The sequence below is a fragment of the Bombyx mori genome, chromosome 12, assembly GCF_030269925.1.
Source record: "Bombyx mori chromosome 12, ASM3026992v2".
Classification (NCBI taxonomy): Eukaryota; Metazoa; Arthropoda; class Insecta; order Lepidoptera; family Bombycidae; genus Bombyx; species Bombyx mori.
The window spans coordinates 840,142-901,089 of NC_085118.1; the positions used below are offsets into that span (position 1 = coordinate 840,142).

Genomic DNA, 60,948 nt, shown 5'->3' on the forward strand with positions numbered 1-60,948 from the left:
CAGTTTGAGCCCCAAGAGCTCACCTACACGCTAGGGTAACACTAATATAACCCCACAAGGCTCTCTCAGCAAAGAAAAAAAAACCCTGCCGGTTTCAGTGGAAAACCATTTTATATAGACAATATAGTCTTATCTCAAAGTGAGTACCTCAGTGTTCATTGTAAATTATGTAGACTTCGATAAGAGACCGTCTGCTAATCTACAGCTAAACAATCAACACCGTTGTCTGGTTCCGCAGTCCTCCGTGAGACACGACTTCCAGCGGGCTAAGGAATCTTCATTAACACTAATCATACCAATACTTTACTGGTACCTATTTCTACCATAGCGGGTAGATAACGGTATACGACAAAAAAAAAGGTAAAATAACTGTAGATTAATTGTTAAGAAAAAGTCATTAAGTCAAATGTGCAAAAGCAATAAGATGATACGTGCATTTTCCATGGAAAAGTTCAAAATGGGTCATTTGACCTGTTATGGTATGTGTAATGTTAAAACTAAAACTCATTGTTGTATCGCTGCAAAAACCTTTTCGGAACATAATAAAAATTTAAGTGTATTATAATAATTGTCAGTTATTAGGCATCAGAGAGCTTAGACGAGCTTAAATCAGTGATTGTGAGAAACACACTCAAATCATGCTAGAGGAGAATAATCTTAATTGGTTTCGAATGAAAATTTGAATTATACAAATGCATCTAATGTACGTGTTTCTACCTAAAATGGACACTAAAAGACATAAAGCATTGCCTGATCATTTTTCATTTCGATTAAATGACTTTTACGAATATATCTCGCGTATATTTAACAATTTCCGAAGTTTCAAACACATTCAGGAGGTAATAGTGTTTTTAATCATAAAATATAACTCTAAAGTTTTACAACAAACGTTGAGATGACTATCATATATCAGTAATACTATTTTAGTTGTAACTTTGAAGTGAGACCTCCCCGTGTTGGCACGATCCATCAAACTCCACGCTCCGATGCTGAGGTAATCACTTTAGGTGTTAATGAGGGGATGATGTTCGGTGCCGCTTCCGTTACTTGATGATGCTGATGAATGGTAGACAAGAATGTCATAAGTTTATTATTTCATAAGTTTTTGGGTGTTAAAAATTATTTTAGAGGAAGGCAACCAATATTCCGCCTTCGGTGGCAAAGGAAAAACTTTGTTGTACGCCGCCCCATAGAACGTTGTCTTTGAATGTTGTTTCACCAAAAAAAAACAAAATTTTTATTTGTGCTCGTCAGCTCATATAATGGCTGAACTAAACTAGATTTGGATCTTTTGAGTTCTTGAAGTTTGAAGTTTCACAACGGTCCGCGGTCGCATTATCTATATATTAATACGTGAAGGAAAAACTTTGTATTCCTTATTACGAAAATAGCACGGACGGAGGCGTATGAAATTTCCCACACTTATAGAAAATATAGCGAAGGAGTGCACAATGCTAATATTTTTTTACAATTAAGCATAAAAAATACATTAATTCAATAAATAAAACATTACACACACTACCGTGTATTTGACATACACACACATATATACTCTTTTGTTTATTGTTTAAAGTCTGTCGTCAAATTGAGAATAGATACCATTAAATTGTATTTTAATAATGAACACGAGTTTGTTGTGAACAAAACTATTATGTTGATACTAATAAATGAATAATATTGTAATTATGTAGCTATTTAGCAACACATGCCCGTTAAGAGGTGTCGCAAAATACCTTCAAGTGTCCAATTATAGAGGCGAGCCGCTATCAGGAATAGAATGAGTTACTGCGGGGCACGCTATGATACCACCCATGAGAACGATATTTCGCTAAGTGTGGCAGGCTTTTGGCCGGGCTCGAGTGGATCGGGGTTCCATTGAAGGAAATGTAAAATTTTATTATGTTTTACTACAGTAGATAAAGCTCGCAGCGTACTTTTGATTTTCACAAATAAAATTTATTAAACCCGAATGTAAGTATTTTGATATAGAGGGTCCCGCCCCTACGCGTCCAAGCTTATGTTTTTTCTTTTTCTTCATCGTTTCCTCACTGCTGAGGATCGCGACCACGTGCTACTTTCCTCCGTAGTGTTGGGTCAAGGGTGGCATGAACCGCGTGGCATAGACAACCGCTTTCTTAACCAGGTCTGACCATCTGGCTGGTGTTCTAATCACGGCGCGCTCGCCTTCTAATTTTGGGTCGCATGCCAAAATTATGATCCTCTCTAATTCATGTCTGGGATACTGCGTGATGTGTCCGAAGAATTTCATAACGCATAACATGTTTTAAGTGCTATGGAAACCTAAACTTAGGAGACAAGATCAAATACACCCAGATACCGAGCCTTATTACCAAGGGTCTGGCCACGAATTGAAAATGTGGTATCTCTAACCTTTACACCGACTAGGCAAACAACTCTGCAACTAATCAAAACAGTAATTGGGAGGTGGTAGAGTAAGCTGTAATCGAAATAAAAGTGAGATTACTACTGCAACGATGTGATCATGGAGGGGTAGCGGGAACTAGACGTATCCTTTATCCGTATGATATTCAATAATTCCTCGCATAAATAGATATAATTAGCGCGAGGATAGCATACGTCGGGGCGGGTGCCACGCATTTTTAATTCCTTAAAAAAGGTAGTTTCGAATTCACAGGCAACCTTCTCAAATTATCTAATAACAATTGCAGCGATCCATACAACATACGGAATCCAATATGATTCTGTCCTATATTTTTTTGATCTCGCTCTGTCGTGGGTGGTTTGTGAGTTTTTTGACTATTTTACCAAACACACGGCGCCTATCATCAGTCGCACTCATATTTATTTGTTATCTCAAACATAATTGGTGTTTTACTTTCATTTACGGGCTGGGTTTTTTACGGCAACGTCTAAAAGGTTTCAAAGTTTTGCGTAAGTTGGTAGCCGGCTCGAGATGCTTCGACGTATTTTTACCGATTCGGGCCGGCTGGCTTTTTTACTTTGTGTTATTTATAGGTTTGTTGGTGAAACTTGGAAAAGGTCAAGTGGAGCTTTGGTACTTTGATGATGAAATTCATCTATGTTTACTGGTACTAAGCCACACAGGTCAGTATCACCGCTTTTAGCTTCAGTCTGGAAGTTAACGACAAAGGGAAGATCTTTCAACCAAGCGAATGAAATTGTCCAGTAGACCGATGGTCTGATTTATTTATGATTTAAGGATTACTGTTGTTCCTGAGGCCTTTCTAGTTTCACCAGGACAGGTGGGCGAGCACGGGCTCAGCCAGAAGGGGTGGGATTTGCTAACAGCTACCCGAGCGCCTCCAAAGGATACCTAATAACTGAAGAGTAGCTGCTTCGCGAATGAATCTACTACCGGATCGGAATCGTGACCTGCTGAGAAGATCCGGCAAGAAACTCTGCGAGCTGATGCCTAGGTTAGGTTTCATGTTAGAGCTGAAGGCGTCTAATGCAAGGGTTATTGGATCTGATGGATCCGTAAGGACATGTGGTCCAAATGTTGTTATTCGGAACTTGTATATATGCAAACTTATCATGAAAATGTCGTAAGCGAGATTGAAGCATCTGTTAAATATCTAATGTTCTAAGGTGGTTGCCGCCACACAGCAAATAGTTGCTTAGGGTAAACAGAATCCGTAGTAAGACGTTATTCTACAATAATTTTAGAACTTTATGTAGTAACACCAATACTACTGAGATATCAAGGTTATGCTTCAAGGTTAGTAAAGTCATTCATGTTGCTGTGTCTAACTTTTTATGTGGAATTAACTTAGTAGAGTGGTAAATTCAACATTTCTGGTTGGGAACAACAATTAAGTTTATTCTGCTTAAAGTATAATATTACCCTTAGATTCTTTGGATTTTTAAAAAGCAATCAACCCAGTAATATGAAGAAAGAATCGTGAACATAATAATAAATACACTAATGTTTACGTAAACCAAATCCGAAAAAAGCTATTTCAAAAGCGCCGCGTAGTATTTTGAAAGTTTTAAGTCGCTTGACTTAACTATAACATAATGATTTTCGCTGTTTTGCTTACATTAAGCTCTCGGGTGGGCTTGCCGCTTCGTTGCCCGGATACTGTGCTGAATAGCTGTTTTCTTAATAAACTGACGTACAAAAGGCACCGCAATATAATGTTTATCCATACATACCGGGTGCGACGCGATAGTTAACGAAATGGGAACAAACTTACTCGGAAAATTATAAACATACTTTAAGTGCCAAAAACATGGTCCATAACCGACCTAAAACTTGTTTAATCCTGGTGATCCTGGTTAGACCTAAGTATTAAAATTATTGTTCTGTCATCAGTCCTTGATACGTACAAATTTTCAAGTTGATCGGATGTTTTAGTGTTAGTCAAAGTTACATTGAAAGGTTTCATTACATAAACAGATAGAAGTCGAGCTAATAGAAGAGCGTTAATATCGTTCAATTACTAAGCGTGGTACGGTTACCTGTCGCTTAGAGGTCGATAATTTGTGACGTAAGTAGTTTATCGACATTTAATTAGAGACCGGTGTGCTTAGTGCGAGTTTTTTAACGTTCTCGATAGCGTAAAAGTTTTTGTATGCAGTTGGAACAGCGCCCCTAGCGGCAAACGTAGGCAAACGTTTCAACTCCATACAAATTTGAGTTAACTTTTACGCGATCGAGAACGTTAAAAACTCGCACTAAGCACACAGGACTAGTAACTTTACTTGGGGTCGATTCCCGGTCGGAGTTGAAAAATATTGAGTAATCAGCACGTCTTTACATTATCTTGTCTCAAATGTATATGTGGCGTGATTATGGAGTCGTAACACTGCTGCTCTACTAATTTCTTCCACTGCGCTCTGCCAATGGAATAAAAGGAACACATTGTTATTGCGCAAGACTTTCTTGTATATAAACATATATAAATGTTACATATGCTAATTTTATTACAAATACAATCCGTCACAAGTACCAAATACGGTTTTATTAAACAACCGCCATTGAACCTCAATAAATTAAATTAACAAGTCCTCAATAAACGAAGTGTATTCAATAAAACTTTACAGCTTAACGACTTCAAAACTGAGGTGATGTTTAACCAAAAGCTGTGAAGAGTCATAGTCGAGAAAAGCTCAATTGCCGTGCATTACCATTTTAGACCAGGTGTGACCAAAAAAAGACACACCAGATACAGAATACATAAAAGTACTATAATATCTTAGAGTATATTCTACGCAGTGTATTCACACCAAACCGCCAGAATCACAGTTGAGTGGACTTCAAAATATCTGCATTGAACTGCAAGCCTGCAAACCGCGTGCTCTGTGTATGCCACAATCAACCATAGACGTTATATAGTTATAAGAGACCGTTCTTTGGTCAAATCAAAATAATTAGTGTTGGGAACTAGCGATATTACTCCTGATTTTGTTGTTCGGAATTTTAATATATCCATGAATATCTTGAAATAGCGTGATCTTTAAAGATTTATTTTAGTTTGAGATAACTACAGCAACAATACAGCCGCTTTTTAGAAATGAAAGTCCATATTTTTTTAATCCCTAACTGAGAAGTGATGCTGACGACATGACGTAATAACTAACGTACAATTTAAAACCAGACGCCAAAGTATATTAGTATTTTTTTTTATTGCTTAAAATTTGTTGAATACGTATTTCATTAGAAAAATTGGTACCCGCCTGCGGGATTCGAACACCGGTGCATCGCTACATACGAATGCACCGGACGTCTTATCCTTTAGGCCACGACGACTTGTATTTGACTGGAATTATTTTTATCATACTATTCAAATAAAACACGAAATTCCTTCACGGCAGAAACAAGTAGAGTTGTAATAATATCATATATATGTACACTAATTTCCAGGTGGCCCTAGAGTTTAAAGCTCTACGCTCACTCACTAATAATAAACCTCTAAAAATTAATACAACAAAATCAATTACTAAAACTCAAATAACTAATACCAATTGTCCTTACAACGTCCATGTCTACAATATCGACAATTTACCACGTACCATTGAACATGAATACCATCCCTACAAGCCAAACTCCAATTTCCGTCAGCTGCATTAAGTAGAAACGAAACACTACTTTCATTAGCAACAAACAGAGACCATATTTCCTTAAAATGTCTCGCAAGTATTAAGACATCGTGCATTGAACGATGATGCCATAAAATAAAATCATTTATCACTTATTCGTCGTTGACATAATCCGAAAATGGCGTAAGTCAACATTTTCTGCAAGCGATACTAGCTATAACAATCATAGTTTGAATTGGAACTACAACACAACGGTTCAAAGTGCAGCAAATAAGGAGTATTTTGCGTGTGAAATTGTGCACGAACGCTCTGCATGCGAATTCACAAATCCTACTTTTGGACTTGTGTCGTTATGGAATTGTGTTGGTTAGTTGTTTGTTATTGTAAAATTCGGTTAACGTGGTAAACGTCGGCGTTACCATTATTAATAAACTACATACGACATCTGCGCTAAGATTTATTAGGTGATGTCCGCATAAAAAGTCACGTGTGAAATTAGGGATATATTGTATCTTTCTAGTTTCCACGAGCCGTAAATATTACTAACCCTGTCCTGGTGAAATTGGAAAGGCCCCCAGTAATACTTCAAACATAAAAAGAAAATATATTACTAAGCAAATCTATATCTTCTTCTTCGGCTGGACCGATTTGGATAATTTAGGTCTTGAATTATTTGTAAAAGTCAAGGTTCAAAAGGTAAATAAATATGAAAATGCCCGGTATTAAATAAAAATAACAATATTTTTTTCCCCTGATGTGTCCCCCGTCGGACTTTTATTTATCGATTGAGGCACTACGAAGTCTGCCGGGTCAGCTAGTAAGCAAATAAAAAAATTAATGACGTTAATTTAACATCACAGTCGAAATGTTTAATTATTCGATATGTAAAATTTCGATTATTCTATTTACACACTTTATATGTGCCTTTCTAATTATACGAAATATTTAACCGAAACATTAACGCTAACAAACATAATATCTACTCAATACGCTTAAAAACTATCGAGACTGCGGAATAATTCTCTCCGTTCTATTGACAAAACGTAAAGCCAGCATGCAACCATTCAATGAACCTGAAAACCGCAATCGAACCGTGAAATAAAACATTTAAAAGCCAACAGAATTGTCTTGGTTCTGCTCCTATGAAAACCGCGAACACCCACCGCTTCCAACGAAACATTACTTTGAATAATTCTTGCCTCAAAAGAGACAGTACGCATTTGAATGACTCTCGTCATAGCTTTAAAACATTCATTTTACGTTTCATAATCGTTTTACGATGATTGTAAATTGAGGCATGACTAAACACGACGCATGGGGTCGGAACAAAGCGACCAAACCACGATTACTGTAAACAATCGAATTATTTATTGTTTTACGGCAGCCATAGAACAGCGTCGACGTTAGAATAGAACGAATGATCCCACAGAATGTCCCCACAATAAAACCATCATGGACATTTCGTTTGACGCGAGACAAAAAAACACGCAACTTGACGAGAATACATTTCACGGTAATATAATGTGTACCTTTTATAACGTTCGTCTTTGTTAATCAAAGGAAAGGTTAGCAAATGACAGAAATGACGCTCACTAATAGAAATTATTAACTTATAATTCAAAACACGTAATCTCAGGAATTTAGACTTTGTTATTACAAACTTAAATGTGTCAATTTTATAAATAGTTTCATATACCAACTGAACCTTGCTCGTTCACGAAGCCCGCTATAGAAAACAGAGTATTAAATACACTTGACATTGGCGAAATCTAAAAGGAAACGCCATAAACCTAAGAGATAGATAGATATATACCTACTGAGTTTGAAATGTAAGGCCAGAATATCCATTGTATAAAAATCGAAGAAGTCGTGTCCTCGTGGATAAAGAGCGGGATGATAATACGATGGACTTGTGACAAGCATTACGACCGTGCTGGTGTTGATGTTCCCTTAAAAAGGTCTTTATCGAAGTAAACACGTGTCTAGTGTGTGGTCGCGAATTATTTCAACGACTACCTTCGAAGTGACTGATACATCAGCTAATGTTCTTCGCTGGTGTCAAGGAGATACGAAAGCCGTCACTGCCGTATCGTCGATACGTAAGATTATTTCTACCCCGAAGCAGTAATTTTAGTTTTTCCGGTTTGAAGACTGGAAAAACCTTTAATTAATACAATTAAGACTATGTCCTCAAGTATACCGAGGCATTCACGTTTTGATGTGCATGCGCTCGGTAACCGCATAGCTGGTAAGCTGTGAGCTTTACCCCCCATTTATTACAAAAAAATCGATATACCGGAAATTTAAAACACCCTAAAAACATTTTATGCACCGGAGCCTCACCTATTAGACTGCAGACGCTAAAATTTCGTTGTCACCTCTCAAGGTGTGTGTGCACTGTGACGGCCATGGGCCACAACAAAAACAGTCATTATTCATTATGTGATAAATGTAGACAAGTCAAATATAAATCTGTTGCAACTTAATAATAACGATAAACATAACAGCGATCGAGATCTATAAAGACACAAGACGAAAATATTGCTAATTTAAAAATACTACTTTAGCGTTTTTGTTTTGTAATTGCTGCGAAAAAATGCACCCTAATCATTGAACTATAAGGTTTTTAATGTCGAGGTACGCTTCTAAATATCTTTTATGATTGCTATAATCGCGTGCAGTTGATTTCGAATTGGGCTAATATTGATTCAGCCCCTGTTTAAATGGTCGTTTCGCGACATTGGCGGGCGCTTAGCTGAAGCTGCGTGTAGTACAAAGCCACGGATTAGAGCAACGTTTGTCGGGACTATTTGTTGTGTCCGCGATGATATATCGCTATTTGCAATGGATAGAATGTTCATTTTGTACGCCTCGTGTAATGCCGACGCTTTTAACAAAACTAACTGACGACTTTATACACTTTTTTTTACAATTTTTTTTTATATTTTTATTTCTTAGATGGGTGGAAGAGCTCACAGCCCACCTGGTGTTAAGTGGTTACTGGAGCCCATAGACATCCACAACGTAAATGCGCCACCCACCTTGAGATATAAGTTCTAAGGTCTCAGGTATAGTTATAACGGCTGCGCCACCCTTCAAACCGAAACTAACATAGACGAACAAATTTATTTACCTATTCAGCTATTCCGATACCCGTAGTGATAAAATTTGGATTCAGTCACCTATCTTGACACATGAGGTCTATATCATCACCGCATTGGGATAATAAAGACGTAACGCGACAAGCCAGAACATATGTATAAATTCCTCGGCAGTAAAAATGCGAAGGATGATGTACCAGTAGGTAATGCCTTTTTTAATGCACTAGATGAGTGATCGAGCCCATTTAGTCTCAGGTAGTTCCCGGATCGCGATGTGTGTACTCCAATGTAATTGATTTCACTAAAATCAGTATATTTTTTTTGCATAGATGGGTGGACGAGCTCACAGCCCACCTGGCGTTAAGTAGTTACCGAAGCCCATAGACATCTACAACGTAAATGCCGCCACCCACCTTGTGATATGAGTTTTAAGGTCTCAGTATAGTTACAACGGCTGTCCCACCCTTCAAACCGAAACGCATTACTGCTTCACAGCAAAAATAGGCAGGCTGGTGGTTCCTACCCGCGCGGACTCACAAGAGGTCCTACCACCAGTTACGCAAAATAATTTTGCGGGTTTGATTTTTATTACACGATTTATTATTCTTTCACCGTGGAAGTCAATCGTGAACATTTGTTGAGTACGTATTTCATTAGAAAAATTGGTACCCGCCTGTGATTCGAACACCGGTGCATCGCTCAACACGAATGCACCGGACGTCTTATTATTTAGGCCACGATGACTTCGGGTCGATCGAGTGCCAGGAGCGGGGGCGCCCGGCACTCGACTGTTGGTCCGGTGGTGAAGCGGTGCAAGGTGGCTCCTGTGCGCCGCTCACGGTGTGTCTCCCGAGACGAGGTCCTTCAGGATTTTCCCGGGGATGAGATCCCGTCTTAACATTAGTACGGGTACCGGCTAAGGCGAGACTTTCGGCGTGCACCGCGGTATCGTAAGTTTCGTGTAGTCGGTGTGGTTGAAATGACTATGTGATTTAAAAAATTCAAGTTAAAAAGGCAGGCGAGCAAACTACGCACTGTGTTACGGCTGGTCTTTGTCATCAACAATGTTAGGGACATGAGCTAACCCCTGCCTACTGCAGTATATGTATTTATTATTATGTATAATAGCTGGAAAAGTTAATGCATTTTATGAATTCATTTTGTGTTTCAGAACAATTCAATGTTACCCTAAATAATTTAAACGAGCATGCTTACTTTAGTATTTTTATTTTATGTTTATATACATTTCACTCGTGTAAAATAGAATATCAAGTTGAACAAAAAATTCAATGGAAGTAGCAAAAAAAAAACCAAAAAAAACTTAAATTCATTATCTATTTTATATCCTAAAAAGGACCAAACGAAAATCTGAATCACGAAAAGGTATGATAAATAATGAAAAAGATCTTTAAACAAACTTAAAACAAACGCTACGTCACGTTCTTCGCATAGAAAACCATCAAAAAATACATTCAAATGTCTCGCAGAACAAAATCTCAAAATTCGATTAGTACATTTATTCTCTTTGTACAATTAATAATTGATTGATGGCTCCATGAACGGAAGCCAAAATACTCGAAAAAGTCAACATTGTGTCCATTACATAATTACGAAGATCACTTTGTCGGCAATTCTAGGAAGCACGGCGTGTATTAACTCACCATTAGAAATGCTAACACCAAAAGAAAAGCTGCCAATAACCGACGTCACAGAACGATCACGAACAAAAATAATAAAAACATCACCGTCAAAATATATGTTGGTTTTTACTGTATACAAAAAAATATATAAAAGAGACATCGACTTTTGACTGCTTTGTCGTTTTGCCGCTGTCCACTCTCTCAGTACCGACACTATCTAAATGCAGATCTAAACGTTTAGCCTAAGGTTTAAAATTCCTTGTACCTCCAGATGTCGTGTTAGGATCCAACAGGGGCGTGGTCGTTACGAAATGGAAACATTTGCCAATATTATCGTGAAAGGAACAAGCAGATGAAATAATTTATTTCACTGTGTCGCATTGTGTACGAAACTTGGAGCTTTTGTGAGCTTTTTTTGCGTCGGCAACTTTGTCGCGCCGTGCGGTGTTGCCCTCACCATCCTTTTACTTAAAAGAAACCGACTTATAAATCTTTTGATTAGATTCGTTCTCGACAAGATCAAAAAACATGGTGGCTTTTTTTCATTTGTCCCTTGTTTATGCGAACGTTTCGGGTGTTTGATGAATATGTTTATGAATAATGATAATAACTCGTAATAGATACGTTCGCTCTTACTTACACTTACAAACCATCTTTAACTGGTTAACATCTATTACTGGTGGTAGGACCTCTTGTGGGTCCGCGCGGGTGGGTACCACCACCCTGCCTATTTCTGCCGTGAAGCAGTAATGCGTTTCGGTTTGAAGGGTGGGGCAGCGGTTGTAACTATACTTGAGACCTTTAGAACTTGTATCTCAAGATGGGTGGCGCATTTACGTTGTGGATGTCTATGGGCTCCAGTAACCACTTAACACCATGTGGGCTGTGAGCTCGTCCAACCATCTAAGCAATAAAAAAACAAAAAAAAACATAAAATTAAAGAACACTAGATAATGACCGGTTTTTTTTTTTGATAACGCTATCTTGTTGTGTCTTTAAAGCGGTTAGTTACCCTCAATTAAGAAAAATTGTATTATTATTCGCCAATAGACGTCGGGAAGAGTTGATTATTGAAAACACGAATAAAACAACATTTTCTGAAAATAAATCGTAGCTAAATCGATTTGTCGCCCCCGAAATCACCTGTATACTAAATGTTATGAAAATTGTTGCAGCCGTTTCCGAGATTCAGATTATATATATATTAATATACAAGAATTGCTCGTTTAAAGGTATAAGATTTATTTCAGCTCCAACTAGTGCAAATGGACATAGGGCTTACCATGACTATCACATACACGCTAAAAGGTTCCAGTTATATTTGTACCTCGGTATTGAAATGTACTTAGACCTAGTTTTAAGTGCGATAGCGATATGTTAAGCTGATCAATTATTCATTATACATTTGCCAGAACGATCACCTACATGTATAGTACCCAAAGTCCCCAAAGTCAGGTTTCAAAGATTTAATTAAATGTATTTGACATTTAATAATAACTACTTATCTAAATGGTTTTCATTGTATATAATTGAACTTAGCACCCAAGTCTTTTCCTTGGACATTTAATTGTGGATTCGGTCATTCTCACGCAGTAAAGAATAAGCGGAAAACCTAATTGCAATCAATTCTTCGTCTTGGTCGCTCTGCGCAGAGTCATGGCCGTCTTTTAGTTATATGTTTTACAAGCCGGCGCCACTCCTCTCGTCTGGCTGAGAATCAGGTGCTCACGTGCAGGAGACAATCTGCTGTAGCCTAGATCTATCACGCAGTGTGACACCATCTACCCTGACCTATATACCTATATAGAACCAGGTATACTCAATGAAAAGCTCCCCACGCTGTGACACTAAATTAGGTATATTTTTTTAAATTTTCAATTTGTTCATTAAGTTTAGATTATCCAATCATGGCTGTCGTCGATAAACATTAGAGTTTCCGTAGGTTCACTACGGATACAACGTTTAAATAACAATAAGCAATAAGGCTGCATTCGTTGCGCTTTCTGCAAAGTTTCCAAAAATCATCGAAGGATCTCTCTGAGACGTGCGTCGTCGCTGTTAAAACAAGCTAAATAAATTAATGACAGTACGAACAGTATGAACAGAATCGGTTACAACGCTTCCAGTCGGTAGCCTCCTGCGGGATTCGTCGATCTGTTTCCCCACAAAAGAACTCCCCGGAGATGGAATGTTATTTGTCAACAGTTTTAGGGTTGACAGTATTCGAAGAATTGTAATTTGCGAAGAAACTATTTAAGAAAAGTGTCTGTCTGTTAATTAAATTTAATTAAACGTTTCGTTCGATTTAGATTCGTTTTCTGTTTTACCCTTTTTTTTTACATAATTGAGAAAAGAGAACTATTTTATAAATTATTTTATATATTTATTAATACGTGAAACAAAAACTTTGTATCCCTTTTTACGAAAATTGCGCGGACGGAGGAGTATGAAATTTTCCACACTTGTAGAGAATATCGAGAAGAAGTGCACAATGCTAATATATTTTTTAAATAATGCATAAAAGATACATTAAATCAATAAAGAAAACATTACACACACTACATACCATGTATTTGACGCACACACGCATGCATCCTATTTATTGTCAAACTTTTGTTCTTGACGGCTGTGGTCAAATTGAGAATAGATTAAATATTGTTTGTCTTTTTTAATATTTTTCTATAGTGTAGCCTTGGCGAAATTTGTGATTATAGAATTATAAAATACAATCATAATAGTGTACAAACTTATTATACAATTCTAATTAATTTTAGTCGAATTTCGACTACTGCGGGACCTCTAGTTAATATAAAATACCAAAACAATATATTAAAAAGGCTTTTGAAAAGTGACGATTAAACTGAGCCCATAGAACAACTTTTTTGGTTAAAATAATAAATAGGTAGTTGACTAAGCGGGAGTAGTCCAACATTTTAGAATATATCATCATGTAATTCTGCTGCCCTTTTCCCAGTCACCTGGGGTCGGCGCAACATGTTTCTTCCTTCCGTACTCCTCTATCATATACAATTTCTTCGCTCACTCCCCTCTTACACATGTCGTCTTTCACGCAATCCATCAATTTTTTCTTAGGTCTACCTCTTCCTCTAGAGTTGTCCACATCCATAGTTAAAACTCTCTTAACAACCTCATTGTCATTTCGTTTCATCACATGTCTATATCATCCCAACATTTTAGAATACATGAGAAAAATTATCATTAAAATGCATATTATGTACTTAGATTGTACAGCATGCTAAAAACAAAAAGAACATTCTCGACAAATAAACACGACACTTTTGAAAATGCATCTTGTTAGCGCGGTGCGGACTGCAGATTGTGCCTGTCCGTCCGCGCTTCTGATTTATGTTGGCTCCCCTGTGCGATACTAATAGCGCCCACTGGGCGCACTTGCGCAATAATCGAGGGCCCATACATCACTACAGTAGTTTCCGGGGAACTTTTGTGTGTGTTTCGCGGAACATTGCACGAGCATAGACAATTGTTTATATGGAGCGTGTCTGTGACAGATGTTTTTGGGATTTCTGTGTCTTAATTATTATTAATCCTTTTTTAATGTTAGCAATGGTCGACGAGACAGCTGACTACATTAAAAACGGTCAACGATACTCCGGATTGTCGGCAATGCTGACACAATCAAACTACCTGCCGTGACGTAGGTACCTAACCTCGTATGTTGAGAATTTCGAATATAGAATATTCTAGATTTGTTTCTGTTTGTTTCTATAAAAGTACTGTAATAAATGAAGACATTAGAGGATGAAGGGGCTAAGTACCATTTTTAAGATTTTTTTGTTTTTACATTGAATGAAGGTGTTATGTGCCTATAAACCATATTAGACCTTAAAATTCCGAGCTTAAACGCTATTTTTAGAAATTGCATTTGATGAAGGAGTTATGTATGAAGAAAACTACAAGTAACAAAAGTTTATTGACCGTTTTCTCAAAATTAACAAATTCTATCATATCCCCTTCATCCACTCATGTCTTCAAATATGAAAGCAATATGAGCATAAGGCAATACCAAAACACTGCTTCCCGCTAAGAATTCCTTTCAAACTAAGTTTGAAGAAAACACACAATAATAGTCTGTCCGATTTTAATTAGAACCATGACGCACGAGCTACGAACCTATACCGCATTACCAATCCGTGACAGGAGTCGCCTACTGTAGATAGGTACGCACTGATTTAACAAAATGAACATCTTAGTCGCGAAATAGATATGCATTTGGAAGCCAACAAGCTCTGAGTAATGTGCCAATCTCTTTGAGTGGTCAAACTGCATTCCGAATCGATAATAAAGCAATGATTACCTAAAAACGTTGTCGATGTCGCCCAAAACACGTCATTAGGGATCCTCCCGACCCACTAAATGGTGCTTTTAGGTACCACAAGCACCGGTCACCGTCCTCGTCGAACCTGTCGCTGGCGAGGAAGGGCTCGACGAGCGAATTAACCCACAGACACAGCCCATTGAGTTTCTCGCCGGATCTTCTCAGTGGGTCGCGTTTCCGATCCGGCGGTAGATTCTGGGAAGCACTGCTCTTGCTAGGGCCAGTGTTAGCAACACACCCGGTTTGAGCCCCGTGAGCTCACCTACACATCAAGGAGAAGCTGATATAGTCTCTCAAGGCTATCAGCATATGTAGGGAGAAAAAAAAAAACTAAAAACCATTTTGAACGCCCGATTGAAATCTTAAACAATTCTTTTGTTTTTATTTCTTCACCTAAACCTGCCCCTAAATTACATGCGGTTAAAGTCTAGATCTGAATAAACAAAAAACTATGTTAAATTTAAACACTCGACCCGTCGTTACGTTCTTAAGCGTGTCCGCTTTAACAAAATAAGACTTCGCTTCCAAAGTTCGCTAACAAGACAATGGCCGCCACCCGTACTTTATTTAAACAAGACGACATCATGAATCTTAGCATTCAGCTGCGAGACTTCATTTACGGTTATTAGCTATTCATTTGAGCACAGTAGTGTAACAGAAGCTGAACACAATGCAACCGCCATTGTAGAACGAGAAAAAAATGTCGTCAAACAATATTGTATGTTATAGCCATATAATTGATTACACGGTTCAGTCGTTAGCATTGATAATTAAGGTTTATTTTTTCCCTAAAAGACGTTAAACTTAGTGTTGTTCTTTATCTCATTCTCTAGTAAGATTCATTTAATACATTGTTTGAGTCATGAAGATATGCTTTTGAAAATGTCATTATTTAAGTTTTATTTAATATTAAACATAAGCAACGGTTCCAGTAAGAGTCACAGGCATCAGAAGAACCGGCGAAACAAGCTAAATTTGGTAAAACAAGGAAAACTTTAAAAAAAATGTAATTACTAGAAAGAAAAATAGTAATATAATATCTTTAAAATAATAGAAATAAATTAAAAACACCACGAGCGAATGTATGACTCTTTTTTTCCATTGCTTATATAAGTAGCCGAGCTCAAGGCACACCTGTTTTTAAATGACCACCAGAACCCATAGACATCTACAACGTCAATGCCGCCCCGCACCTTGAGATATAAGTTCTAAAATCTCAAGTATAGTTACAACGGCTGCCCCGCCCTTCAAGCCGAAACGCATTACTGCTTCACTGCAGAAATAGGCAGAATGGTGGTGGTACCTACCCGTGCGGACTTACAAGACGCCCTTCTACCAATAAAACCTTTTCTATTTGGTGCCTTTTTTTTAAATGTAAATCTTTACACAAATACCTATGTTAATCGTAGCTAACATTACATTATATCAGGCAGATTCCTACTATTACTGCTTCCACCAGAACTGAGCGTGTCTAAGCTCACGTCATTACGGATCCTCCCGATCCATTAACGGTGCTTTTAGGTACCACAAGCACTGGTCACCGTCCTCGTCGAAGCCGTCGCTTGCGACGAAGGGCTCGACGAGCGAATTAACCCATAGACACAGCCCACTGAGTTTGTCGCCGGATCTTCTCAGTGGGTCGCGTTTCCGGTGGCAGATTCTGCGAAGCACTGCTCTTGCTAGGGCCAGTGTTAGCAACACTCCGATTTGAGCCCCGTGAGCTCACCTACACATTAGGGTGAAGCTGAAATAGCCTCTGAAGGCTATCAGCATAGGTAGGGAAAAAAATGTCTACGCTCATATACGAAACCGAACCGAAATGTCTCGAGCTATCAGTTCCTCTACTGAGGAGCATAGCTGACGCTATTCAGCCGCGAACACTTAAGACCAGATGTGCAAATTACAGGTCCCGCAATAACAAAAACCGTAGTCGTTCATCAATTCGTTAATGATTCGCCGCGTGTGACCGGCACCTTATTTATAAGGTTTCGATTTGTTGGCTCTCGGCACGACATCGGCCCGGGAACTCACGTGCTGATCCTACATTAAGTTTGAATTGCAAAAACAACTTGTTTGCTTACATTATTATAGTTAATGTATTCAACAATCAGCACGATCTGACGTTTCTTCGCTGTTATTGCAATGGCCACTCTGAATTGTCGTTAGTTGAGTTCGCGATATTTTCTTAAAAGACGGATTGGTGTTGTAATAAAACTAAATAAAACTAGTCAATTAAACTGCCTGATAAACCTCGCAGGCTAATAGAAACAAGAAGAAAGTTCGCTAGCTCTTCAAATTCAATTTCTTGCTCTTTCTTCATGGTCCAATTCCCGCATACGTAAAACGTATTAAGATCAAAAACAGGCTGAATGTAGACGAACAGTGAAAATGAAAACATTCGTGTGCACACATCTACATCGAAACCATACAAAAATCTGTATTCTGAGACAAAAATATATTTAACCCGCTTAATATAAGCAAATGTTTGAAACCGAAAACTTGAATATGCATCATAATGGCGCATATAAAGTGTTCCATGAATCACTCTGTCTTCTAATATTTTAAAGTCTCCACGAACAAAGGGATCGCGTCCGCGACGCACGGTAAGTCCAATACATATTTGGTCAGACATAAAAACAGATGCCTAACCGTATTAGCCCGCCATTGACATTCAAATCAGTAGCTCAACTCATTTATTTAGCATTTCTAACGTGTGTTGAACAATAGTTGAACAATATGTCGGTTGCTCCAACACTAAATCTCGCTAACAGAGGCGCCACGGGAATGCGCGCGCTCATCTGTCATAATCACAAGCCATTTTTAATAAGCAAAGACAATAATGACAAGTGACACGTCGTTAAAGTTATTTATTTTTATTTTATTTTATTATTGAAACTTTCGTTCCTTTTGTGACTTGGTTGGTAATTATTGAGAAACTTCTGTGTGTTTGTAGTTATTACAATGGTCTATGGCAAAACTGTCTGGCCGGTAAATACTTTGCTTATGCATTTTCACCACTTCAAATATGTATATGAATAAATCGTAAGACAATTGCGATACTAAAGAATAGAAGAAATAACTTCCGATTTAGGTATTTGTTTTTTTATAACAAGAACATTAATTTCTCATTGTTTAAAACTTTAAAATTAGAACTGTCGAAATGATCATAGGTCCAACAGGAAATATGTATTTGACCATTTACAAAATTTAGCTTTTTTTGTCTTATTTTAATGATAATATGTAATTAGAAGGAATATACATATGTACGTGCAATGTTATTTACGTTCAGTTACATTTAAAAAATCTAATATTTTTATATCATTGAATCCCATAATATCGTATTACTAAATTAGTAACATGAAAATGAAGGGATTTCTAATTATTGACCTCTAGAATCCGTCTAAACTTTTGAGGTTGATCATGACCTGAAGCATATGACGCCCGGTGTATTCGTAGCAAGAGATGAGACTGTGCCGTTGTTCAAATCCCGCAAGCAGCTACCAATTTTCGAAAGAAATACTTAACACACGTTCACGCTTGACTTACACGATGAAGGAATAACATCGTGTAATAAAAATTCAATCCGCAAAAAATATAATTTGGGTAACCGGTGCGTAGTAGAGCATCTTGTGATCATAAGAAATCCGGTAGCAACGTGTTGTCCATATCTACCGCGAACCAGCAATGATCTCTGGTTTGAAAGTTGGAACGTCGGCTATACAATTGAGACTTAGGCGTAACAGAAGCAAGACCACAATTGGCTCGACTACTGGAAACACCCGATTTCCACTTTTTTCTATCACTAATAATTTATCGTATTTTACTCTTAAGACAGCGGCTGTTCTGAAAAATGAGTATTGCAACTGTTACTTTTATATACGGCCTTAATCAGTGACCGTGTGGCCTAATGGATAAGGCGTCGGACTTCGGATCCGAAGATTGCAGGTTCGAGTCCTGTCACGGTCGAAGGTCTTGTCTTGTGTCCCGTTGGTCTGTCAGGCTGATCTACTGAACACCTTTTTTTTCATACCATTAAAGTTTATTTTGATGAAAATATGCTCATTATAGATGATGGGAGAGCCGAATGGAACCTGACTTCTAACCAAAATCCGCAGTTTGTTCTTTAACCTATAATTGGACTAAGGCCCATAGAGAACGAATGAGAACAAGTGAAGTACTAAACTTGTGAGTCCGTTAGTTAAGGATGGACGTGTCCTTAAGGCCCCTCATCACCGTTACGCACAGAGCACAGAGTCGAACTTTGAAACTGCCTATTTTATAGTATAGTATAAAGCTTCTATTACTTAAATTACGTACTTCCAATTCTTATTTAATATGAAAAATATCAGCATTTCTCATGAGTGACAGCTTATCAGCAATTAGTAGGTCAAGATCTGTCAAAGCAAATTAAATACTTAAGATACTCTTTCGATATGGAAAACAAATCCTCATGCTTAAGCACCAAGTCTCGAACTGAAGATATATTTTTAAAACATTCGCCCAATAGAGCTGAGCACGTTAATTTCCTAAATTTCTCACAAATAGAAAAAAAAGTATTAAAAAAAATGAACCACAAAAATTGTAATAAAAACACAGATAACAATACAAGATAAAAAGAATGGTAAAAAAAGTATTCGTAACGAAATATTAAATATTGATAAACATTCCGATTAAGTCGACCGGGATACGAGTCCGGGGCCGATCCATCACGGGCCGCCAACAAAATATTTATACGAAGTGAAGTAATAAAGGCACACTTCCGTTCGCGTTAGATCTAACATCTAACTTTGGAGTACTACTGTGTGGCGTAGAATAGATAAACACAGAGGGAACGTTACGGAAAACGGTGTCGTGACTATTTCCAAATATGTATGTACTCTCATATCTTGAATTTAGTGTGCTTAGTACTAGTTATTTAACATTCACGATACCTTAAGAGTTAACTCAAATTTGTATGAACTTGGAACGTTTGCCTACGTTTGCCGCTAGGGGCGCTGTTCAAACTGCATACAAATACGTTAAAAAACTTGCACGAAGCACACTGATGTCTCTCTCTGCTTTTGTTTTAAGAAGCGCATATGAATAAGCTTACAATTTTACTGATCTGAATAGAGGCGGCTCAGTTCATCTCTAGTTACTGCTAGTATATTCTTGGTTTATTCACATGCTCTCCTCCGTTCATCATTGCCTTCTCCGTTCTGAATTATTTTTGCATGTCTCTAATTTACTTCCAAAAGGAGGTATTGTGGCTCTATGGGTACCGTCTACCTACTCATTACGAAGCAAGCGGGAACTGAATAGTGTAGACAAGCGTAGATAAAAAAAAAGAGATTTAGACTTATTGCGTAGAAGCGTTATTGCGTTGCATATTAAGATAATAATGATTTCATAGTACATTTTTCTAAGTACTCATAATGCTAAATTATCAATTTACTTAATTTCTAATTTTGGAGGAGGGAGATTTGCTGACAAAGCAAATCGTTATTGTGTTTTCCATACATCGTGCGCTTTCGCTGAAGGGAGGATGGACGTAATTAATACATTTAACATTAAGTGTCTTCGCAACGTGCAAACGAAATAGGTCTAGAGCTGGATTTCAAGCGATATCTTCTACATTTGCCTATTCTATGCACTGTGAACAATAGAAAATAGAAATATTTAGGTCAGAATGTTTTACAAAAACTGCTACATGTACTTATTGATACACGTTTTTTTTTTTTTGTATTGTATTTACATAATTATCGCACACGCCATTTCATAACACCCCTTCTTTATGTTATTGTAGCTTGAAACATAGTGAAAAATTCAAAATTCATTTTCCGTCAATCTCACCGGTTCCCAAACTATTTAATTCAACAACTATCTATTTACCTATATACATATATATAAAAATGAATTGCTGTTCGTTAGTCTCGTTAAAATTCGAGAACGGCTGGACCGATTTGGCTAATTTTGGTTTTGAATTATTTGTGGAAGTCCAGAGAAGGTTTAAAAGGTAGATAAATATGGAAATGCTCGGAATTAAAAAAAAATACAATTTTGTTTTTCCTTTCATGTGTCCCCCGTCGGACGGATTCCTTTTGTTTGTTTTAAGTTTAATTTATACAAAAATGTAGGTATTTTATTAATCGATTGAGGCACTACGAAGTCTGCCGGGTCGACTAGTAAATACATAAATTAAAGTAGTCTTTGCACAATGTCTGTCAATTCTGGGGTTAAATCGTGTAATACGTCATATTCAACCCAGATTTGTTTTCTCCGCGTAATAAGTCGGAGAATTTTAAAAATCACCACCTCTCTTTAATCGTTCCATCAAGCTCAGGAACGTCGAGTTTACTCACTTTCGACTTGTTTCCTCATCTTCCTCCAGATACTCGACTCTTAAGTTAATCGAGAGCTGCCTGACCCGACATTTTTCAAGGCTGCGTCACCAAATCATGCTAATATTTCCAACTTATAGGTACTTCTCTATAAATTCACCACTAACAACTAGCTTTTTCCAATTTGTTTCAGCACTACTTATAAAATTAAATGTGATTCACTTCTAGTAATGATTAAAGTGTCTCTCTCTGTGCATAATTAAAGTTGTTGAAAATAATTAACTCTAATAAGCTTTTATGTCTTGTAATCATATCAATTGTTGATAGCACCATGCACATTGGGTTAGTTGTTGTCTACAAGAAATAAAATCTATATTGATTAGCAAAGAAAAGCTGGATATTTAAGTAATACTTACTGTTCAAAGGCCATCTTAAACAGTCACTACATGTAACAACTTACAGCGCATAAATGCTATCAGTACCTATCCTTCTCAAGATCACGAGAGAAACACAAAAACACGTTTTATGTTTTTATGATCAGATGTATTATTTAACGTGTCTGTCACATCGTCCGTTATGTTTCCGGGTGGATGAGCAGTCGCCACGCGAGGAAAATGATGTGGAATGTTGGATCGATCGCAACCAACTGCAGCATAAATTAGTATTTTTGAGATTAGAACGCAAATCCATCAAAGCTTTACACGATGGGGTCCTTTTTTGACAGCCTTAAACACTAAGAATACGGTCTCCAAATTTGGAGGGAGGGTTTTTGTGTGCATGTCACGTGATAGTTCGGGCAACTCTAACGCAATTTACCATTTTGGTCCGTAATACTCCTTACTACATCCGTGCAATGTGCTGCTAAGCTGCTACTGGTGGTAGGACCTCTTGTGAGTCCGCGCAGGTAGGTACCACCACCCCGCCTATTTCTGCCGTGAAGCAGTAATGCGTTTCGGTTTGAAAGGTGGAGCAGTCGTTGTAACTATACTGAGACCTGATATCTCAAGGTGGGTGGCGCATTTACGTCGTAGATGTCTATGGGCTCCAGTAACCACTTAACACCAGGTGGGCTGTGAGCTCGTCCACTTATCTAAGCAATAAAAAAAAAAGCAGTCTTGCACTCCGTGTGATGAGTGCGACAGCCTTTACAAAGTGCCTCAAAGTGGATTTGCGGCATTCACGTCTATATGTTCCCGCCTGAACCGATCTCGTCCAGCCATAGACTGCAATAAAAACTTTCCATATAAGGGGTGGGGGCGGCATTCACGGCGTGGACCTTTCGTTCCGATAACTAGCGACGCTCAAGTGGTCTGGGAGCTCGTCTGATCTTTAAAGAATAACATGCAAAGAACAGAATACCCTAAAACGATTGCGAGATTCGGCACGCTCCGTACTAAGCTTCCGGCGATCAAAGCGGCCGGCCTATGCATGTGCAGCCCGGGGAAACATACATCATTCTACTGCGCTCCATCGACAGATTTACAACCAGAATCACTACGAAAATAATCCATTAATAAACTCGTTTTATAATTCTGAAGTTATGATTTAAGAACGTTAAAATTTTCTATTTATTTTGTAAATCATCAAATGAATACGGCTCCGACTCAAAGATGTTATTTATCTGTGGCGGGGCCATACCGCTATTTCCTGTTTTGAATAAAAATTTTAACAAACAGATGTTAAAGGCCTATGTTTTGTTGTTTACATTGTGTTAAAGATTGGCCAATACCTAGCTGTTTCGAGAAATTATTCTTTTAAAATTATTTTCACACTGACAGAAATGTTTTTTCTCTGGATTTTAAAAAAAAATTTTGCTCTGCCTATTTCGGCCGTAAAAGAGTTATGCCTTCCGATTTGTAGGCTATGACAATCGTTGTATATACGTATATTATTATATTATATATAAAAAATTATAAATAAATCGATAAAGATTACATTTTCCTTATACGTGTAGATATTTGGATAGAGAAGTTATTTTACTGGTGGTAGGACCTCTTGTGAGTCCGCGCGGGTAGGTACCACCACCCTGCCTATTTCTGCCGTGAAGCAGTAATGCGTTTCGGTTTGAAGGGTGGGGCAGCCGTTGTAACTATACTTGAGATCTTAGAACTTATATCTCAAGGTGGGTGGCGCATTTACGTTGTAGATTTCTATGGGCTCCAGTAACCACTTAACACCAGGTGGGCTGTGAGCTGGTCCACTCATCTAACCAATAAAAAAAAAAATATTGAATTATTGTCATTTTCTGCAAACATAATCAAAGTAATAAGAGCGTTTCCGTAAATGATTCAATTGATACCGGATTATGTAAATTCATTCGGCAAGGTTTCCAAGAAGCCTTACACACTACAGGAAATATTTATAATTGCATTAATTCGTTTGTAAGAAGCCTTTAATATTAAGTTACGTTCTTAACTTTGAAAAGGCTTAATATAATTTGCATTTTATTTCATTGGTTGTTGGATTGGTTACTATCTATTTTTTGTTGTAGATACTAATTGGGTGGACAAGCTCACGCAATATCCTCTTGGCGTTTAGAGATTCAGAGCCTATAGACATCACAACTTAAATGCCACCAGCCAGCTTGAGACGCGCTGTAAGAAGTCCTACTTCTTAAAACAGAATACATATGTATGTATATATTTCGTCGCAGGAATGACCAAGACGGTGGGATCTCTCCGTGCGAATTCGCTTTACACCTTACCAGTGATTTCTCAAATTTATAACTTAGCATCATGGAAATATTTCCTGAAACATACACACGTTTAAGTACGCATTTCATGGGAGAATTTGATACTTGACAACGGAATTCGAACACCAGCGTAGACGCATCGCTCGTAACGAGAGCACTAGGCATTCTTCAGGCCACAAATTCATTATCTGTACAAGTTCAGTGTAAATACTGTAAATTTTAAATTCTACAAACAGGATATTAATGCATATATTTATATTGATCACACTCAATACATAAAGAACAAGAACAAAATATTCTATAGTAGGTATAAGTGCTTGCGTTGAACAATGTCGTTGCCGGTATGGTTTGTTGATGGCTTGAAGGGTTGGAGAGGTTGGAGGGGTGGATGCTTCACGGCAGAAATAGGCATAGCGGTGCGAACTCACAAGAAATCCTACCAAGAATAATCACGCAAATTATAATTTTGCAGGTTTGATTTTTATTACACGATGTTATTCATTCACCGTGGAAGTCAATCGTGGACATTTGTTAAGTACGCATTTCGTTAGAAAAATTGGTACCCGCCTGCGGGATTCGAACACCGGTGCATCGCTACATGCACCGGACGCCTTATCCTTTAGGCCACGACGACTTCAAAACGTTATAAGACAATATGCTGTATCGAGGCACAATTCCCGTTCAACGAAGAAGGTTATCTATTTATAATGAACACATTAAAATAGAGGGCCGTATCGTAAAAGTGAATTATAAAGTTGGGCAACAGAGTTCATAAGCCGAAGTTCTGGGCCACCGCAAATATGAAAATAAACAAACAGTACGTAAATAACCTGAAAACCACTTCAAAGTGAAGTGCGATACGCCGAAACGCCGCAACACGAGAGCTGAAGCGATTTGAAATTTTACGTTGACTTGGAATTCAAACTTGAATGAACAGATCCTCGACTTTTTTTTTCCTCCCTAAGCTGATAACCTTGAGAGGCTATTTCAGCGTAACCTTAACTAGTAAGTGAGCTCACGGGGCTCAAACCGGAGTGATGATAACACTGACCCAAGCAAGAGCAGTGCTTCTCAGAATCGGAAACGCGACCCACTGAGAAGATCTGGCGAGAAACTCAGTGGGCTGTGTATATGTTAAGCTTCATTACTACCAACAATAGCGTTCACATTCGTGGACCATAATGGACCTACTATTCATGACCGCAAAATGTGGTTTTGTTTACTACTTACCTGCCTACTACCTACCGCCCTTGAACACTTTGTACAGTATTTTTCAGGCGTATAATCATGAAATTTATCAATGCGTGTCGATCATGTTTTAGAATTTCAGCACAATCGTTTCGCTCAAGACATGTACTTACACCGGACGACACTACAATAAAACTGTGCTACAAATATAGAAAAGTGTTTTTCCTTTGGGTTTTTTAATTATCGAAGTGAAGCGCACCACCACCTGAACTGATGACCACGACCTCTATACCAAGAATGCAAACAACTTAAAAAAATGAATGACCCGAACTTGATACGTCGTCCTAAAAGTGGACGGTACAAAGAAATTAATGACATTTAGACTGTGGAGTTCATGGCACAACTGAACCATGGACACTGACAAGAACACAGCCAAGCTGACGTCTACCTTGAATTCTCGCGGACGCCTACAACATGACCCACAACGTGAAAACCAAAGCGTTATGTTTACACACAATACCGCTCATTGGGCCAAACTGAACGAATACTGTAATAAACACCATGGCTGTTCTCAACCAGCCACCAACTACGACCAAGCTGTTGGCCCAATAGTTTGGTTGAAATTTTAGATCGGAAATACAACAATCTATCTAAGGAATAGGTTTTAGAACGAACATAGCTACCTGCTTTGTGAATTGTACAACAATAACACACGTATTGAATATTTAGGGAAAATACTGATCATCTCGAAAAACGCAAGATTTGTACTGACCAGTGACCTATAGAAGACGCAACTAGATTTCAAAAGCAATTATGTAAAAGTAGTTTAAATTATAAGCAAGCAATTTTTGATAAACAATATATTTAAACTAAATTCGAATATTTCTTTCCTACCTAAGCTGATAGTCTAGGGGACCATATCAGCGTCACCGGGCTAGTAGGTGAGCTCACGGGGCTCGAGCCTGACGACGTTGCTAACACTAACCCTAGCGAGAGCCGTGCTTCGCAGAATCTACCAACGGATTATAAACGCGACCCACTGAGAAGATCCGGCGAGAAACTCAGTGGGTTGTGTCTGTGGGTTAATTTACTCGCCGAGCCCTTCGTCGCAAGCGACGGGTTCGATTAGAACAGCAACGTAAATTTGTAAATTGTGCGCGTTTAAGTTTTTATTACGCGATGCTATTAATCATGAAAATGAACACGTACCATATTTGGTACATATTTCATTAAAAATAATTCGCCTGCAACATTCGAACAAATGACACAGTAGCATCGCTTGATATGAGTCCTGCGGGCGTCTAATCCTTAGGCCTTAAGAAAAAAAACAAAAAAAGGGATTCATTAACTATTCCAAAAGCAAAATACCTCTTTTCCAAAATGAGGTAATACCTCAAACCTCATAGATGAAATACGTTAAAAATCCTGTCTCTAATTTTTTTCTTATTAATACATAATCTTTACCCAACTTATAAACCTTGGGGTTAATTAAGCTATTGTGTGTGTACTTGGTTGATTTCGACCCTTTTGGGTCGTTCCTGCTTTAGTCCATGCTGATTTAAAATCAACTGTATTGCTAATTTCTTTAAAACTAAAGAACCAGGGGGAAGGACTTCTGCTGATATAATTTGAAGGACTGAATATGAGGTAAAGAAAATAATATTATTTTTAGTCAATGTTAAAGCAGTAATTACCGTAGTGACATCGAGAGCACCTGGAAAAATTATGCCACAGTAATGATATTTTTTTAAAAAATTTAAACGCAATCCGATCTGTTAGTTCGTCACTTACAGTTGGTTCCAACGTTGGTGCGTTGGTGGACCAGAGTGGATGTTGTTTAATAGTGAACACAGAGTCGAACAATCTGTAAACATCGGCCACATCAAAGCGAATCTAACGCACAGACTCCGCTTAAATTATCATGATACTTGCAAAGCGTTTAATCGTTTCCGAGATTTGCGGCCAGTTTAAAAATCAGTTAATATTTTTCACATTTGTTTGTCTAATTTATCTCCGCTAGTACCAATGCATTATATCTATGATCACTTTCGAACCCAATTCACCTTTTAAAGTTAATTAAAAACACAAAACTGCAACAGTACACGTTAAAGAAGTGTAACTTCTGAAAATCCTTGTTTAAGTCTCTGGTGTTAAGGGTAAGCCTTAATTGCGATTTGTCATTTCCATCTTGTTACTTTAGGTGAGAGACAACGTTCTAGCCTTCTTAGGCTGCAATGAGCGCAATACGGATGGACCGAGATCTTCTTAGCGAATATAGTAAAAAACCTCATTCTTCAAATTTATTTTTGCTTTCCATGCAATGATCAAGATTCCTTCGTCCATTATCAGAGCATATCGGCGGATTGATCAAAACTCCTTTGATCTTCTGATCACGCGCCCTTTACTTATATTACTCATTTAAACATACAACACACAATGAATATTAAAATTTTAACCTTAGGTTCTCTGAAATAAAAGTCGGAATTCGTTAATTAAAACGCAAACTTAAAACATTTTAAACATAAAACACACAAGAACAGCGTATTTCGAAAACGTTGAAAGTCTAAGTGCAATATCAAAGAAATATCAACTTAAACTGACAAAGTTAAAGCTGACTTTGTTCTGTTTCGTTCTTAAGTTGATAAGACCTTTCGGATCGCTAAGGGTTGGTGTGATCTGTCAAAAACAGTGAAGAGTAGCAGACGCGTGATGTAAACACGATCACACATGGTGGTCGGGCACTTTGTGTTGTGTATTTGTTCCGATTGCAGAGTAAAGTCAAACAACATTTTTTCATACGAATTTCATACTCGACACATAGTCCGCCTGATGATGCTGCAGCCATGAGCGATAGGTTAACAGAACTTAATGATAGGAGCCTGTCGAACAATTCGTGCGAACTACCGCCATAACTCCCCCATATTAGTCTTATAGCTATACCCACCCTGCTTATTTCTGCCGACTGCAAGCATGCTGTTCATGACTATTATATATTCTTAATGTACCTAAAAATTCCACGTGAGGTGCATAACGTAATGCAGCTTAGTTAGGTTGCCGATACTTGCAACGCGCTGCCCTCGTCGCGGTCATAGGAGAGGATCTCTCGCTGCCGCGCGTCGTGGCTACGATGCTCGGTAGAGACGCGTCCTGGAAGGCGATGCTTGACTTCTGCGAGTCCACCATCTCGCAGAAGGGGGCGGCGGAGTGAGAGAGGGAGAGGTCTTCCCTTTCCGCACCGATCCGTCGCCGTCGAGCCGGGGCTGGAGGTGGGAATACGCCCGTACGTCCCGGCCCCTGTAGGTAGCGGCCTCCCCCCGGTGAAGGTCAAGGGGCGACCTGAGGGGTAGAGGCCGCGCGGCGCGCTACCAGCACTCTAGCGCGCTGCCGTGGAGTAATAGAGCGACCGGTCGACGGTGTATCGCGTCCCGACCCGGTAGGCTGGTTCTGGCCCAGCGGGGTATTCCGGGACATCAGCGGCACCGTCTGGGCGGCCTGACGGGCTGCCGTACCGAGACGGCCGACGTTTCAGAGCCTTTGATTCGCCTCGAAGGCTCCGTCGGCTGGGCGTACTTGGGGTGAGCCGCGCCGTCTGGTTGTAGTGTTGACCTCGGTAAAGCCCTTTTTTTTTTTTTTTCGGGCCGGGGGCCGAGCCTCCTACGAGGTCCCCGCGCCTAGGGGGCGCGCGGGGTATGTGAGACTTAACGGTCTGCAGGTGTTGAGAGCAGACCGCGGGCCCAAGGATTTTAGGGCCCACCCACTAAACGACTCCCCTGCACTCTTACACCCGACGTCCGATCTCCGTCCGGGGTCAAAACCCGGTCAGAGTAGGGGGGTTCCCGCAGTCAACACTACAACCAGACACGCGGCGCCACCCCGAGGACGCCCGACCGACGGGTCGTCGAGGCGATAGTCGACGACCAACGACGTCGGTCTCCGCGGTACGGCGGCCCTACCAGGCCGCCCAGGCGGTGCCGCTAGTGTTCCGGGATACCCCGCTGGGCCAGAACCAGCCTGCCGGGTCGGAACGCGATACACCGCCGACCGGGTTGCTCTTCAACAGTATGTTCGGCGACGACAGCGACGACGAAAGTGCGTACCGCATCGCAGTCTGCAACCGCCGACGCGTCGTCCCGTCCTCCTGGTGCCAGCGCGCTAGAGTGACGGTAGCGTGCGACGCAGCCTCAACCCCCTTAGGTCGCCCCGTGACCATCACCGGGAGGAGACTGCCTCCTCATACGGTAACCCCCCTACCTCATACGGGTTCTGACCTCGGAGGGGATCGGACGTCGGGTGTAAGAGTGCAGGGGAGTCGTTTAGTGGGTGGGCCCTAAAATCGTTGGGCCCGCGGTCTGCACACAGCACCATGCAGACCGTTGAGTCTCACATACCCCGCGTGCCCCTTTTACGCGGAGACCTCGTAGGAGGTTCGCCACCCTAACCGAAAAAAAAAAAAGGTTGCCGATACTTCACGCAGTTCAATTCTAACCGCGCTATCGGTGACACTTGCCCCAATTAATTTCAATTGACAATTTCAAATGTTTTAAATATTAGAATTAAATTAACTTCTTGTTTTTTAAAAAGCTTTTCTAATAAATCCTTATAACAGTTCCTTTGCACCAAGATTATTAAAATATCGATATGTCTCAAAACGGGCATCGTTCACTGCAATACACACCACCAAAACCAGTAGTGCAATGAAGTTACTATACGACTAAGAATTACGAAAAATTTTAATCAACTATCCTCGGCTAATTTATCAAGAATGGGTCAATTCTTCATGAAGAAGCGCTGAATAATACGCTTCGGTTTGAAGGGTGGAGCAGACGTTGTAACTATACTGAGATCTTAAAACTCATATCTCAAGTTGGGTGGCGCCCTTACATCATAGATGTCTATGGGCTCCAGTAACCACTTAACACCAATTGGGTCATGAGCTCGTCCACCCATCTAAGCAATAAAAAAGGACGTAATCCCACACGCTACACTAATTAAACGAAGACGTCCACCAGGCTCACGATCACTGATAGCGCGCCTAGACACTAGACGTCAATTCTGAATCGATGGAGACGTATTGCTAAGTCATACAACACTACGATTGAGAGGGCCACGTCTCCGACCTTAAGGAGCCGGTATCTGAGCACTGAAAATCTTCAAACAACATTATTAATGATGGCGCGTCCACTAATTATACGCGGTAGGTGGCCACTTCCCTACAAGTCTCGAGTTACAAGTAATTGATGTTAATGTCGCCGTCCTGCTTGATGCCATTACATCAATTAACTTATAGAATATTAGCAATTATCCCATTATGTCTTCTTCAATCTTAGAGTGGCTTCCTTCAATTATATCAGCATTTAGATCAGCTTAGGAAACGAGCAACTCTAGCACAATTAATGCCAAGTCCATTAAATACATTGCCGATAAATTGATATATATTTATTAGTAATGAGCATTCCTGAGCATAGATTAGGTAACACTGTAGATTTTAAAAATACATAGATAACGTAACAATATGTCGCCACATACCTTGAGTTTTGAGATGACTTTGATCTCAAATTTCATTGTATAATAGGTTTTATTTGCTTAATACCGAAACGCGAAAAATTACTGTTTCTCTGTGGGAATGGACAACAGGATGAAATCTACTCTTACAAACTCACTGTATGACCAATAATAACAACCTTAATCATTGTCACACGACCACGGTCATTTATTCAATTACCAGTCAATACAATAAAATCATTAAATTCAATCACTCCCCCCGCCATTAGCGAATCGATAAGTTTACAAAATAACCCCAGAATTAGGTAAACAGCGAACAAACATCCCGCATAATAAAACAAATCTTCAATATACAGAAATATTAGTAAAACGGGAGTTGAGGTCCGCAGTTTGTATCAATTGTGACAATTTTCGACAGAACAGCGTCTTTTCAGAGGATTTTATTACATTAGGACTCTTTCATCGTGGACGAACAAAGAAAAAATAGTAATGCTTACTCTAGATTTCGTTTATCAATTTGCTGCGTTAACATGTTAAAGTTGGCATTTTATATTAGTTAGTATTCTCGGACTAAATGTGACTAAAACACATCGCGCAAAACATCGGAAATCGGAAAAGGCGTTGGATAGGACACACTACGGCGCAGCGGAGTCAACACAGAATCAATCGCGTTTCAGTGACAGCCTCGTGGCAGGAGAAGACCCGGTCGCCCTGTACACACTTGGCGCACTGTGGAGAGCGAAATGAGGTCTGCCTGCATCTGAAGTAATGTTAAGGAACAAGCGCAAGACAAGACAGGGTCAAGTGGCGACAACTTGTGAGGGCCCCATGTACCAGCGGGGTATTTTATATATTAGCGGTAGTATTCTCGCTGTTACCAATGACAGAACGAGACAGCATCACATGCGTGACGCATTCATCACAAGCGCTAGCCGGGCTCGCAGAGCATCGAAGAAACAGAACCGGAAACAGGATAAATATCCACGTCTAGGCAACCGGATGACATCAAAGAGCACTTCCTTGTGTAGATCTGAAACCTAGGCCCACACCAGTGCCCGTTGACCTAATATACCTAACAAGTATCCATCTCCATCTGAAGACTGGATTGACTGGTCTTTGGGCCTGGCAGGTTAATTTTAACATAACAAAAACTCATGGATTCAACATAGGAAACATAGTATACTCTTAAATGAACGAATGTAATATAAAAGATCATATTACATTATTTGTCTATATCAACGTTGTCCAAGTGTGTACACCCTAACAGTATTAGTCAATAACAATTCTATTTATTTTCCAGACTCTTGTAGAGACATGCGGGAGGCTGATGGAGGGCACATAAGAGCTTACAATAACAAATTGTGTCATTGAAGAAGTTTCTCAGATTTTCGACTCATTCGATGGCAGTCCATTGAACTTAGGGCTCTAGACTCGACTGAACAAGCTCTATGGAATTCATCAACTAGCTCAACCTAATGACGCAATAAATAGCTATCCAGCGGATTCCCTATATAACCAATTATCAAATTCATCTAATTTGGACTCATTCGATTTGTCTTAATGATTCCTATGACCTGTAGGTCACGTATTACTTACTTATTTTCAATTGAAACTCCTTTTCTTTAGAATAATGTAAATGAAGCTATGTCCTCACAGTATGCCTTGAAATTATTTCCCACATTCTCAATATTTTATAAACAGACAATACATCAATCTAACAATGGATACACAAAACGATGCTAACACAATCATAACGTCGGACACTCAATTGCGTATTCCAGTCTTGTAATGGAAGTTATTGTGGGCCGAGAACTCACAAATTGGTGTCCAATGAGCCCCTATATTAAGTCTTTGTTGACCGCAGATTGTTGCAGATCCGTCTTAAAGAACTGTTCGTATCTGTATTATGAATTTATTAATGATGTTTCCAGTTTCAAATCGGTGCATTCTAAATGAAGTGTTCTTTGTTGTTAGTTCTGTCACAAATCAGCCGAGCATTCCATGTGGAGTATTTCCGTATTCCTCAATTCTATAGTATGTTTACTATGCCACTGATATTACAGGTGCTCACGAACCGGATGAGAAGTCGTCGTGGCCTAAAGGATTAAATGGCCGGTGTATTGATATGTAGCGATTCATCGGTATTGGAATCCCGCCGACAGGTACCAATTTTTTCAATGAAATACGTACATACTTAACAAATGCTCACGATCGACTTCCACGGTGAAAGAATAACATCGTGTAATAAAAATCAAATCTGCAAAATTATAATTTGCGTAATTACTGATGTTATGACAGCTTGGGAGTCCGCACGGGTAGATAGCACCACCCTGGCTATTTCTGCCTTGAAGCAGTAGTGCATTTCGGTTTGAAGGGCGGGACAGCCGTCATACTGTTCAAGTGAGGCCTTAGAACTCATGTCTCAAGGTGGGTGGCGGCATTTACGTTGTCTATGGGCTTCGGTAACCACTTAACACCAGGTGCACACCAGGTGTAACACCAGGCATCTTCAGGTACCAAATACCTGAAGAGCTCTGAACTTACTAAATTAATCAATCAATCAATCAATGAGCCCTTTATGCTGAACTTTTAGGACGGTTGATTTAATTTTCATACATTTTAAAGAATGTTTCTCAGTTCAGTAGGCGTTTTAGTATAGGTATCCTCTAACATCTTCTATGGTCGTCTACCTTATCTTAAGCAACCCTCCTCCAGTTAGGACCGGCTGTCAAATTTTATCTCATCCTCCCATCTCATCCCTTGCCTTCCTCTACTGCTTTTACCCACTTAAAGGTACAATTCTGTGATGATCTTGCGCCACTTTTCTTGAGTACTTCGCAGTATATGGCCCGTCCCCATGTTCACTATAGTAGTACTTTAAATAAAGAAATATATCTCGTCCATGAGTCGTGAAAATAATTCTCTATTCCCTATTTTAGAGTTGTGCTGGTAAATTGTGTCATACTATCTGGACGTATGGAATGATACAAACTTAGAGCAAACTGAGAAAGTGTACAGTGGCGTTGCAGTGTTTCATCTTTTCAAGGTGATAAGAATTTATAATCTTAGAACAATTATGTTAACAACAAATGTAATTAAGATTAAAAACATTGTGAGGCATTTTGAAAATTTCAGTATTATATTTTATTAATTTACATTTAAACATAACATTTAAATTTCATTCAATCTTAATTACATAATACATATATTGGGCTTATCCAATATTTCAAAATGTATTTATATATTATGTATTATTAAACGCAAAATCAGGATCGGATTAGTTCTCTGAAATTGTTAGATGTCGTAAAACATTGTTATTAATAAAAAAATTAAAACAACTATCAGCCATTTTTGCATCCTTGTTGACAAGTAAATAGTGTTTCGTAAATATGTGTAGCCTTTGGCCACAAGGATCGAATGACATCGGCAGGTTAAGATTTGATTCAACGCAGAGAAAAATATATCCTAGGTATACATTTGTAGATTTTCTTAATATTTTTTATATTTTATCGCACCCGCAATTGACTGCCTTAACTCCAAAACACATCTAAAACAATTTATCTTAATCTTTACTACTCTATTGGCTCAAAAAGCAACAAATAACATTTTATAAGTAAACAATGATTTAGTGCTTGTAAAATGATTTAAAATGATTGTTATTAATTGTTTGGAGAGCGATGGATCAGTTGGATGATGGCCGTGAATGTGGCTCAAGAATCCGTGACAATTGACCCTGGTTGCAACTAGATAAAGGGGTGAATGACGTGTGGTACAAACGAGAAATAAAAAGCGGGTAGTACTTTTTTATTTGGTACTTTTTACGTCGCGACGGCCAGAAGAGTCTATCGAGAAACTTGTTGTTCAGGGCAGGGTCAATGGTAAGAGATCTCGTGGATGAATTTCCATGCGCTGGACTGATCAAGTGAAAGACCTTACTGAATTCCCACTTAACGCGTGTGTGCGCCGGGCCTCGGTTCGCAAAGTATGGAAAACATCTGTCAAGGCTTTAATAAGCAAGAATTCCACATGACCACGACTGCTCTTCCAAGAGCAACCGATTATGATTAATACTTTTTTACTACTTTACAGCAGTTGGAACAAAAGAACTCAGACCCTGAAATGTTTACTAAAAAACATTAAAGGGTGAAAGCTAAGCTTTCAGTTGAAATGTTCAAACTGAAACGCATGACACCTTCACAGTTGAATCGACTGAGATGGTGGCACGTGCTAATAATTAATTAGATATACGTTTTCTTGTTTAACCTAAACAATAGCTAATCAGCTACCTTCGAGACAAGGCTGCATGTACTATTTGCGTTTTTTCTTAATGTCCTGACACATAAACAACGATCATGCCAGTCCTCGATGTGTGCAATAAGTTTTATGATAATAAAAAGTAAAGAGATAGATAATTTAAATAAAAAAAAAAACTGTCAAGTTCGAGGCTTGCGATAATAGAACAATTACAATAGGTATGAGAAACAAAATTCCATACCTACTAAATCAAAAGCTGTAAAAGCTTCACTGAATCGTGAATTTTTTTTTGTATGTGTTTTTAAGTGGTTACCTGAATCTATAAACATCACAATGCTATGCCCACCTTGAGACATGAGGTCACAGTCCAATTTTACAGTACAACCACTGTCCCACTCACCACACAGGAACGCGGTACTGCTTTGCGGCAAAAATAGGCGCAGTGGTAATACCTACCCGTGTGGTCTCAAACTATACCCTACCAACAATAACTTACTTGAAGCTGTTATATAAACGGGATTCTTCTTCTATATCGTTCCCTCACTGCTGAGGATCGCTACCACATGTGACGTTCCTCCACAGTACTTGATCATGTGTGGCATGGACCGCATGGGACAAACTACCACCAAGTGCTTCCCTTACTAGGGACCCCATATGACCATCTGACATCTTACTCATCTGACCTTCTGGCTTGTGTTCTGCCCACGGGATAGAACTAGGATAAAATAGCCTGCTTGGTTATGGCCAATAGCCCTATTCAGTAGTTACCGTACACAAAAATCAAAAGACAATACCACCTTCGCTTCGACTGTCACTTCAAGTCTCCAGGACATTTTGATAATGATTTTGACTTCTTGTACTTCACACGAGTTAGTAGTAGAAGTAGTAGAAGTATAATCGCGCCTAAATTATTATCCTTATACTATTTCCAACTTCCATAACCACGAAAACTGTAAAGTAAATGAAACGTTGGCTGGTAGTCTACGGCTGGTGCAAAACCAATGATAATACTACAAAGTAGTGTCTTTCTTCAAACTAAATTTAAGAATCGATGCTGTGTGTTGTGTCTCTGATGTTGCACATATCCATGGTGACATACATCAACTAATATATTTGAAGCATTACTGAACCTTGCTAAAATATTACCTAAATTTATTTCTTCACACTTCAAACTTCTACTTGATACCATCATCTCGTTTTTAAAATCGCACCGCCCGCCACCGGAGTAGAATTCATCCATGCTGCCTGGAGCCACTGCGTTCATCCACAGTGCGCTTCCAAAGATCTTTTTTGTCACGCACCTCTTCTCCACGGTGTTTCCCGAGCGCTATGACATATCCTTTTTCAAACGAGGCTTGTGGAGAGTACTTAACGGTAGGCAGCAGCTTGCCTCTGCCTCTGGCATCGCTGAAGTCCATGAGCGACGGTAACCACTCACGATCAGGTGGGCCCCATGCTCGTCTGCAGGGCAATAAAAAAAACATATCAATCACAACTATGGAGGTTATTTTCCACTGTACAAAAATTGTAATACAAAAATAGTATGTACCGCACTCTTATAAGTTAGACCGATAGTTAAAAGGGTTACGTTGTTTGTTGGTTAAATGTGGTTATAACTAATCCGTTCCGCTGACGGTGACCACTGTGACTAATCACTGTACGAGCCAGGGCTGACCACAAACCGCACCAGTGTTAAAAGCATTTCTAACTAGCTAAACATAAAAATAGTACAGTAATAATTTAATTTTTATTTGTTTTTCCACTAAGTAGATACAGCATATATTAATATTTGAATATGCATTGTCTATTGTTGGTTTTTTAATCATTACTAACAAAAACATAGCCTTGACCCACTGACAGAGGACAAAAATCGAATTCTACCATTGTAACCACGTAGAGATTTGAATATTCAATAATATATTTTTTTTATAAAATGTACATTACGCACTAAAAAGAAGTTTTAAAAGTTACGGAATTCTATTGATAAATGAACAAAAAACCACAAAAGATAAATTACGCTTTTTCCCTTAATATTTCAACAGTTACTTCTATTATGTTTGTTTATTTATTTCAATGTCAATCAATAAATAAAAAATTAGGATGTATTTTTTTCTTCAAAATAACAAAGATACAACGTAATTAATATCATTATTAAGAATATTAAAGAACATCTGTGCAATAAAGCTTACTATAAAGTTAATGATTATCTAGAAGATTGCACAAAGTGGGAATGAGTTGCTCGCTCCGGGCATTTCAATATTGTAGTAATTGTTACGTTATAATACACACTGTAAAAAAATCATATTTAAAAAAAAAACTAATATTAAAAAATAAATAAATAATAATATCATATTAAAAAAAAAAAAGACATGCCCGCTGAGTTTCTTGCCAATTCTTCTCAGGACGGAGGTTAGTTCTTGTGAATTGGCGGTAGTTCTTTTGACGTTCAACAAGTATGTACTTTCATTTATGTTGAATAATTTTTTTTTATTTGATTTGATTTGATTTGATTAATGGAAGCCTTGGGGAATTGGGCATCATGTTCGAATTTCAATAATTGGGCGAATATTAGTCTATGTGATCCCTCTCGGAGATGAAGTTGCAGCTACGAGCTGATTGTAGACCCAGTAACTTCATCAGACAGAGGTCGTTTACGTAAACTGTATACGAAGAGAAACTGAACCACGTCAAAGTCGCAAGTTTCAAACTGACAGATTCAGAACTACTAAAACTAACATAAACTTTTTTTTTATTGCTTAGATGGGTGGACGAGCTCACAGCCCACCTGGTGTTAAGGGGTTACTGGAGCCCATAGACATCTACGACGCAAATGCGCCACCCACCTTGAGATATAAGTTCTAAGTTACAGCGGCTGCCCCGCCCTTCAAACCGAAACGCATTACTGCTTCACGGCAGAAATAGGCGGGGTCCTAGCACCAGTATGCTATGCTGATTTAAAATCAACTGTAATACTAATTTGTTTAAAACTAAAGAACCAGGGGAAGGACTTTTGCTGATATAATTTGAAGGACTGAATATGAGGTAAAGAAAATAATATAATATTATTTAAGGTAAAAGTAGTAATTACCTTAGTGACATCGAGAGCACCTGGATAAATTATGCCATAGCAATGTTTTTTTTTTTAAAAGTTTAAACACAATCCTTTCAGTTAGTCACTTACAGTTGACTCACAAGAGGTCCTACCACCAATAAAAACTGGCAAAACTTAAAATGAAATACGAGTTTTGCACGGGCTGATTATTTTCAATGGATCAGCGTTCAATAGCAAATGTGACGGTCAGCCCTCGAGTGTGGACAGCATCGGTCAGAGCAAACGGATGGCGTGTCAGGACACCCGTAATTGTTCTACAGGGTAAAGATATGCGGGCGGATTACGTTCAGCGTCAGGGGCTACCAACGTTTTATTAATAATTAAATTAATAATCACAACAATAAATTACCTATCAACTGATAAGCCAAAACTTTAGTAACTACTATTTCTAAAAAAACTCATCGTACCCTAAACAATAAGACGCCCGACAGGCAATTTCAAAGGAAACACGTCCTTAACGCTGTTCACCAACTACTCCCACGATTAAATAATAGCATGGCATGATAAAAATAAAAGTTAGTTTGTTTTTAAACAGTTTTTTTATTTGCGTAATTACTCATAAAGCTTTACTATAAAAACTGAGACCTTAGAATATAATCTCAAGGTAAGTGGCGGCATTTACGTTGTAGATGTCTATGGACACCGGTAACCACTTTACTTCAGGTGGGCCCTGAGCTCGTCCACTCACCTAAGAAAAAAAAATGCTGGTTGTAAATGCGTACGAGTCGATACCATCATCATGTCCATTTATATCGCGAATCAATTCATTCGAGTTTAAAGAATGAACCCAGCTTGATTATTTTCAATCTAATTATTATTTTTACGACATCGCTTCCCACTGTGCCTCACCCCTGGTTTTAATTTTAAGTTTTCGTTGACTAGGGTGCGAACTAATGAGTCCGTGTGCTGTTTAAAATCGTTCAATTATGTATATTGACCAACAACAAGTTTACACCCATCCTGGGCTCCACTTTTTTTTTTCTTTCCGGTCATCGTTCTCGTCGAACCCGTCGCTTGCGACGAAAAGCTCGGCGAGTAAATTAACCCACAGACACAGCCCGCTGAGTTTGTCGCCGGATCTTCTCAGTGGGTCGCGTTTCCGATCCGGTGGTAGATTCTGCGAAGCACGGCTCTTGCTAGGGTTCGTGTTAGCAGCATCGTCAGGTTTGAGCCCCGTGAGCTCACCTACTAGTTAAGGTTACGCTGATATGGTCTCTCTAGACCATCAGCTTAGGTAGGAGAAGAAAAAAAAATTAGGGCCTTTAAAGGCAAACCAGTCTACGGCCTGCCTGTTGGTTTTTTATTCCTACCTATGCTGATAGCCTTGAGAGGCTATTTCAGCGTCGCCCTAACGTTTGTGGGCTGTGTCTATGAGTTAGTTCACTCGTCGAGCCCTTCGTCGCAAGCGACGGGTTCGACGAGGACGGTGACCGGTGCTTGTGGTGCCTAAAAGCACCGTTAATGGATCAGGAGGATCCGTAATGACGTGCTTTGGGCGATGTCGACGGTTTACCATTCGGTCTACTGGGTCGGGTATGTAATTTCCAGCGGCTACGATGAGAGGGTTCTCATGTCGTGCCGCCTTCTCAAAATGGCGCAGCGATGCCGACTGCAGATACTTACTAAATGAGTCGAGCTCCAGGTCATCGTGGAGATCCACATTCCTAAGAAACCATGGCACTCCGACGGCTATCCTGCAGAATCGTGATTTAGGCCTGATGGTGAGTCACCGTTACTCGCTCATGAATATCAACAATTCTAACGGCTAAGCAGCTCTGAGGCCATCCTCAAATTTAAAACTTTCTGTCGGATGGTAATAATAATAATAAATAAAGAAATAATGTAATTTATAGCATGCATAATGTTCTATTAATATTGTCATCGTTTTATTCACGTCCATGGGCAGTGTATTCACAAACGGTGGGCTTTTTATTTATTGCACTGGACGAGTGGATCTTAGTGGATCTCAGCCCATTTCATATTGAGTGATTGCGTGGGTACAGCAATCCCCCAGGACAAACCGCGAACCCGATAAAACACAAGAATACTCAACAAAATATAACAATGTAAATGTACTTGTAAATGTACAAGCGTTCAAAGTGGAAGCGCGGTTATTAAATTATATTGTGACCCGCGCCATGAGGTTAACTCGTGTAATTGGACCTCGGGCTGACGTTATTGGCCGGGCGCGGTCGTCTGCGGGACCTCTGCCACCCACCACTGCACGACCACTTACTACAATCAACCAACAATACCCAGATACACAAAGGTACAGTCGGATGACCTCAATCGTTTGTTCATATTATTAACTTACAAAAGCAGATGAACAGACGACTTAAAACGATGTTAATAGAAAACTAATTTATTTTAATCGCGTGATCGAGCTCACGTATCACCTTTTTTTTGCCTTTGTAGGCAGACGAGCATACGGCCCACCTGATGGTAAGTGGTCACTGTCGCTCATGGACGTCAGCAATGCCAGAGGCAGAGCAACTCCCCTGCCTACCATTGCCACCTGCGGTTAAGTGGGTACCAGAGCCCAAGGACAAGACAAGGCAAGCCGTCAACTATTTTAATATATTGCTTTGAAGACTCAATTACACGTATAAGATAGTACATAATTAATTACCGATTGAAATCGAATAAAATATTGTAAAACATTTATACAAAAACATTATCACAGTATACCTTTTTTTTTCTTCCCTTCTTCTTCTCCCCAGCATAATCGTTGACAGCCTACGAGGTAAATCCTACTGCGCGCAGACGGATAGGTGAGCTCACGGGCTGAACCTGAGAAAATTTGCTAATAGTAGACCTAGCAAGAGGTATGCTTCGAATCTACCACCGGATCAGAATCGCGACCTACTGAGAAGAGCCGGCGAGAAACTCAATAAACTGTGCTCTTCCACCGAGCGGATGAAATTGCTCCCTCGACCGACAGTCCGAGTTTTGTTATTCGGAACTTGTATATATTATGCAAGTTTATCTTGAAAATGTCATAAGCAAAATTCGGACAACTGTCAATTTTTTTTTATTGCTTAGGTGAGTGGACGGGCTCACAGGCCACTTAGTGTTAAGTGGTTACTGGAGCCCATAGACATCTACAACGTAAATGCGCCACCCACCTCGAGATATAATTTCTAAGGACTCAGTATAGTTACAACGACTGCCCCACCCTTCAAACCGAAACGCATTACTGCTTCATGACAGAAATAGGCGGGGCGGTGGTAACTACCCGTGCGGACTCCCAAGAGGGCCTACCACCAGTAATTACGCAAATTATAATTTTCCGGGTTTGATTTTTATTACACGATGCTATTCCTTCACCGTGGAAGTCAACCGTGAACATTTGTTGAGTACGTATTTCATTAGAAAAATTGATACCCGCCTGCGGGATTCGAACACCGGTGCATCGCTACATACGAATGCACCGGACGTCTTATCCTTCAGGCCACGACGACTTCAAATACGAATATCTTGAACACGAACATCTTGTGTTTCATGACAGCTACCCGCTACAACAACATACCATTATTAAGAAGCTAAAAGGCACTTTCACATCCTTATCAACAATTTAACTTAAGTTAATCAACATCCAACCTTATTCGTTGCTGATAAGAATAAGACTTCTGTGTAATAATTTGTTAAGATATGATCGGCTGACCTTCCGAAATGTTCGATTTTACATAACAATTTAGATTAGGTAAAGTTCGATACATGCTCTCGAATTGTAATGTACGAAATCGTTTACAAACTATAATAAGCCGGTGAAAATATATAAAAAAGAACCAAGATAACAGTAATACCAGACTGAAAGAAAATAAGCTGTGACAGAATGAGTGAAACTGCTCAAATATTTATCGCAAGCCATAAGCGTTTGAATACTACAAAGATAATACAAAAAATCTTTTTTTTGGAGTTTACTCCTTTAGAATCGATTTACATATATAGGCCCGGGGTATGAAAATTATGGGGACCAAAATCGTACTAGCATGTCACACGAAATGCGTTATGCGCCTGATTGCGCATGTCACACGAAATGCGTTATCGCAGGTGACGCCGGGCTGCTGCGCCGGCAGTCCGCCACAAAGCCTCGTACTGATCGCGCGTTTCTCTCATTATTGTATTTTCATATATTTGTTAGTCGTTTGTTTTGTGTCTCGTTAATTGGAGTTTACTCCTTTAGAATCGATTTACATATATAGGCCCGGGGTATGAAAATTATGGGGACCAAAATCGTACTAGCATGTCACACGAAATGCGTTATGCGCCTGATTGCGCATGTCACACGAAATGCGTTATCGCAGGTGACGCCGGGCTGCTGCGCCGGCAGTCCGCCACAAAGCCTCGTACTGATCGCGCGTTTCTCTCATTATTGTATTTTATATATTTGTTAGTCGTTTGTTTTGTGTCTCGTTAATTTGTTAATAATCTGTAGTGTATCGTGTTGTCGTAATATAGAACTATTTCTCGTATTGTTTCGTTTAATTTTTTATATCCAGTAAACTCCAGTCGTGCGTCGGAGCGGACACACACACTTTTTTGTTAATAATCTGTAGTGTATCGTGTTGTCGTAATATAGAACTATTTCTCGTATTGTTTCGTTTAATTTTTTATATCCAGTAAACTCCAGTCGTGCGTCGGAGCGGACACACACACTTTTATTTTATTTTTTTTTCATTCAGATTACAATTTAATTTTTATTTTTTTCATTTTCAAAGCTCTTGTCAACTATTTTAGGAAAACTAAATTGATGAAGCGATTTTTTATCTTGCTCTAACACTCATATTCAACAGAGATACAGAAAAGTCAGGCGTGCATATTTCATAAAATTTGCACCAGAACTTAGCTGCGTTAACATTAAATGAGTTCCCTTCCTTAATCTCCATTTGAAAAGCAAAATACTTAAAATGTTTTTAAAAAATCGTGCCCGCGACTCGTCAGTTTCATATCTCTTGATGGCAACCCTACGGACATTCAGTCTCGTATTCCACCGAATAATAATAATAATAATTAAAACATTGATATTTACTCAAAACAGGGTCCATTTGTGTATCAGGAGTCAACTTATCGTAACTGCCTTCGAACAACGTACGAGACATTCTTAATTATCGCAACTGGTTGTGTAGCCTTTCTTATATAGGCGTTAAGTAATCGTGCGTTTTAGCTGAGTCGATCGGAAGCCGTACTAAGAACGCATTTACCCACTGATAATATAATCGATACCACTACGCACCTTGAAACATGTGGCCGAACTTTGTACCTTTTTTTTGTTTTTTTCGGGCTGGGGGCTGAACCTCCTACGAGATCCCCGCGACTAGGGGGTGCGCGGCGTATGTGGGACTTGACGATCTGCAAGGTGTTGGGAGCAGACCGCGGACCCAAGGAATTTTAGGGCCCTAGGCCGAACTTTGTACCAATATCAACTCCGTCTGTTGAAAAAAAAACTACGTTAATTAATATAAACAACTTAAAAAAAAACACTCTCCCACACGTCTACTTTGAAGGTACGTCTGCTTCACAAAAAGAATAGACGAGGTGACGGTATACCTGTGCCAGCCCACACTGTGAGGCCTTTGATGAAAAGCCGCAACAGAGAAATCAGTCCCATCAACTTAAAAATCAAAATTCATTGTAAATGTTCCAGTATGTTCCAGTATCAAGACCGGCGCCTCTTATCAGGATTCCGATGACTTCGAGTACTTTACACTTTGAGCGTCACGGCAGATGGTGAGTTTTACCTGGTTTTACCTATCTAGAACAATAAGAAACAGAAAGGTCACGTTAAATTTACAGTTTTATGTCCCATTTATTATTTCATTACCCAGTCAGAGCGCAGCTCAAGGCTCATGAGGAGACACTTAGCATCCATCGTCGTGTCCAGACGACGCCAGATCACGGCTTACCACTTAATGGAGTCTGCCGCCCAAAACAACGACAAATATCGCATTACAGTAATTGCGCTGGGATTACGAATGTTTTTAAAACACACGTAATTCGATAGTTTGACGTAAGCGATACGATAATGATTGCAAACAATGCGCTGTTGTCGACGTTGGAATCCCTTAAAATTCACGGTCGAATGGTGAGGGTATTTAAAAAAAAAACCTTTTAAGTACAAACACATTAAATGTTTTGGAAATAAACGTTCAAGCTTACAGATAAGAATACTTGAGACCTTAGAACTTATATCTCAAGGTGGGTGGCACATTTACGTTGTAGATGTCTATGGCCTCCAGTAACCACTAAACGCCAGGTGGGCTGTGAGCTCGTCTAACCCAATAAAAAAAATTAAAAAAAATTGGTTGCGTTACAGAGGTTTGTTGTTTTTAAATAAAACTTTACGTAAGGTCTTAATTTAGTCGGTACAGTGGTTTCGAACTGAATGTTGATTCAACCGTCGGAAGCGGATGCTGTAGTCGCTGTCCTGTCTCGATGGTGGAGCCACTGACGGTTGACAAGCAGACTTGGACGTTTAAATAGTCTTTAAAGATCATGCGCGAGTGTTAACGATATCCTGACTTTGTCCATTCTACAATGTAAACAATTTAGGGCGATTAGTCGTCTAGGTATAACGAGGTTCGAGAATCTTTAACGGTAAACAATAGTTTGACAGTTTCCCTGACAACGCCATTGTCAAAAAACAATATTGACTTCTAACCGCTAGCAAATTTCGCCGGGATCTCCGTCGAGAAAGTACAGCTTAGTACAGTTGTTTCAACAACTTCAAATTCCGCAAAGCACTACGCGTCGAATTTGAATAAAATACCACCTACACCAACTAAAAACTCAAACCAGAGCGCCATACAATAAAATACAAACGCCTGAAAATCATTCAACGCATGAAGTTAATACTGAGTTTTTGGAAAAAAAAACATCTTCACCTATGAACCGAATTCTCTTCCTAATGTCTTCGTGAATAAACAAAATTGTCGAAACCAGGATTCAAAATATCCTCACGCAATCCATGAGAAACAAACACGTCTACAATAAGAAATTATCTGCGAGCGATATTTGTTGCCCAATAACGGCCATACATCTTCGTGGTCTCAACTGGATGATATACTCGTGGATCCTACCGACTTAACCCACTTTGGGCGTATACGACAAAGGGAAAATTTTCCACCGATCGAGTGAAATTATTGCTCTTTAGACCGACACCGCGACGGTCCGAATTTGGTTGTTGTTACGTCCTTTTAGGTTTTATGAAGTCTAAGTTTATACGAATAAACAAGAAACATTGCCTAAGCTCAAGGCCAAAAGCTCAACATGTCATCGGTATCAAATCAACATCAATAGTGATATCAAAATCAGGAATGACCTGTCATCAAAGACGCGTTGAGGCGTAACACGTAGAGTGCGAGACTATATGATGGATTTTTACCAGTACGTGAGGTCTTTCCAAAGCAAGATTGGACTTATTTACCGTATGAGACCAGATAGGCCTCAAAAATATTTTCGATTGTACCCGTACTTATAGAAATGTGCACTTGTCGTCTTAACGCACCAAGCGAAAAGTTTTGACTGCGGCATCAGGGAATAGTCGCGTGTGGGGCTTTTAAGTCGCATAACGCCGTCAACGTGTTAATCGGAACATTTTTACTTTAAATTTCATTAAAAATTAAAAAAATCGGCAAAAAAAACATTACCGAGAAAAGTTGACATCATGTTGCTTACATATTGCCTGACATCGAATATCTGATTCTGTATTACTTTCCCGAATTTATTCCACAGTCAAATCATACAAATAAAAGATGAGCTCTCATTTCCAATTCACTGCATATGTGTCCTTAACACTCCTAAATAATAAATCAATACAAACACGAACTGCACTAAACTGAACTCCCGTATTTACCTCACATCACCATATACCAGCGGTGGTTAATCAACGGAATCCATTTACAGAGTAGCATCAAACAAAAGCCGAGATAACACGCAAATTAACCCGTCGTTTGAAGCCGGATCCATGATTGGCCATCAATCAGGCGGATCAAAAGATCAATACTAATTGATTTCCCTTTGCCTTGTTTATTGAAACCAAAAAAAGCTCCCACCGCAAACGGGAACCTAAATATGCGTTTGATTGTAATGCGAAAAGCTGGTACACAAGCAATTCATCAGACATATCTTTACAGACCTTTACCTTTACCTTATTACTAAGGTTGTATTGTCCCCAGTATCCGTGAATCACAGGCATACTAATTGAAACTGTTTTTAACCGACAAATAAAGGAGGAAGTTTCTCCATTCGAGTGTATTTTTAAGCGTATTACCTCTGAACTTTTTTCTAGATGAACCAATTATGATGATTTTTATTACAAATCTGGTACTTCTCATGTGGTCCCATTTAAATTTATCAAGAACTGACCAGTAGTTTTAGAGTAGTCCATAATAATTTATAATTCTTAATTAACGGTAAGCAGCAGCTTAGCTTTATCCCTAGCGTTACTGAGTCCATGAGCGACGATAACCACTCACCATCACGTGACCCGTGTGCTCGTCAGCCTATAAGGGCAATAAAAAATAATAATAATAAGAATGCATATTCAATTGACTTTAATTACATTGGTAAAATTCTCATTTCATTGATTTTTTTTATTTTTATTAAACGGTTTTGTCTCGCAACTACATATTATTGTCAATACAAAATGTCCTAAGTTTCGAACACTACAGTTATCGTGGTCGCGGTTAACCAAGGTGTTATTCGTGGTCATTTGTGTGTTTGTGTGTGTGTGCTTTGCTAACTATGTGCGCGATTAAACCGTAAAAGTAGGTTTAACTATATTGATATATCGATAGCGCGGGTTGATGGTGTGCACTCCTCTGTGTGCTTAGTCCGAGTTTTTTAACGTTCTCGATAGCGTAAAAGTTAACTCACATTTGTATGCAGTTGGAACAGCGCCCCTGGCGGCAAACGTAGGTAAACGTTCCAACTCCAAACAAATTTGAGTTAACTTTTACGCTATCGAGAACGTTAAAAACTCGAACTAAGCACACTGAACTGTGCCTGTTTCCCATAAGCTATATCGCCTTCTGCAAAGATCCCGTTAAAGGCTGCGATGGCAAGATAGGGAGCAGCTTGTCTCCTGTACACCTAAAGCATTCTGTATCACTTAATGGGACCCCTGATGCTGCGAGTGGAGTTGCCGCTTCAGTACGTCGATTTAAGTACGAATGTCGGCTAATTTTGACGGAAAACTAAAATATTTCTTCTGCAATTGAATTTTTCATCTCAACGCGAACGGATAGTGATCGAAATCTAACATAAAACCACCATTGATATAGGGTTGATACTCCAATAAAAAAACGAATCTCTAATTTGTCTTTTGTCGTAGGGCACCTTCTGAATCCTATGTGGATTATGTGAGTACCACAATCCTGTCTATATCTTGCACAAACAATGGCGCGGTTTTTAAGATAACACATATCGTCCGTATCCAAATCAATTAAGACTTGCGTTTTTTTTATTGCCCTTGTATGCAGACGAGCATACGGCCCACCTGGTGTTGAGAGGTTACCGTCGCCCATGGACTTCAGCAATGCCAGGGGCAGAGCCAAGCCGCTACCTATCGAAACCTAACTACCTACCTGCTTGCGTGGTAATGGTACTCATATTGCGTTGTCTGCTGGCCGCGGAAACCACTTGTAATCAGGTGAGCCGTGCGCTTGTCTACCCATGTGATAAAAACAACATAATTCTTAAGCATCTACCAAGAAATTCAGCGCTAACGTAAATGTTTAATGTAAATTTTCGTAATCGTATGTTTTAACACTGGCCAGTACAGCGGCGGCAACATCAAACGGCCAACAAACAACATCAAAGAACGCCGCCCGAGGTGCGTTAGTAAACCGAGACTAGTTAAAAGATAATCTTATTGAATTTAAACTGATTAATTTCGTGATAAATTAACAATGTGAGTACTTATGGAGCTTTTTGGAGCTTTCTTTTTGAAATTGGTCGGAAGTTTTGAGCTTTTGTCTGTGTGTATTGAAAAGTTCATAGCTTACGAGTTTTGGAACAAGTATATTAAACTTAAAGGCAAAGATTATTTTTTTAAATTTCCCGCTTAAAGGAGGAATATAAAATATTAACGAAGTAGGAAATTTCATCATTCTCAAGGCGTTTATCATGAAATTCCGTGTTGGTTAAAAGTTAATATTTATCGGTGTTTTTTAAGTATGTAATATTTTGAAGTTTTTTTTTATTGCCCTTGTAGACAGACGAAGAATCCTGGATTGCACTGCTGACGACAACCTTTGAGAGATATTTAGTTCTTTTAGGATCGAGGCGTTGGTGCGATGCCCAGTCCAAGATATACGGAGCATCCTTTTCCAGCACCACGTTTCTAATGCACTGATCCTTCTTCTTTCTCTTTCTTTCACAGTCCAGGTCTCAACCCCATATAAAAAGATGGGGAACACCTCGGTTCGCAAACTATGGAAAACATCTGTCAAGGCTTTAATAAGCAAGAATTCCACATGACCACGACTGCTCTGCCAAGAGCAACCGATTATGATGATGTAGACAGACGAACATATGGCCCCACTGATGGTAAGTGGTTATCGTCACTCCTGAACGTTAGCAGTGCCAGGAGCAGAGCCAAGCCGCTGCTTAAAAAGAGGTAAAATAAACATATATTAGGATACGAAAACTACATGCGATGTTCGACATTTTTGAACCAAGAAGTATAAAATTTTATATTTTTTTATAATTATATATAATTCTCTATTTATAATTTACGAATAAGCACTATGAATAATATATATGAAATTACTGTAAACTTATTGTGAGCGCAATATCGTGCTTAACTCGTATGGAGTCGAAGCCCAGACGCTGCTAAAAATATTTAACAACGTACACTTGGTAAGAGTCTTTTTTTTTATTGCTTAGATGAGTGGACGAGCTCACAGCCCACCTGGTGTTAAGTGGATACTGGAGCCCATAGACATCTACAACGTAAATGCGCCACCCTTAGAACTCATGTCTCAAGGTGGGTGGCACATTTACGTTATAGATGTCTATGGGCTCTAGTAACCACTTAAGACCAGATGGGCTGTGAGCTCGTTCACCCAAATAAGCAATAAAAAAAAATCTTTACATACATAATGCTTAGAGGTTAATTATACCTGAGAGCTTCACCCGAACCAGATTCAGCTACAACGACTTAGAAAATTACAATTTAGCGGCTCTCCTGTCTGTATCTGACGCCTCAACTGACCCTAGCAGATATATAAAGCTTGCAAAACCAACGCATCTTGTAAAACGCTACAATTTTCTGCGTAGCATTTACACAGACCACCTCAGAGCCGTTCCCGAGATCTTTAGTAGCGTGTAGCGCGCGTCTAGTGCAACTAAAAACAAAAAATTCTTAGAACGAACGAACGCGAGGAATGTTTTGAAACATCAGAGGAGGTGAGGAGTTCATAATGGCGTTTTAGATTGTTTTATAAACATTTCGTTTTAACACACAACTTTTATACGTCCATCTTTTTAATAGATCATCCAACATACGTACATAGATATATGAATACGTTGCGATGCGAACTTTTTAAACACTGGAAACGTTGCATTACCGTAGTAACTACCGCAGTAACTTTAGTGGGGCGGGGCCTATTGTGTGCTCGCACGGATAGGCATTACCATCCAGCCTATCATGCCGCAAAGCAGTTCGAGGTTCCATAGCAGTCACGTTGTGAGCTCATCGACTAATCTATACTTAGTTGGCCATAAATACTGTTACAATTAAAAATAAACAAAATATTACATTTGAATTTGGAATCTGTCATTTTTATATGATTGCTCATTGAGTTTTCTCATTTTGGCGCCAATACATTGTACAATATTTTGCGATATTAAAATGGAGTGGGGTGATAAAGAGAACCGAATCGCTGTGATTGCATTACACAAAGTAGGTATGGAGCCAAATGCAATTTTTAAAACTCTCCATACGCTTGGTATTAGTAAAATGTTTGTGTACCGGGCTATTAATAGGTGCAATGAGACCTCCTCTGTTTGTGACAGAAAAAGATCTGGCCGTCCACGTAGTGTTCGTACGAAAAAGGTGGTCAAAGCAGTAAGGGAAAGAATTCGAAGAAATCCTGTCCGAAAGCAAAAGATTTTATCTCGGGAGATGAAGATAGCACCTAGAACCATGTCGCGTATTTTAAAAGATGACTTAGGACTTGCAGCCTATAAGAGACGTACTGGTCATTTCTTAACTGATAATTTAAAAGAGAATAGGTTGGTAAAATCGAAACAACTACTGAAGCGGTACGCAAAGGGAGGTCATAGAAAAATTTTGTTTACGGATAAGAAAATTTTTACAATTGAGCAACATTTTAATAAACAAAATGACCGTATTTATGCTCAAAGCTCAAAGGAAGCTTCCCAATTAGTCGACAGAGTGCAACGTGGGCACTATCCGACTTCAGTGATGGTTTGGTACCTATGAAGGAGTGACTGAACCATAATTTTGTGAAAAAGGTATCAAAACATCGGCACAAGTGTATCAAGATACCATTGTTGAGAAGGTAGTGAAGCCCCTTAACAACACCATGTTCAATAATGAAGAATGGTCCTTCCAGCAAGACTCGGCGCCAGGTCATAAAGCTCGGTCTACGCAGTCTTGGTTGGAAACGAACGTTTCGGACTTCAGCAGAGACTGGCTGTCGTCTAGTCGCGATCTTAATCCCCTGGATTGTGATTTATGGTCAGTTTTAGAGAGTACGGCTTGCTCTAAACGCCATGATAATTTGGAGTCCCTAAAACAATCCGTACGATTGGCAGTGAAAAATTTTCCCATGGAAAGAGTGCGTGCTTCTATTGATAACCGGCCTCAACGTTTAAAGGACTGTATTGCAGCCAATGGAGACCACTTCGAATAAGCTTTTTACACTTTAAATTTTTTATATTTATGTATTAAACTAACACACTATAAAAGTAATAAAGGTTTTTGCAATAGTTTTTTTTTTCCTTTGTCACAATATTTATGGCAAGACTAGGTATAGGTATACAAAAATGAATTGCTGTCCGTTAGTCTCGCTAAAACTCGAAAACGGCTGGACCGATTTGGCTAATTTTAGTCTTAAATTATTTGTGAAAGTCCAGAGAAGGTTTAAAAGTTAGAAAAATATGAAAACGCTCGGAATTATAATATATATAATATAACAATTGAGGCACCACGAAGTCTGCCAGGTCAGCTAGTGTGCAATAAAAACTCTCGAAGTGTGACCCTGCACAATTGATGACCTTGTAGTTATCCTGCGACATGAGATCAGTAATCACCCTTTCAGGTCCAAGGTCCATACTGTATTATACATACAATTTAGTTTTACATTAGTCTTAGAACCGCAAAGGATCAAACCAGAATTATTTTCGGACACAAATAGGATGGTGGTATCGAACCGAGTTATCGTCCAGCCATCAACTGTAGAACACTAATGGATATCCGACTTACCCGTAGACATCATAACATGGGATGAGGTTGACGACTCACTTGTATACAATAACGGCTGACCCACTCTTCAAGCTAGGTTGAATTACTTTTTTTTATTGCTTAGATGGCTAGACGAGTTTACAGCCCACCTGGTGTTAAGTTGTTACTGGAGCCCATAAACATCTACAACGTAAACGCGCCATCCACCTTGAGATATAAGTTCTAAGGTCTCAGTATAGTTAAAACGGCTGCCCCACCCTTCAAGCCGAAACGCATTACTGCTTCGCGGCGGAATAGGCAGGACGGTGGTACCTACCCGCGCGGACTCAAAAGTGGTCCTAACACCAGTAAAAAATTGAAAAAAAAAAAAAAAAAGACGAAGCATGTTGCGGATAATAACATGTACTTTTAGGTTAGGAATATTGTGTTCTTTTTTTTTTAATAAATAAATTAATTTGTAAAAAAATGACTTATGGCAGATACAGACAGATTAGGTAAGGGGTAATGTTAAATTATAACAGAAGTATAAAGAGGATTAATTAATTACGAGTATTACAGACGAGTGCGGGGAACCCTCTACTGTGGATCTAATATTTTCAAAACACTTGTCAGATACCTTAACTTAGCAATAAATGAAAAGATGTGTCTTAAATTTAATTTCCGCGCTATTATTAAAGGTGAATACGACCGCAACGTTTTTACGAAGTTTTAGTTAAAATCAAAGGACTTTACTTATATTATCAGACATTAAACCTAATTTATAAATTTTAGATGTGGGTGTGGGTAGGTCGTCGGGTGCAGAGATTATAAATTAAATCGATGTGATTTGTAACATCGTCATATTCTCAATTTCATTTATGCCTTGTGCTTGGTTTCTTTGAGTTAGTTGAAATTGTAACTACAAAGCTATTTGTGATTTAGGAGATATGTAATTGTTAATAATTACAAAAAAATTTCAGCTTACATAAAAATAATAATGTATTTATTACTTTTGAATACTGCTACTACTTCAAAGTCGTCGTGGGCTAAAGGATAAGACGTCCGGCGCATTCGTATCTAGCGATGCAACAGTGTTCGAATCCCGCAGACAAGTATCTATCGTGAAGCAATCCCGGGTTACGATTTGAAGGCTGGAACACGTGTTACACTTTTTGGCACTTTCAATCCTGTCACAAAGTTCCAGTTTCACCGGGACGAGCAAAGGCTCAGCCAGGAGGAGCGGGACTTGCTAACAACTGCCCGAGCGCCTCCGTAGGAGACCTAACAACTCAAAAACAGCTGCTTCGCGAATGAGTTTACTACCGGATGGAAATCGCAACCCGCTGAGAAGATCGGGCGAGAAACTTAGCGAGCTGATGCATAGATTAGGTGTTAATGTACTCCAATTGCCCAGTAGAGTCTCACTGTATACTAATATTATTTCTATTATAAATACTAATGTAATACCTTTAGATAAGGATACAGAAAAGGATAAAGTTAACTTTTATCTATTATTTCCCGGGGGCCAGATTATTTTGTCTAATTACGTGAGTCGAGCCGCGTTTGAAAGCTTCAATGTTTTAGTGCCGCTGTCACTTAATAATCAATTACAAATGAAACGGACGTTTTAAAACCTTCTTTCTTGGGTCTACGGCTTGAATATATTTGAACATAATAGATATTATGCTCATGCATTTCCACAGTACAATTATAATGCCAATCACGTCATTTTAAATTCCAAAATTCAATACACGTAATCACAACATAGATAAAAGAGCAAAATATTTACAGAAAATACATTGAATGTCACAAAAGGCGGACAGTACTATTATTGTAATTGTAATCTCGGAATAGGATTGAATGTGACAATAATCTTGCCAATTGTCAGTCATGCGTCCAATTGGCCAAGCATAAATAGGTTCCATATTATTATGAATGCGATGTTATGAGTCAACCAAACGTGGATAAACACATTCACAATGGAATCTTCAATAAGAATAAAAATAAGATTAAAAATACGAAATTGTGCGAGCTATTCTTAAATTTTGAAATATTTCCTTTCTTACAACGAAAGGGTAAAGGACTTTGTTTTTTTTTTTATATATTTACGAAATATTTAAAGGTATTTGTAGTGACATATGGATAAAATATCACGCTCAGAGTCAACCTAAAATAACATTGTCTTGTCTGTATGTATGTTTTGCTTCCGAATGTACCAAATAGTTGTATCTCTTGATTGATGATTTATTATTGGCGGTGGAATTTTAACTGTTCACGATATAACGACAACTATAACAGTAGTTTCTTTTATTTTGAGAGCCAATGAATATTGTCAGTAACAATAAATACACCAATGACAAATTAGTTCGTTGTTGGAATCTATTTTAGTTTTTAGAAAGAAAGAAAACAAAGTTGTGTTTTGAATTCTATTTAGAAGTTCAATTCAGAATTCTATTTAATTTTATTATTGCATTTATTTGGTTTCCAGTTTCCTTAAATATTTTTAGTCGTGGATACAATCTGAATTAAATTTATTTACAAAACATACCTAATCATCTTAATTGGTTATTCACTACATAAATACTAATAATTACGAGTATATTGTGCTATTACTATTTTCGATGCTGTCACATTGCGTTGGGTAAATACGTCAGCTATTAATTAGGTCCTTACTCAAATATTAAAATAAAGTCCTTTATTAAACATCCAAAAGGGAAATGTAATTATGTAGTTTGAATAACTTTATCATAATATATTAACCTTCCGTAAGTCTTAAAAAAAGAGAATGAACACTACATTATATGTATCTTCAGTTGTATTGGTGTGAGTTATCTTGAAACGACAACACGTTCTCATCCGACAGTTCTTGTCTACCTACGTGTATTTGACTTGACATTGGTTTTTAATTAGGGCACCGTTGAAAAATTCTAATCCCAAAATTTATGTAACAACTTAACAACGAACAAAAACAAGCACACCATATATAGAAATACATTTCCCGAAATGTCCCGCAATGTGGTACCATATTTAACTAAAGATTAACAGCGACGATTTGGCGGGAAGCAATGACTTTCCAAATGCACCGCATAAAGCAGTAACCCACTGAAACGGGTTAATCGTCGAATAATCCCCTGACATATGTATCTGTCTTTCGATTTTGACGCAGATTTACAATTATTTACAAGAAATTCCCGCGGGCGCACCGCTTGTGTCTGCTCACGATAATCCGTGGATTAACTCCAGCGCTTGTTTATGGTACGCGTCTCCCGTCTAATTGTCTATGCTCATGAAAAAGCGCGGGAATGCTGAAACAAAATGATCGGTTGATTTATTATGAGGTTAAACATTTTCACAATATTTCCTGACGGCAAGATGTTTTCTGTCGGTTAAACTGCGGGATTAGACTGATCTCTTGTTACTGTCAAGTGTTTTTGTTGGCTCCGCTTTAGTGCGAACACTAGTGTGTACACTTGGTAAGAGTCTTTTTTTTTATTGCTTAGATGAGTGGACGAGCTCACAGCCCACCTGGTGTTAAGTGGATACTGGAGCCCATAGACATCTACAACGTAAATGCGCCACCCTTAGAACTCATGTCTCAAGGTGGGTGGCACATTTACGTTATAGATGTCTATGGGCTCTAGTAACCACTTAAGACCAGATGGGCTGTGAGCTCGTTCACCCAAATAAGCAATAAAAAAAAATCTTTACATACATAATGCTTAGAGGTTAATTATACCTGAGAGCTTCACCCGAACCAGATTCAGCTACAACGACTTAGAAAATTACAATTTAGCGGCTCTCCTGTCTGTATCTGACGCCTCAACTGACCCTAGCAGATATATAAAGCTTGCAAAACCAACGCATCTTGTAAAACGCTACAATTTTCTGCGTAGCATTTACACAGACCACCTCAGAGCCGTTCCCGAGATCTTTAGTAGCGTGTAGCGCGCGTCTAGTGCAACTAAAAACAAAAAATTCTTAGAACGAACGAACGCGAGGAATGTTTTGAAACATCAGAGGAGGTGAGGAGTTCATAATGGCGTTTTAGATTGTTTTATAAACATTTCGTTTTAACACACAACTTTTATACGTCCATCTTTTTAATAGATCATCCAACATACGTACATAGATATATGAATACGTTGCGATGCGAACTTTTTAAACACTGGAAACGTTGCATTACCGTAGTAACTACCGCAGTAACTTTAGTGGGGCGGGGCCTATTGTGTGCTCGCACGGATAGGCATTACCATCCAGCCTATCATGCCGCAAAGCAGTTCGAGGTTCCATAGCAGTCACGTTGTGAGCTCATCGACTAATCTATACTTAGTTGGCCATAAATACTGTTACAATTAAAAATAAACAAAATATTACATTTGAATTTGGAATCTGTCATTTTTATATGATTGCTCATTGAGTTTTCTCATTTTGGCGCCAATACATTGTACAATATTTTGCGATATTAAAATGGAGTGGGGTGATAAAGAGAACCGAATCGCTGTGATTGCATTACACAAAGTAGGTATGGAGCCAAATGCAATTTTTAAAACTCTCCATACGCTTGGTATTAGTAAAATGTTTGTGTACCGGGCTATTAATAGGTGCAATGAGACCTCCTCTGTTTGTGACAGAAAAAGATCTGGCCGTCCACGTAGTGTTCGTACGAAAAAGGTGGTCAAAGCAGTAAGGGAAAGAATTCGAAGAAATCCTGTCCGAAAGCAAAAGATTTTATCTCGGGAGATGAAGATAGCACCTAGAACCATGTCGCGTATTTTAAAAGATGACTTAGGACTTGCAGCCTATAAGAGACGTACTGGTCATTTCTTAACTGATAATTTAAAAGAGAATAGGTTGGTAAAATCGAAACAACTACTGAAGCGGTACGCAAAGGGAGGTCATAGAAAAATTTTGTTTACGGATAAGAAAATTTTTACAATTGAGCAACATTTTAATAAACAAAATGACCGTATTTATGCTCAAAGCTCAAAGGAAGCTTCCCAATTAGTCGACAGAGTGCAACGTGGGCACTATCCGACTTCAGTGATGGTTTGGTACCTATGAAGGAGTGACTGAACCATAATTTTGTGAAAAAGGTATCAAAACATCGGCACAAGTGTATCAAGATACCATTGTTGAGAAGGTAGTGAAGCCCCTTAACAACACCATGTTCAATAATGAAGAATGGTCCTTCCAGCAAGACTCGGCGCCAGGTCATAAAGCTCGGTCTACGCAGTCTTGGTTGGAAACGAACGTTTCGGACTTCAGCAGAGACTGGCTGTCGTCTAGTCGCGATCTTAATCCCCTGGATTGTGATTTATGGTCAGTTTTAGAGAGTACGGCTTGCTCTAAACGCCATGATAATTTGGAGTCCCTAAAACAATCCGTACGATTGGCAGTGAAAAATTTTCCCATGGAAAGAGTGCGTGCTTCTATTGATAACCGGCCTCAACGTTTAAAGGACTGTATTGCAGCCAATGGAGACCACTTCGAATAAGCTTTTTACACTTTAAATTTTTTATATTTATGTATTAAACTAACACACTATAAAAGTAATAAAGGTTTTTGCAATAGTTTTTTTTTTCCTTTGTCACAATATTTATGGCAAGACTAGGTATAGGTATACAAAAATGAATTGCTGTCCGTTAGTCTCGCTAAAACTCGAAAACGGCTGGACCGATTTGGCTAATTTTAGTCTTAAATTATTTGTGAAAGTCCAGAGAAGGTTTAAAAGTTAGAAAAATATGAAAACGCTCGGAATTATAATATATATAATATAACAATTGAGGCACCACGAAGTCTGCCAGGTCAGCTAGTGTGCAATAAAAACTCTCGAAGTGTGACCCTGCACAATTGATGACCTTGTAGTTATCCTGCGACATGAGATCAGTAATCACCCTTTCAGGTCCAAGGTCCATACTGTATTATACATACAATTTAGTTTTACATTAGTCTTAGAACCGCAAAGGATCAAACCAGAATTATTTTCGGACACAAATAGGATGGTGGTATCGAACCGAGTTATCGTCCAGCCATCAACTGTAGAACACTAATGGATATCCGACTTACCCGTAGACATCATAACATGGGATGAGGTTGACGACTCACTTGTATACAATAACGGCTGACCCACTCTTCAAGCTAGGTTGAATTACTTTTTTTTATTGCTTAGATGGCTAGACGAGTTTACAGCCCACCTGGTGTTAAGTTGTTACTGGAGCCCATAAACATCTACAACGTAAACGCGCCATCCACCTTGAGATATAAGTTCTAAGGTCTCAGTATAGTTAAAACGGCTGCCCCACCCTTCAAGCCGAAACGCATTACTGCTTCGCGGCGGAATAGGCAGGACGGTGGTACCTACCCGCGCGGACTCAAAAGTGGTCCTAACACCAGTAAAAAATTGAAAAAAAAAAAAAAAAAGACGAAGCATGTTGCGGATAATAACATGTACTTTTAGGTTAGGAATATTGTGTTCTTTTTTTTTTAATAAATAAATTAATTTGTAAAAAAATGACTTATGGCAGATACAGACAGATTAGGTAAGGGGTAATGTTAAATTATAACAGAAGTATAAAGAGGATTAATTAATTACGAGTATTACAGACGAGTGCGGGGAACCCTCTACTGTGGATCTAATATTTTCAAAACACTTGTCAGATACCTTAACTTAGCAATAAATGAAAAGATGTGTCTTAAATTTAATTTCCGCGCTATTATTAAAGGTGAATACGACCGCAACGTTTTTACGAAGTTTTAGTTAAAATCAAAGGACTTTACTTATATTATCAGACATTAAACCTAATTTATAAATTTTAGATGTGGGTGTGGGTAGGTCGTCGGGTGCAGAGATTATAAATTAAATCGATGTGATTTGTAACATCGTCATATTCTCAATTTCATTTATGCCTTGTGCTTGGTTTCTTTGAGTTAGTTGAAATTGTAACTACAAAGCTATTTGTGATTTAGGAGATATGTAATTGTTAATAATTACAAAAAAATTTCAGCTTACATAAAAATAATAATGTATTTATTACTTTTGAATACTGCTACTACTTCAAAGTCGTCGTGGGCTAAAGGATAAGACGTCCGGCGCATTCGTATCTAGCGATGCAACAGTGTTCGAATCCCGCAGACAAGTATCTATCGTGAAGCAATCCCGGGTTACGATTTGAAGGCTGGAACACGTGTTACACTTTTTGGCACTTTCAATCCTGTCACAAAGTTCCAGTTTCACCGGGACGAGCAAAGGCTCAGCCAGGAGGAGCGGGACTTGCTAACAACTGCCCGAGCGCCTCCGTAGGAGACCTAACAACTCAAAAACAGCTGCTTCGCGAATGAGTTTACTACCGGATGGAAATCGCAACCCGCTGAGAAGATCGGGCGAGAAACTTAGCGAGCTGATGCATAGATTAGGTGTTAATGTACTCCAATTGCCCAGTAGAGTCTCACTGTATACTAATATTATTTCTATTATAAATACTAATGTAATACCTTTAGATAAGGATACAGAAAAGGATAAAGTTAACTTTTATCTATTATTTCCCGGGGGCCAGATTATTTTGTCTAATTACGTGAGTCGAGCCGCGTTTGAAAGCTTCAATGTTTTAGTGCCGCTGTCACTTAATAATCAATTACAAATGAAACGGACGTTTTAAAACCTTCTTTCTTGGGTCTACGGCTTGAATATATTTGAACATAATAGATATTATGCTCATGCATTTCCACAGTACAATTATAATGCCAATCACGTCATTTTAAATTCCAAAATTCAATACACGTAATCACAACATAGATAAAAGAGCAAAATATTTACAGAAAATACATTGAATGTCACAAAAGGCGGACAGTACTATTATTGTAATTGTAATCTCGGAATAGGATTGAATGTGACAATAATCTTGCCAATTGTCAGTCATGCGTCCAATTGGCCAAGCATAAATAGGTTCCATATTATTATGAATGCGATGTTATGAGTCAACCAAACGTGGATAAACACATTCACAATGGAATCTTCAATAAGAATAAAAATAAGATTAAAAATACGAAATTGTGCGAGCTATTCTTAAATTTTGAAATATTTCCTTTCTTACAACGAAAGGGTAAAGGACTTTGTTTTTTTTTTTATATATTTACGAAATATTTAAAGGTATTTGTAGTGACATATGGATAAAATATCACGCTCAGAGTCAACCTAAAATAACATTGTCTTGTCTGTATGTATGTTTTGCTTCCGAATGTACCAAATAGTTGTATCTCTTGATTGATGATTTATTATTGGCGGTGGAATTTTAACTGTTCACGATATAACGACAACTATAACAGTAGTTTCTTTTATTTTGAGAGCCAATGAATATTGTCAGTAACAATAAATACACCAATGACAAATTAGTTCGTTGTTGGAATCTATTTTAGTTTTTAGAAAGAAAGAAAACAAAGTTGTGTTTTGAATTCTATTTAGAAGTTCAATTCAGAATTCTATTTAATTTTATTATTGCATTTATTTGGTTTCCAGTTTCCTTAAATATTTTTAGTCGTGGATACAATCTGAATTAAATTTATTTACAAAACATACCTAATCATCTTAATTGGTTATTCACTACATAAATACTAATAATTACGAGTATATTGTGCTATTACTATTTTCGATGCTGTCACATTGCGTTGGGTAAATACGTCAGCTATTAATTAGGTCCTTACTCAAATATTAAAATAAAGTCCTTTATTAAACATCCAAAAGGGAAATGTAATTATGTAGTTTGAATAACTTTATCATAATATATTAACCTTCCGTAAGTCTTAAAAAAAGAGAATGAACACTACATTATATGTATCTTCAGTTGTATTGGTGTGAGTTATCTTGAAACGACAACACGTTCTCATCCGACAGTTCTTGTCTACCTACGTGTATTTGACTTGACATTGGTTTTTAATTAGGGCACCGTTGAAAAATTCTAATCCCAAAATTTATGTAACAACTTAACAACGAACAAAAACAAGCACACCATATATAGAAATACATTTCCCGAAATGTCCCGCAATGTGGTACCATATTTAACTAAAGATTAACAGCGACGATTTGGCGGGAAGCAATGACTTTCCAAATGCACCGCATAAAGCAGTAACCCACTGAAACGGGTTAATCGTCGAATAATCCCCTGACATATGTATCTGTCTTTCGATTTTGACGCAGATTTACAATTATTTACAAGAAATTCCCGCGGGCGCACCGCTTGTGTCTGCTCACGATAATCCGTGGATTAACTCCAGCGCTTGTTTATGGTACGCGTCTCCCGTCTAATTGTCTATGCTCATGAAAAAGCGCG

At 38.7% G+C, this 60,948-nt stretch overlaps 2 long non-coding RNA genes and 1 other non-coding gene across 3 annotated transcripts; 2 read left to right on the forward strand and 1 right to left on the reverse strand.

Annotated features, from left to right (window-relative positions):
- The first annotated feature begins 19,036 nt into the window (after window positions 1-19,036).
- Window positions 19,037-19,109, forward strand: TRNAR-UCG (transfer RNA arginine (anticodon UCG)). The gene has a single exon. It is a non-coding gene; the product is annotated as a tRNA-Arg (tRNA).
- A 13,520-nt stretch (window positions 19,110-32,629) lies between these two features.
- Window positions 32,630-34,184, forward strand: LOC110385762 (uncharacterized). The gene is made up of 3 exons (XR_002431017.3): window positions 32,630-32,736; window positions 32,909-33,007; window positions 33,785-34,184. It is a non-coding gene; the product is annotated as an uncharacterized LOC110385762 (long non-coding RNA).
- Window positions 34,185-38,731: 4,547 nt separating this feature from the next.
- Window positions 38,732-44,253, reverse strand: LOC110385753 (uncharacterized). The gene is made up of 5 exons (XR_009974431.1): window positions 44,118-44,253; window positions 43,762-43,966; window positions 43,475-43,643; window positions 40,900-41,001; window positions 38,732-39,328 (listed from the first exon to the last, which is right to left on the reverse strand). It is a non-coding gene; the product is annotated as an uncharacterized LOC110385753 (long non-coding RNA).
- Window positions 44,254-60,948: the final 16,695 nt, after the last annotated feature.